This window comes from Bidens hawaiensis, unplaced genomic scaffold (assembly GCF_021521415.1).
Source record: "Bidens hawaiensis isolate Kalapana, Puna unplaced genomic scaffold, B.hawaiensis_p1.1 tig00023819_1, whole genome shotgun sequence".
NCBI classification, from domain to species: Eukaryota; Viridiplantae; Streptophyta; class Magnoliopsida; order Asterales; family Asteraceae; genus Bidens; species Bidens hawaiensis.
Window position 1 is genome coordinate 67,830 of NW_027493746.1, and position 66,997 is coordinate 134,826.

At 40.0% G+C, this 66,997-nt stretch overlaps 3 protein-coding genes across 3 annotated transcripts; 1 reads left to right on the top strand and 2 right to left on the bottom strand.

The window, feature by feature from the left end:
* Positions 1-918: 918 nt before the first annotated feature.
* On the bottom strand, positions 919-3,171 carry LOC143568155 (uncharacterized). The gene is made up of 4 exons (XM_077054376.1): positions 2,968-3,171; positions 1,996-2,209; positions 1,767-1,893; positions 919-1,146 (listed from the first exon to the last, which is right to left on the bottom strand). Exons 2-4 carry the CDS (start codon positions 2,181-2,183, stop codon positions 1,075-1,077), a joined length of 387 nt encoding a protein of 128 aa, XP_076910491.1. The 5' UTR covers positions 2,184-2,209; positions 2,968-3,171; the 3' UTR covers positions 919-1,074.
* Positions 3,172-17,923: 14,752 nt separating this feature from the next.
* On the top strand, positions 17,924-32,732 carry LOC143568174 (uncharacterized). The gene is made up of 14 exons (XM_077054392.1): positions 17,924-18,383; positions 28,694-28,854; positions 29,072-29,175; positions 29,826-29,892; positions 30,043-30,135; positions 30,213-30,377; positions 30,488-30,628; positions 30,757-30,834; positions 30,909-31,021; positions 31,382-31,442; positions 31,542-31,709; positions 31,792-31,893; positions 32,011-32,100; positions 32,191-32,732. Exons 1-14 carry the CDS (start codon positions 18,110-18,112, stop codon positions 32,254-32,256), a joined length of 1,683 nt encoding a protein of 560 aa, XP_076910507.1. The 5' UTR covers positions 17,924-18,109; the 3' UTR covers positions 32,257-32,732.
* A 25,447-nt stretch (positions 32,733-58,179) lies between these two features.
* LOC143568156 (protein FAR1-RELATED SEQUENCE 6-like) lies at positions 58,180-61,768 on the bottom strand. The gene is made up of 3 exons (XM_077054377.1): positions 61,717-61,768; positions 60,482-61,050; positions 58,180-59,583 (listed from the first exon to the last, which is right to left on the bottom strand). Coding segments are annotated over exons 1-3 (765 nt in total). The 5' UTR covers positions 61,718-61,768; the 3' UTR covers positions 58,180-59,388.
* Positions 61,769-66,997: the final 5,229 nt, after the last annotated feature.

The window sequence follows — 66,997 nt, forward strand, 5'->3', positions numbered from 1 at the left end:
ATATAAATAATAATGTAATAGTGGAGATTTGTGGAGAATGAAGTATAACATATGTTGAATGGTGAGGTTAAACCGTTGAAGAGGATAAAAAGCTGAGGTGACGTTGATGTGACAAATGATCCAGGTGTATAATGCATAGCTATGGTAAGCCCAATTGCTCGAATATGGGGCATCATAGTTAAAATGATATATATATATATATATATATATATATATATATATATATATATATTAACTTCGATGTATCATAGTTCTTAAATCAAGCTTCAAGCATATCATTCATACTAAACACTACTTCTCCATCATAATTACATCGGGTTCCATTTCTTCAAGATACTTTTCTTCAACGACTCCCAAAGGTTTGCTTATCATACTAGTCTTCACGCATGGTTTGTTTATCAAACTAGACTTCACGCATCGTTTGGTTATTAAACTAGACTTCACGCATCGTTTGAGAAGAGATATTTTGAAAATTCCTTTATTTAGGTAACATAATTGGATCATCTCCTCTAAAGGGACATTTTGGGATTGTTTACACAAACAAATGATAGTGAACTGACATAACATAATACATATAAGTATATATTAAAATTAATATGATTAAAGAAATTATATTATACATTTGTTCTTTACGTATTTTTATTTAATAAAAATGCTTAATAATATCTTCATTAGAAACACCGGCAAATACACATTATACAATACAAGCATTACTTGAGTGTGTATGACTTTACAAACTTTATTGTGTTGTGATTGCAACAGACTACCTTATGCTAGTCACGTCAATAATTAGTAACCAATTTAACCTGCGATTGCAGTTTGGGGAAAACCTATGTCTGTTACTTCAATAATCATAATAATCGTCCTAACTTCGTTAAAAAAGCCAAGGACGGACCATCCTGATGCAATATCAACATATATCGTAAGGATAACAACTACCAAAAATGTACAAAATTGTGTGATACAGTTTATGAGCATGTTTTCCATCCCTCTACGAGTCAAAAATGACCCAACAGAAGTTGACTTATTTAATAGAAGTTGAAATGATTCATGAAGAAGTACATTTGAAGAAGCTCAATTGCCTTCATTCGGCCTGGGGATCTTCTTATATTCATAGTTGTTTATGTCAACACTCTGCTGCAAAGCCTGCAACCAACACAACCCATCAGTATGGTTCAGAAAATATACATTTATAGAACTAGGGATGGAAAAAGACGGGCTTGGTAACGGGCCAAAAGGGGTACGTTTTATTGCTTGTCAAAACAGGTCGGGTTGAGCAGACCAAGTAACACTTTTTATTACTCTTTCACCCTTATAAATAACTAATATGTTAACTATGATGTATTATTACAAAGCTATGCAATCACAATAATAACATCAGCTTTTGTTAACAAAAAGAGATGTGAAAGGTTTCATGCCTTTATATACATTTTAGAGAACCAGTTTCACCCACTCGTCCCATTTGACTCGTTAGTATTAAAATATAACCCAACCCATTTGCATATAAATTGATCAAAACTGCCACCTCTAATAATTTTATACTGATAGGTTATTTATGAGTGGTTATTAGGGGTGTAAATGAACCGAAAGAAACCAGCAAACAAGAACAAGGCTTGTTCATGTTTGTTCGTTATGTTTAATCGAGCAAACACAAACATTTAAACAAGCATATTTTCTTATGTTTGTTTGTGTTCACTCATTAATAAATAAACGAACTTCCTGCTGAATAGTTCGTTTACACTTTACAGCCCTAGTTATTATGTTACCTTTAGCTCCTCTTCCAGGGACAAGTTTTTGGGTTTGTAAGCTTCAGTCGGTCCTGTCCTTGAAAGGGCTTTTTTTGTTTCAAGGATCTCCCACGCTTGGTCGTCTTTCACCTTAGCTATATCCTTGCTAAATTTCACATCAATAAGATAAAAATCAAGAAAAGAATATGAAAGAAATGATGTTATACGCGTTAATTTTGATTTAATAACTTAGTTAAGTATCACTCGCCTGCCCTGCAACAGATGACCGAGTCCAAGTGCTCCAAACACGGTAAGTGAAATCATAGGAAGCCCGTACCTGATAAACGGCCCTTTTCTTCCCCACCTTTTGAACCCTGAAGTTGAATTCTGAACCTTACCGGCATTTGTGGCTCCAAGTTTATTACCTTGATCCATTGTTGTTCCAACTATTGTCATCCTTAAATACCGCAAAGTGACATGTACTGTAGTGGAAAATATGTAACAATGATGCATAAATTCTTTAATTCATAAATCATAACAGCCAATAAGTTCATCATTAATCAATTTTCAGACAACACAAATTATTACTTCTAGTAGAGATATAAGCGAACCGAACGTTCCGTGGGAAGTTCGTTTATGTTCATTTATTTAATAAATGAACGAACATGAACAAGAAAAACTTCTTCAATTAACTAAACGAACAAACAAGAACAAAGGTCATGTTCGTTCAATTGTGTTCGTGAACATTCAATAAAGCGTTCGTTTACGTCGGTTTACGTTTGCTCATTAAAGGTTTTTTAATACTTTTTAATGACTTTATTTAATCTTATTATATAGAATTAAGCAAAATTATTTAGCCCAAACTTAGGAGCCGGAACAAACCGTTGACCCTGACCATTCTCGATTAGTTGAATCAAATAAAACATTGGTTGCGTTCATGGACGGTTCACGAAAAAGCTCATTTCACTTAATGAAATGAACACGAACATGAACAAGACCTTGTTCCATTCCGTTCCGTTCCGTTCGATTCATTTACAACCCTACTTGTAAGAGAGAGAGGTAGTATGTTTATCTTCTGTTAACGAAACCAAATTCCAAGTAATAAATATTTAAGTCGCCGGTATAATAAACTAAATAAAAAATGGGCAAATCGTAATGGGACAATCGGAAAACTGAACATGTTAGTATTATGTATGATGTTCGAATTGGTTACGGAATGGAAGAGAGGTTCGATTGTCACCTGGTTTTGTGAAAGAAAACAGATCGAATTGCAGGAGTCGTTGAAGCGAATCAAGTAAATCGTTTGAATAAGCTGATTTGTTGGTGGTGGTGGGCGGAGGTACTGTCACAGGACCTAGGAATTCGCCGGCAATGGTTTGGTTTGTGTTAGTGGGTTCGAAGGTCAGACTAACACGAGCCCGGAAATTGTTTTCGACACGTGAGCCGGGTCACGAGTTTGGAGTTCGGATATGACCTGTGAAATTCCGTTAAGCTAAATGAACGAACACCAACATATACCATGTTTAAAATTATATTCGATGAACAAACGTTAGCTTGGGCTTGAAGTTAAACAAGCCAACTTGGTTTGACTTATTTATTTTAGCGAACTCAAGTTTAAGTTTGCGTTCGGCCCCTAAAAACTCAAGTCAGTTATGGAGCATCAAGCCAACTTATTTATTCTTTTCAACTTATAATATAGAATAATATTCTTACATCAATGTAAATTTATATACATGTTTAATATTTATCGTTTTCTTAACGTTAAATATTATTGAAAAAGGAGTTATGCTAAACACACCATAACAAACTATAAACACTATAAAGGAAATCTAACAAAATTAAACCTATCATTTTCCCACTTCAAGCTTGCGAAGTGTTAAAAACCAAAAGGTAGTCACTTCATAAGCGACTTTGAGTTTGGTTTGGTAACTAACTTGAATATTGTTTGTAGCATACTTGAAGATGGAGGGTTGGACTTGGACAACTGATAATTAGGAGAACCGTATATAAAAGTTGTAAAGTTGATGAGCTATAAATTGAAATTGTTGTCTCTAGTTTGTCAAATGATTCTTGTTTTGTAATTTAACGTAGCGTTTGGTATGCAAGAATGGAGGATGGAATGGAATGACTCATTGTGAAGAAATGGTAAAAAGTATGTTTGGTTGATCAAATGAATGGAATGACTCATTACCTAGTCAATTCCATTCCCTCTAAAATACCCCAATTTCATTCCCTCTATACCCCCATGTTTTTTTCATTTCATTCCCTCTTTCACCCTACATCACCTCCACCACCCTCCCACCACCACCCACCATCAACACCCACCACCACCACCACCTACCATCGCCACCACCTGCCACCAAACACCACCATCGTCGTCCACCTCCGCCACCACCCACCTCCACCAACCATCGCCATCAGTGCCAGCTGCCCACCGTCATCGCTGTCCACCACCGTTGCCACTGCCACCAACCACCACCATCACTATCAGTGCCAACCACCCGCCGCATCCATCAACCATTGCCCCACCATCACACCCGCCGCCCACCATCACCTCCACTGTTACCGCCACCACCCACCCCACCACCACCCCACTACCACCACCCACCTCCAACCACCATTATCTCGTTGCCCACCACCACCCCCCACCGCCCACCAATGCACGACCGCCACCTACCTCCCACCACCACCACTCACTACCATTTTAATTTTTTTTTTCAACCTACCAAACAATACAAAGTAATGATTTATTTCATTCCCATGTGGTAACCAAACATTTCATTGGAATGGTAATAACTCATTCAATTCCTTTGTCCATTCCATTACACCACGTTCATTCCATTCCGTCGTCCATTTCATTACCTCATACCAAACAGACCCTAAGTGTTCTCTTGAGACATTGTTTTTAATTGTTTCTCTGTTCTCTAACTCACTGTAATCTCATCACGTTGGTAAAAGATTTAGTCTAGGATCTAATCACAGATTCACGGCTAAATCTATAAGTTGTCAAATTCTTGTTGTTCTTAAGTTTAATTTTATCCGATACATGTCTTGTGACACAAAGTTTGCTTTGGTTTTTATTCATAAGAAGGAAAACGTCTTGATGTCACCCACCAGTTGCGATTATGTTGTCAAATTATTACTAAAAACCTTATAATTTCTTGACATTCACAACAGCTAGCACGTAACGCAAGTTATCGCTTGTAGTAGTAACATTTCTCCACGACATCTGTAGTTTTTTAGGGAGAATAACTCTTGGATTGGATAGAAGTCTAGAACTGTAACCTCATAAAGCTGGTAGTTTAACCCAAGAGACCAAGATATGTACCGTAGCTCTAGATGCCTTGACTGACTGAGATTGACCACTATTTATGATATAACTTATAAACACTAAAATGTTATCTTAAGCTTTAAATGAGCGAAACAACAAAACAAACATGCGTTCACTCGAATTCAGCTCGGCTGAAAAATGCAAACTTTCTACCATTACACTACATTAAAGGAAGGACGTTGTAACACCCCAACCCGGAACAGGCTAACGTGTTACTATTACAGATATCAAATCAACGCCACAATCCAAAATACAACAAAAATTAATGCAACCTACGTCATATTATTAAACAAAATGAATTAACTTTTAGAAGCTTGAACTTCATTTTTTTATCTCTCATCACTAAATTCCCAGAATCCCGGATTACCTGAAAACAAAATAAGAAAAACAAAACAAGAAAACACGGCTGAGCCAAAAATTGCCCAGTAACGGAAAGAACAATAGTATAGGTAAGGACAGACGTAAGAGAATAAATATACGAACTTCAATTCAAACTCGAAACCAACCCTTTTTACCTAAACATATACTTAATAAAATTCGGATGTATGATCCGACACTTGGCCAGAACATGGTCAAACGCATGCGGAAATATATCAGAACTATAACAAAAACACCCAGAGCCAGAAACATATAACTTGTAACATATAATGTGTGACGTGTAACATATAACGTGTAACATTTAACTGAACTATAATTAAATGCGAAACATAATCCGATACACGATCGGGACGTAATCTGAATATACTCAAATTTAATCAAATGCATATACACATATCAAAACGGACCAGAAATATAGCGAAACAAAATATAATTACTAAAATACACGACGATGATGTTAAAATAAATAGCTCGTGTAATACGGAAGCACCCAGAGCCTAAACAGAGGGGTACACAGCTAGCTAGTCCATGCACCAAAGAGACGGTGTGGGTGGCGTGCACACATTGTTCCATCTCAAACAGAAATCAGGAGTCAGGAGTCAGGAGTCGGAGCTAAGATCGATCTATACGCCTCTAAGTGGCCAAGGTACTACATGAGTACTTTCAGAGACGCCGTGAACTTTGATTACGCACTGTCACGATAAGTGCCATGTCAGGAGTCAGGAGTCAGGAGTCGGAGCTAAGATCGATCTATACGCCTCTAAGTGGCCAAGGTACTACATGAGTACTTTCAGAGACGCCGTGAACTTTGATTACGCACTGTCACGATAAGTGCCATGTCAGGAGTCAGGAGTCAGGAGTCGGAGCTAAGATCGATCTATACGCCTCTAAGTGGCCAAGGTACTACATGAGTACTTTCAGAGACGCCGTGAACTTTGATTACGCACTGTCACGATAAGTGCCATGTCGTTGACGCCCCAACGACAAGTCAGAAATGCTCGGGTAACAGAGTACTGAACTAAAGTCGTATAACTAAAATATATTATATAAAATAACTGAACTCAAAATATAACCGACGCGTAACGAAAATCCGTACTACAAAGTAACGGAATAGAGTCAATACTAAAAGTGAACAAAAACAGAAACCGTACTACAAAGTAACAAAATAAAATTTATACTATGAGTGACAGAAACCAGAATCCGTACTACCAAGTAACAGAATATAATTAATACTAAGAGTAACAAAAACAGAAACCGTACTACGAAGTAACAATAAATAGAATCCGTACTACAAATTAACGGAATATAATTTATACTATGAATGAAAGAAACCAGAAACCGTACCTTAACAAAGGAGCACAAGCAAGTAAAATTCAAGTCGCGTAAAATACCGCAATAGCACCTACGTTTTATCATTGTCCCATTAAACTTTATGAAACTTATCCGTTGGTTGGTTAAATAATTTCCATCGACAGAGAATTTTAAGATTGTTACTTTATTAGACCACTAATGCTATATGCACCTTGTATTAGTGGCCCATTAAAATACATAAAACACAACAAATTTTACTTGCAAAATAAATATAACAAAACCCACCGGTAGTTGTAACAATTATTGTTTAATAATAGAGATCATTAGTTTGGCTTAGTAAAACCGGACATAAACTTTTAATAGCTTATTTAGATTACTATAATAATAATAATAATAATAATAATAATAATCATAATAATAATAATAAATACTCATAAAGCCTCCATGCAATTGGAATAGTGATTCCAAAATAATAACTCATACGTATTCTTGTAGGCATATTACTAATTTACTTTTGAAAACTAGATTTTGAGTTCACTGATCTCATATATAAAATTGGCACACATGCATAATCTCAAAGGAGAAGTGTGCAGAATCAAAATTTGTAATCTTAGTCGCCGGAAACAAACGAAAGTTATTAAAATTCTTACCTCAGCGGGTTAGCGGAACGATTCGGTGAGACACAAGGACTAACTCAAGAGCGCTCACGGCTTCATCGGTCACCGAAACGAAGCTAAACACGTGGGTTATGAATCAAAAAGACCTGTAGATCTGGTTAAAGTCAGCTAGTTGGCAGTTTGAGTCGCAAAGGAAACGGGATGCGGCGGTGGTCGTAATACGATAAGCAGAAACAAGATTAAGGGTTTTTGTGATGTTGATAGAGTTAGGGTGCTTAAAAAGAAACGAATCGATCATCTCAGATATATCCGAAAGTTTGAATTTGAAGAAGCCAACTTGATGATAAATGGAAATTTAAAATAATGCACATGTGGTTAGTCTTGAGTTTGAACCCATCCATTATTCTTAGTATTATTATTTATTATTATTATTATTATTATCATGTATATATATATATTTATTATCCAATATCAAAGTTCGGGTTATTATAATTATACTCCCCTAAAAAAAAAAATTTCGTCCTCGAAATTGTAAGACGGTGACACATACTTTCGGATATCACGGAAACGAAACAAACTTAAAACTTTCATAAATTCAGACATGACAATTGCAAAGTCTTGGAAACAAATATTAGGACATATAAAACAGAATTCATATGAAATCAAAACCATCCAAACTGAAATAGCTGACTCGTTGCCATGATGATATTGAACGAAACTATGGGTAACCTAAAACTTGTATCGGATAATACTAGTTCTTATAAACGGAAATCAAAAATTTCATTTGAACACAGAATTACATATAACATAGTGGATAATTAATAACTAAAATAAATACATTTTGATGAGCTAAAGCCTATGACTAAATTGTGTAACTAATAACCAAAACGAAAGACAGATAACTGAAACATGTGACTTATAAGTGGAAAATAAAAAGTGATAACTAATGGAATACTAAAAAAAAAAAAAAAATCAAGACTTAAAACGTAAATTTTCAAAAACATATTTTGAATATTAACATGCATTTCTACACTGATATAAAAATAAATAAATATATAATAAAAGACACGTAACACTAGCAGATAATAGCGAAAACTTAAGACAATGTCGTATCTAAATATTAGAGGAACATTAAGCTGCAAAATGGATTTTAGTAGCACACATACATACCTGTAAATTCATGGTTACGTTCGCGACCATAATCATCAATTTACCTTACGAGTGTGTCATAACGGTCCTTCCATTACACATCTTAAAGACTAAACTTATATAAAAAAAAAATGACGTGTTGATATACTAAAAAAAATGATGTCAAAATCTTGACATAAATGATACGAAACACGACCCAAATATGCTAAACTTCAAACACACCAAACATAAGAGTCTTCTAACATGACAGATAAACAGAGTGTGAAACTTAACAAAATCCAAATTCGCACGAAATCAAACCCAAATAAACTGAAATACGGGGTACTAAAACGAAAACAAATACGGATAATCAAAACGGTTCATGGCTTCAATTTCCCCAGAACTAATCTTTTTGCGCAGGTCTAGCGTTTTCTCCATTATTAGCTCTAGGGTCCCGCTGAGGGCAGTCTCTGATCATGTGTCCTGCATCTCCGCATCTAAAACAACGACCTTCAGCTCGACGACAAGCACCTCCATGACGTTTCCCACACGTGCCACACAGAGGAGTATTTCGGTTTTGTTGATTAAGTGGTTGAGCTCTGGTGGGGTTATGATGTTGTTGCATATTATTCTGTGCGGTCCTATGATGCTGATTTTGATTTCCCCCATTTCGTGGCTGATTGTTGAAATTCCCATCAGTACGCTGTCTACGGTCTCGGGGTACAAGGGACTGTTCGGTTCCAACCTGAGAAGAAGATTGACCCTGATTATTTTCTCTTGGCCGCTTACGACTTTCATCAAAAGACTTCTGGCGGTGTTTCTTATCATTATCAAGGTTCAACCGCATCAACTATCTTATTTATGTCATTAAAACGGAGGTTCAAGATAAACTTCCTATCTCGGTCACAAATGGCCCACTTGAAATGGTTGGTCTGTTGTTCTTGCGTGCCTACAGTTGGGCCAAGAAAACTAACCAATCGACTGAAACGATTTTTAAACTCAACGATGGGCTCATCATTAGCCTGAATAATTGAAGAATATTCTCTCAAATATTCACTGCGATCAGCATCAGTGAAATACTGTTGGTAAAACAAAGTACGGAATTCATTCCAAGGAAGTGTAGCAGCATAATTGTCTCCACCACGTGCAGCTTTCAGTGTCTTCCACCATCTGTGAGCGTCATCTTCGAGCTTGTAAGTAGCTAACCGAACCTTAAACACATCTTCAACACCCAGCACTTCAAACAGTTTCTCGATGTGCGCGATCCAGTTTTCAGCTTCTACTGGAGAACTAGCAGTACTAAAGGATTTTGGCTTTTGCTTTTGAAAACGCTCAAGCCAGACATGAATACCAACAGGATGATTGTTGCCTCCAGCATTGTTTCCACTGGCGTTGTTGCCACCGGCGTTGTTACCACCGACATTGTTGCCACCGGCATTGTTCTGCTGCAACTGTTGTATGATGTTAGGGACCATTTCCGCAATAGCTGCATTGACGGCGTTAGTAACAAGGGTCGCAAGAGGAGGGTCGTTTCCAGCATCATTCTCGTTTTGGCGATTCACACGTCTTCTAGGAGGCATCTGGAAGTAAGGTAGCGTATGAGCTGAAAGATAAAGATTTACGGAATACGCGGAGAACGAAAAGAGGAATCCTAACCCGACGTCTACCCATTAACTCATATGATTAATTATTTATTGTATAAGTTTTCTACAGGAAAGAGCCTGAGCTCTGATACCATAACTGTAACACCCCAACCCGGAACAGGCTAACGTGTTACTATTACAGATATCAAATCAACGCCACAATCCAAAATACAACAAAAATTAATGCAACCTACGTCATATTATTAAACAAAATGAATTAACTTTTAGAAGCTTGAACTTCATTTTTTTATCTCTCATCACTAAATTCCCAGAATCCCGGATTACCTGAAAACAAAATAAGAAAAACAAAACAAGAGAACACGGCTGAGCCAAAAATTGCCCAGTAACGGAAAGAACAATAGTATAGGTAAGGACAGACGTAAGAGAATAAATATACGAACTTCAATTCAAACTCGAAACCAACCCTTTTTACCTAAACATATACTTAATAAAATTCGGATGTATGATCCGACACTTGGCCAGAACATGGTCAAACGCATGCGGAAATATATCAGAACTATAACAAAAACACCCAGAGCCAGAAACATATAACTTGTAACATATAATGTGTGACGTGTAACATATAACGTGTAACATTTAACTGAACTATAATTAAATGCGAAACATAATCCGATACACGATCGGGACGTAATCTGAATATACTCAAATTTAATCAAATGCATATACACATATCAAAACGGACCAGAAATATAGCGAAACAAAATATAATTACTAAAATACACGACGATGATGTTAAAATAAATAGCTCGTGTAATACGGAAGCACCCAGAGCCTAAACAGAGGGGTACACAGCTAGCTAGTCCATGCACCAAAGAGACGGTGTGGGTGGCGTGCACACATTGTTCCATCTCAAACAGAAGTCAGGAGTCAGGAGTCAGGAGTCGGAGCTAAGATCGATCTATACGCCTCTAAGTGGCCAAGGTACTACATGAGTACTTTCAGAGACGCCGTGAACTTTGATTACGCACTGTCACGATAAGTGCCATGTCAGGAGTCAGGAGTCAGGAGTCGGAGCTAAGATCGATCTATACGCCTCTAAGTGGCCAAGGTACTACATGAGTACTTTCAGAGACGCCGTGAACTTTGATTACGCACTGTCACGATAAGTGCCATGTCAGGAGTCAGGAGTCAGGAGTCGGAGCTAAGATCGATCTATACGCCTCTAAGTGGCCAAGGTACTACATGAGTACTTTCAGAGACGCCGTGAACTTTGATTACGCACTGTCACGATAAGTGCCATGTCGTTGACGCCCCAACGACAAGTCAGAAATGCTCGGGTAACAGAGTACTGAACTAAAGTCGTATAACTAAAATATATTATATAAAATAACTGAACTCAAAATATAACCGACGCGTAACGAAAATCCGTACTACAAAGTAACGGAATAGAGTCAATACTAAAAGTGAACAAAAACAGAAACCGTACTACAAAGTAACAAAATAAAATTTATACTATGAGTGACAGAAACCAGAATCCGTACTACCAAGTAACAGAATATAATTAATACTAAGAGTAACAAAAACAGAAACCGTACTACGAAGTAACAAGAAATAGAATCCGTACTACAAATTAACGGAATATAATTTATACTATGAATGAAAGAAACCAGAAACCGTACCTTAACAAAGGAGCACAAGCAAGTAAAATTCAAGTCGCGTAAAATACCGCAATAGCACCTACGTTTTATCATTGTCCCATTAAACTTTATGAAACTTATCCGTTGGTTGGTTAAATAATTTCCATCGACAGAGAATTTTAAGATTGTTACTTTATTAGACCACTAATGCTATATGCACCTTGTATTAGTGGCCCATTAAAATACATAAAACACAACAAATTTTACTTGCAAAATAAATATAACAAAACCCACCGGTAGTTGTAACAATTATTGTTTAATAATAGAGATCATTAGTTTGGCTTAGTAAAACCGGACATAAACTTTTAATAGCTTATTTAGATTACTATAATAATAATAATATTAATAATAATCATAATAATAATAAATACTCATAAAGCCTCCATGCAATTGGAATAGTGATTCCAAAATAATAACTCATACGTATTCTTGTAGGCATATTACTAATTTACTTTTGAAAACTAGATTTTGAGTTCACTGATCTCATATATAAAATTGGCACACATGCATAATCTCAAAGGAGAAGTGTGCATAATCAAAATTTGTAATCTTAGTCGCCGGAAACAAACGAAAGTTATTAAAATTCTTACCTCAGCGGGTTAGCGGAACGATTCGGTGAGACACAAGGACTAACTCAAGAGCGCTCACGGCTTCATCGGTCACCGAAACGAAGCTAAACACGTGGGTTATGAATCAAAAAGACCTGTAGATCTGGTTAAAGTCAGCTAGTTGGCAGTTTGAGTCGCAAAGGAAACGGGATGCGGCGGTGGTCGTAATACGATAAGCAGAAACAAGATTAAGGGTTTTTGTGATGTTGATAGAGTTAGGGTGCTTAAAAAGAAACGAATCGATCATCTCAGATATATCCGAAAGTTTGAATTTGAAGAAGCCAACTTGATGATAAATGGAAATTTAAAATAATGCACATGTGGTTAGTCTTGAGTTTGAACCCATCCATTATTCTTAGTATTATTATTTATTATTATTATTATTATTATCATGTATATATATATATTTATTATCCAATATCAAAGTTCGGGTTATTATAATTATACTCCCCTAAAAAAAAAAATTTCGTCCTCGAAATTGTAAGACGGTGACACATACTTTCGGATATCACGGAAACGAAACAAACTTAAAACTTTCATAAATTCAGACATGACAATTGCAAAGTCTTGGAAACAAATATTAGGACATATAAAACAGAATTCATATGAAATCAAAACCATCCAAACTGAAATAGCTGACTCGTTGCCATGATGATATTGAACGAAACTATGGGTAACCTAAAACTTGTATCGGATAATACTAGTTCTTATAAACGGAAATCAAAAATTTCATTTGAACACAGAATTACATATAACATAGTGGATAATTAATAACTAAAATAAATACATTTTGATGAGCTAAAGCCTATGACTAAATTGTGTAACTAATAACCAAAACGAAAGACAGATAACTGAAACATGTGACTTATAAGTGGAAAATAAAAAGTGATAACTAATGGAATACTAAAAAAAAAAAAAAAATCAAGACTTAAAACGTAAATTTTCAAAAACATATTTTGAATATTAACATGCATTTCTACACTGATATAAAAATAAATAAATATATAATAAAAGACACGTAACACTAGCAGATAATAGCGAAAACTTAAGACAATGTCGTATCTAAATATTAGAGGAACATTAAGCTGCAAAATGGATTTTAGTAGCACACATACATACCTGTAAATTCATGGTTACGTTCGCGACCATAATCATCAATTTACCTTACGAGTGTGTCATAACGGTCCTTCCATTACACATCTTAAAGACTAAACTTATATAAAAAAAAAATGACGTGTTGATATACTAAAAAAAATGATGTCAAAATCTTGACATAAATGATACGAAACACGACCCAAATATGCTAAACTTCAAACACACCAAACATAAGAGTCTTCTAACATGACAGATAAACAGAGTGTGAAACTTAACAAAATCCAAATTCGCACGAAATCAAACCCAAATAAACTGAAATACGGGGTACTAAAACGAAAACAAATACGGATAATCAAAACGGTTCATGGCTTCAATTTCCCCAGAACTAATCTTTTTGCGCAGGTCTAGCGTTTTCTCCATTATTAGCTCTAGGGTCCCGCTGAGGGCAGTCTCTGATCATGTGTCCTGCATCTCCGCATCTAAAACAACGACCTTCAGCTCGACGACAAGCACCTCCATGACGTTTCCCACACGTGCCACACAGAGGAGTATTTCGGTTTTGTTGATTAAGTGGTTGAGCTCTGGTGGGGTTATGATGTTGTTGCATATTATTCTGTGCGGTCCTATGATGCTGATTTTGATTTCCCCCATTTCGTGGCTGATTGTTGAAATTCCCATCAGTACGCTGTCTACGGTCTCGGGGTACAAGGGACTGTTCGGTTCCAACCTGAGAAGAAGATTGACCCTGATTATTTTCTCTTGGCCGCTTACGACTTTCATCAAAAGACTTCTGGCGGTGTTTCTTATCATTATCAAGGTTCTTAACCGCATCAACTATCTTATTTATGTCATTAAAACGGAGGTTCAAGATAAACTTCCTATCTCGGTCACAAATGGCCCACTTGAAATGGTTGGTCTGTTGTTCTTGCGTGCCTACAGTTGGGCCAAGAAAACTAACCAATCGACTGAAACGATTTTTAAACTCAACGATGGGCTCATCATTAGCCTGAATAATTGAAGAATATTCTCTCAAATATTCACTGCGATCAGCATCAGTGAAATACTGTTGGTAAAACAAAGTACGGAATTCATTCCAAGGAAGTGTAGCAGCATAATTGTCTCCACCACGTGCAGCTTTCAGTGTCTTCCACCATCTGTGAGCGTCATCTTCGAGCTTGTAAGTAGCTAACCGAACCTTAAACACATCTTCAACACCCAGCACTTCAAACAGTTTCTCGATGTGCGCGATCCAGTTTTCAGCTTCTACTGGAGAACTAGCAGTACTAAAGGATTTTGGCTTTTGCTTTTGAAAACGCTCAAGCCAGACATGAATACCAACAGGATGATTGTTGCCTCCAGCATTGTTTCCACTGGCGTTGTTGCCACCGGCGTTGTTACCACCGACATTGTTGCCACCGGCATTGTTCTGCTGCAACTGTTGTATGATGTTAGGGACCATTTCCGCAATAGCTGCATTGACGGCGTTAGTAACAAGGGTCGCAAGAGGAGGGTCGTTTCCAGCATCATTCTCGTTTTGGCGATTCACACGTCTTCTAGGAGGCATCTGGAAGTAAGGTAGCGTATGAGCTGAAAGATAAAGATTTACGGAATACGCGGAGAACGAAAAGAGGAATCCTAACCCGACGTCTACCCATTAACTCATATGATTAATTATTTATTGTATAAGTTTTCTACAGGAAAGAGCCTGAGCTCTGATACCATAACTGTAACACCCCAACCCGGAACAGGCTAACGTGTTACTATTACAGATATCAAATCAACGCCACAATCCAAAATACAACAAAAATTAATGCAACCTACGTCATATTATTAAACAAAATGAATTAACTTTTAGAAGCTTGAACTTCATTTTTTTATCTCTCATCACTAAATTCCCAGAATCCCGGATTACCTGAAAACAAAATAAGAAAAACAAAACAAGAGAACACGGCTGAGCCAAAAATTGCCCAGTAACGGAAAGAACAATAGTATAGGTAAGGACAGACGTAAGAGAATAAATATACGAACTTCAATTCAAACTCGAAACCAACCCTTTTTACCTAAACATATACTTAATAAAATTCGGATGTATGATCCGACACTTGGCCAGAACATGGTCAAACGCATGCGGAAATATATCAGAACTATAACAAAAACACCCAGAGCCAGAAACATATAACTTGTAACATATAATGTGTGACGTGTAACATATAACGTGTAACATTTAACTGAACTATAATTAAATGCGAAACATAATCCGATACACGATCGGGACGTAATCTGAATATACTCAAATTTAATCAAATGCATATACACATATCAAAACGGACCAGAAATATAGCGAAACAAAATATAATTACTAAAATACACGACGATGATGTTAAAATAAATAGCTCGTGTAATACGGAAGCACCCAGAGCCTAAACAGAGGGGTACACAGCTAGCTAGTCCATGCACCAAAGAGACGGTGTGGGTGGCGTGCACACATTGTTCCATCTCAAACAGAAGTCAGGAGTCAGGAGTCAGGAGTCGGAGCTAAGATCGATCTATACGCCTCTAAGTGGCCAAGGTACTACATGAGTACTTTCAGAGACGCCGTGAACTTTGATTACGCACTGTCACGATAAGTGCCATGTCAGGAGTCAGGAGTCAGGAGTCGGAGCTAAGATCGATCTATACGCCTCTAAGTGGCCAAGGTACTACATGAGTACTTTCAGAGACGCCGTGAACTTTGATTACGCACTGTCACGATAAGTGCCATGTCAGGAGTCAGGAGTCAGGAGTCGGAGCTAAGATCGATCTATACGCCTCTAAGTGGCCAAGGTACTACATGAGTACTTTCAGAGACGCCGTGAACTTTGATTACGCACTGTCACGATAAGTGCCATGTCGTTGACGCCCCAACGACAAGTCAGAAATGCTCGGGTAACAGAGTACTGAACTAAAGTCGTATAACTAAAATATATTATATAAAATAACTGAACTCAAAATATAACCGACGCGTAACGAAAATCCGTACTACAAAGTAACGGAATAGAGTCAATACTAAAAGTGAACAAAAACAGAAACCGTACTACAAAGTAACAAAATAAAATTTATACTATGAGTGACAGAAACCAGAATCCGTACTACCAAGTAACAGAATATAATTAATACTAAGAGTAACAAAAACAGAAACCGTACTACGAAGTAACAAGAAATAGAATCCGTACTACAAATTAACGGAATATAATTTATACTATGAATGAAAGAAACCAGAAACCGTACCTTAACAAAGGAGCACAAGCAAGTAAAATTCAAGTCGCGTAAAATACCGCAATAGCACCTACGTTTTATCATTGTCCCATTAAACTTTATGAAACTTATCCGTTGGTTGGTTAAATAATTTCCATCGACAGAGAATTTTAAGATTGTTACTTTATTAGACCACTAATGCTATATGCACCTTGTATTAGTGGCCCATTAAAATACATAAAACACAACAAATTTTACTTGCAAAATAAATATAACAAAACCCACCGGTAGTTGTAACAATTATTGTTTAATAATAGAGATCATTAGTTTGGCTTAGTAAAACCGGACATAAACTTTTAATAGCTTATTTAGATTACTATAATAATAATAATAATAATAATAATAATATTAATAATAATCATAATAATAATAAATACTCATAAAGCCTCCATGCAATTGGAATAGTGATTCCAAAATAATAACTCATACGTATTCTTGTAGGCATATTACTAATTTACTTTTGAAAACTAGATTTTGAGTTCACTGATCTCATATATAAAATTGGCACACATGCATAATCTCAAAGGAGAAGTGTGCATAATCAAAATTTGTAATCTTAGTCGCCGGAAACAAACGAAAGTTATTAAAATTCTTACCTCAGCGGGTTAGCGGAACGATTCGGTGAGACACAAGGACTAACTCAAGAGCGCTCACGGCTTCATCGGTCACCGAAACGAAGCTAAACACGTGGGTTATGAATCAAAAAGACCTGTAGATCTGGTTAAAGTCAGCTAGTTGGCAGTTTGAGTCGCAAAGGAAACGGGAGGCGGCGGTGGTCGTAATACGATAAGCAGAAACAAGATTAAGGGTTTTTGTGATGTTGATAGAGTTAGGGTGCTTAAAAAGAAACGAATCGATCATCTCAGATATATCCGAAAGTTTGAATTTGAAGAAGCCAACTTGATGATAAATGGAAATTTAAAATAATGCACATGTGGTTAGTCTTGAGTTTGAACCCATCCATTATTCTTAGTATTATTATTTATTATTATTATTATTATCATATATATATATATATTTATTATCCAATATCAAAGTTCGGGTTATTATAGACGTAGCTAACTCGTCTTAAACAAACTAGAAGCCATACTCAATATATCAAGAATTATCATTTTCATAATTATTATTATTTTTACACTTTTGATTGGGCAAGTAACTCAACCCACTCACTAGTCGTCATCACCTGCTTAGTTGCGTCACCACTGCTGCTTCTCGTTGATTTTCATTTCATTTCATTTCTTTAATATAATTAAACCCTAGCTCAGCTACTTCACCATCAACACACACTCTCATCTGGTTCCTCCTTGTTTTCATCATCAATGGCGAATCCATTGAATCCACACATCTTCGAATCATTCTACTCAGTCCTTACACTCGTCTTCATTGTAATCGCCTGCGTTGAGCTCTGCGATGCATCTACCGTCGTTGACGTTTACCGCCTCATTCAGTACGACATCGCCGGTTCACCGTTCGGATCTCGTGCCGCATCGCTCAATCATCACGCCGGTTCTTCTCTCTCCGCTCCTGGTTCCGATCTGTCACGTACTGTTGCCGTACTGTCTCTACGTGAATTGAATGAAACCTTCATTCGAGGTAGTTAATTATTTATTCATCTCAATTGCATCCGATTTATTTAGTGTTTTTATTATTAGTTGATTGAGCATATTATTATTAAATCTAGAAAGTAAGTAAGACCAGTTTGATAGAATTTAGGTTTTTATTAAGTTTGAATTAGATGAGATTGATAAAGGCGTGTTGATAGGTGGAATATACTTGAGATATATATTATATACTGATTCGCGATTTTTATAAAGTTGATTGAGATTCATAACTTTACCTATACGAGCATGAAGAAACACTAACCAGACCCCGGGCAGATTACTGGTAACCTGGGGGTTGGAGAGCTGTTTCCCACGAGGGGTTAGACCCTTGGAAGATGGTTCTTCTGATAACCTGCAAAACAGACACCGTGAGCTCGTCACTGAGAAGGGGGGGGTTCCTCCTTGTGACCACCTCCGGCGTGAGAATCAGACTAGATTGCTCTTTAAATATAAAAGTATATTAAGAGATTGCTAGAGCAGATATCAGGTATATATGATAAGATAAGATGTTGTAAGATGATCATACCATTGGGGTATTTATAGCCGAAGGTAGGTTTCCAAGGGGTTTAGCCGGCCCAACACGCTACCAACTGTAACCTATGCACGTGCCCTGCCTGTGAGTGGTGGATAGGTAGCGGCTGACACAGAGCAGGCGTGTCGTGCACTCTTCCTCTTCTGCCAACTACAGGCTAGGCACGTGGTATGGCAGGAGTTGGTGGGTAGGCGGCGGCTATTGGTCACAGTGCTGTGGCGTGCTGTCTGCCATGCTGCTGTCAGTGAGCTGTCGCATTCTTGGTCAGATCTTTTGTCTGTACCTCGTCAGGTATCACACAAAAGATCCTCCATCATACGGACTGGCTCATTTAGGCGGGAGTTTTCCCCCTCCCGCCTTTGCTCATTCCTTCAGGTGACACTGGGGAGAGTTAAGTGCCTTGTGCGTGTAGCCATGCTGCGCGGGTGGCCAGTCCCTAATGGCTTGTATCCGAGGCTGCGGGGACAGGCGGAGTCCTTCACCATTGGGAGGCATTTCCTGCGGGACCAGCTTGCATACTGCGCGTAAGGACGTCATGTCTCCGAGCATGGTTGGTTCTGCGGAACCAGTTGGTCTTTGCGCAGACGTCCCTGTTTAAGGTGAGTCTTGCGGGTCCAACTGGGCTCTGCTGGGACCTACCTCTTCAAGTCCCCCCAGTCCAATGTTCGTCTCATGCATGTTTAATAAAGTGAGGTGAACTTTTGGACTTAAGCAGAGGGTTTTGAAAAGGGTTTTTGTAAGGTTTTCCATGGGGATTCTTCCCGCGGAAGTCCTTGTCACTTGCAGAAATGCCCGAGTTTCCTGCTTGGTCTTTGGGTATGATGCGGGTAGGTCTATAACCTCCTCGCAAGTCGGGAGCGTTGAGTCCTACTTGTTTAGATTCTCCATGAGGTTTTGGTGGTTTTGAACATAGTGATCAATTATGTTAAAACCACCAATTCCATCCTAGAGCTTCAAACAACGTAGTTCTCGACGTTCCCGCTATGCGGGGATGTTATTTCCGTTTCCGCAAGCATTGCCCAGAAGATCCTTCTTGGTTTCAATTCCCAGCGGAGCGCTAGGTATGTGAAGGGTTTTGCCTTAACACTGTACCAGCGCTCGTCTTACAGTTACTTTACTTCCAAGGTATTCCTGGCGTCAATTCCCTGCGGGTGCTAGGTATGTGAAGGGTTTTGCCTTTACACTGTACCCGCACCCGTCTTATAGTTACTTGGTTGCCGAGGAATATTTGGCTTCAATTCCCTGCGGGTGCTAGGTATGTGAAGGGTTTTGCCTTTACACTGTACCCGCATCCGTCTTACGGTTACTTGTTCACCAAAGTTTACTTGGCTTCAATTCCCTGCGGGTGCTAGGTATGTGAAGGGTTTTGCCTTTACACTGTACCCGCATCCGTCTTACGGTTATTTGTTTGTCAAGGTTTTACTTGGCTTCAATTCCCTGCGGGTGCTAGGTATGTGAAATGTTTTGCCTTCACACTGTACCCGCATCCGTCTTACGGTTACTTGTTTGCCAAGGTAAGGGGTATTTTCCCGCTTTTTTTTTTTTTTTTTTTTTTTTTTTTTTTTTTTTTTTTTTTTGAATCTTGTCTTCAAATTTTAAACTTGAAATTTGAAGAGTTGGTAGATGGATAAGAACAACCCAATACCTCAAACGTCGTGTGACGGTTTCTTCTGACGGTGTCAGGACGTGCCAGAAGTTATGGCGACATGACATTATGTGGTCATTCCAGTTGCTTTTTCAGGCGCGTGGGCACGGGATTTCGGGCGCGTAGCCGCGAAATCTCTGGCATACGTCCTTGTGACAGATGTTGCCAGCTTGCTTTTGCCACGCGTCATAGTTTCATTGCACCTTTGATTTCTCTCTCTTCCGTATTAAATTCATCGCATTAATTGCGATTACTATATAAAGGGGGAGAGGGTTATTTGCAATTCACACTTTTCACTTTCATCTCTTCTTCTCAAGTAATTTCCGGCGAATTTTTCTGTTCAGTAAAGCATTACCCTGAAATCTCTTTTCATCTTTCTTCCACCATGTCTTCTCATGATGCTGATGACCAGAAGACTGCTGGCGAATGCCAGTGCTCTCTTCCTGTCGATCTGTACCAGTATATCGTCAGGAAGTTCATGCTCGAGTCTCTCGAGCCTGAGTTTCCTGAACCCCACCATACTGTGTACGATGCCCCTAGTGGCAAGATCGGGGTTTATGCTGCATTCTTTGTCTACGGAAACCTTAGGTTTCCGTTGACAAAGTTTGTGTACCGTGTCCTGGAGAGGCACGGTGTGCACCTGACAGAGGTGCACCCCATGGCCATTGCCAAGGTCCGGCACTTTGAGTGGGTGTGCCGGATACTGGGCCTTGAGCCCCTCGTTGACCGTCTGATGACCTTCTACACTTGGAGGTGCATCCAGGGGTGGTACACTCTTACAACCCGTATCAAGGGTTTAAAGATTTGTACCACCGAGCGGAGTCTTCGCTCATGGAGAAGAGAGTTCTTCTTCATATCCGCTCGCGCCATCCCCATCGCCATGAAGTTCAAGAATGGCCAGGCGCTTCCGAACCTTCCCGCCCTCAACTACGAGGAGGCGGAATGGTTCTCGAAGATATCCCGGGTCCAGTCCCCGGTTTTCCGTTTTCCGGAGTCGGCGATGGTGATGCTGGGGATGAGCCGGGTGTGGAAGGCGGCGAATGCGGATAAGGTTCCGATCGTCCTTGAATATGGTTCGAACTCTGTCCCTTATGGTACGTCTTGTTTCATTTTGCTGACTTTGATTTTTTCTAACTTTCTTGTTGATTTCAGAGGGGAACGATCTTCAGTCGCTCCTGAACCCGCGGGAGGAAGATGGTCCCGCGCGGATGGGTACTCGTGCTCTGGACGAGAACGAGTTGCCCATCTTAGAGCAGACCGCGGGTCGGTTCGTGGAGGTTTACCCGCCAGGCCAAGAGATCCTGAGCCACCGACGGCCAGGTAAGCCTATCTTCTACCCTGAACCTCTCAATGCTGTGCCTGCTGCTGGAGTTGACATTTCTTCTTCTGAGGAATCCGCAGAAGGTCCTCCACTGGTGCGGAAGAAAAAGGCTGCCGTCGGGAAAGGCAAGGAGAAGGTGGCCTCTACGGCCGACCCGGTAGTCCTATCTGACTCGGAGTCAGATAGTGCAGAGGTGGCCGGGAAGCCCGGTGGTGAGGAGACCACCGCTCCGGAGGCTGTAGCTGTTACCTCCGGGGAGGCAGCGACGACGACGGTTACCGGTGTCAAGAGGCCGGCTCCATCGGGTTCGCCCCCGCTCGTCCGTACGTTCAAGCTCAAGAAACCCCGTAAGTACCCCCATAATTCTTGTCTAGATTTGTTGTTTCAAATAAATTTTTCTAACACTTTTGCTTGTGCAGGTGTGGATGTTGACGCATTCCAGGGTGGAGTTGGAGCAAGTATTCCCCCGCCAATGAGGGAAGGCTCGGTCAGCCTTCCCGAGGCGTCGACCCAGGCGTCTGCGCCTGCTTCCGTTGGTTCCAGCCTTCCTGAGGCTGTTCCAGCTGAGAAGGTGTCTCCGCCGGCCGTGAGTGCAATTTTTACAGCATCTTTCACGGAGCCGGCGGTTACTGTTGCTGAGGAGGCGACGCCAACAATGGCTACCACAGCGGCTGCCACTATACCTGCGCCACCGGCACCGACGGCCGGACCATCAGGTACGCGCCGGGCTTCCCGCCGATCTATGCCACCTTCCCGTCTGCCTGACCTGTTGGATGGATTTCCTTTAGGTTCAGGTGATGGGTTTGGCGGCTATCGGCCTGTTATTGACCCTACAGGTACGTAGGGTTCTTTTTCCTTTGTATATTTTTGTCATCTTTTCCTAACTGCCTTTGTTTCTTTTGCAGTGTCGGATTCCAATGAAGTGTATGTTCCAAGATGGAACATACGCCGAGGAACAACCCTTCGCACCCCTGTGGAGTGCGTGGACTGGGCTCGCCACGCTGCTCCTCATGGTGCGTTGGGGGAAGCCATGGCTAGCTACCAAGAGGGTAGGCTAACCAATGAGCTTCGGGTTCTCCAGGCCCGGACGCAGCCCCGCGTCGAGCTGCTTTGTCGTGAAAACGACAAGTTAAAAGCAGCTCGCGCCAAAGAAATATCTGAGACGCGGGCTCTGCGGGAGGAGAACCGGCAGTTGGCCGCTGCCGCCGCCGAGAAGGAGAGAGCATTCAAGGCCCTCGAGGTTGAAGTCCAGGCGCGACTCGAGGCCCGCTCCAAGGCTGCCCAAGCTGTGAATGAACAGCTTCGGCTGGCTAAGGAGACTGCGCGAAACTCAACTGAGAGGGCTGCCAAGGCTGAAGCTGTTGCTGAGCCGCTTCGCGAAGAGAATGAGCAGCTTAAATGCAAATTAAAGGCTCTTCAGCATGCTCATGACGCCTTGGCAATGGAAGATGCCAAGAAGCTGCAGGAGATCCTTGACCAGAGGGGGGTGCTTGACCGCACTGAAAGGAAACTCAAAAGCGTCGAAGAGGCTGCCGCCAAGGAAGTTCAACTTGCCAACCTTGATAAAAGCGGAGCCGAACGTGCTTACAAAGAAAGTCAAGCTACCCTCCAATGGCTGCTTCGAGAAGCGTTGCCTCAGGTATCTTTATCTTTTTCTTTACGCTTTCCGCTCGTAATTAGAAAATGTTCTAACTTGTATTCTTTTGTAGGTTGTGCGTCGGGTCCTTTCAGAGACCTCTTATGACGATGCGATGAGCGCAGCCCTCAACGCTTCTCATGAGGATGGGGAGAAGACTGGCTTCCTGCTTGGTCTAGGGTTTGCTGAGAGAGGCTTTCCGCCCTCCAACTTCCCTTTATTCAATGTTAATACTGAAGCTGCTTATGACCAAGCTGTGAACCAGTACGCTGCCTTCCCGCATCCAGTGGTGGGGAAGGTGAATGAAGCTGCTGCTGCTGATGATGGGCTAAGCATCCTTAAGGCTTTCCTTGGGCAGCCGCGCTCTGACGGTGCTGGTCCAAGCGGAGGTGGCCCTGAAGCCTGATCCTGAAGATCCCTTCCCACTGCTAGGATAGACTTAGCTTTGTATAGATTTCTTTTAGGCGGGTAGTTACCCGGCCACTGTTGTAATATATCATTGAAATATACGATTGTTATTCCCTTTCATTGGATTCTTTGCTTTATAAACTTATGACTTGCATACTTAGTTTAAAATAGCAATTTTCCAAGTGTTTAGAATAAGTTAACCTGTGAACGTGGTTGATGGGTTAAAGTTTTGCTTCCTCTTTCGTGATTGTGCGGGTAGACCCGTCACTTGCACTTAGTAGGATGGCATAACTTTACCCATATCTGACCTGCGTGTAGGTTTACCTGTTGAGGATAAGTTAACCTTTGAACGTGGCTGATAATAGGTGTGAAGTTTTGCTTCCTCTTTCGTGATTGTGCGGGTAGACCCGTCACTTGCACTTAGTAGGATGGCATAACTTTACCCATATCTGACCTGCGTATAGGTTTACCTTTTCCTCTTAAGAATTTTGAACCGTCCCACGCGCGGTTGTTGATAGGTTGGTGCAGTTCCCTCGAATGATTCATGCGGATAGACCAGCACTTTCATATGGTAACTTTTTTCCCCTTCAACTGACCTGCGTGAAGGTTTATCATGCTTTTTGGGTTCGTGCGGGTAGGACCGCCTTCCCATGCAATGACGTTTTTTGTAATTATGCGGTGAAAACCGGCATATTAGTGTGTACAAAAGTATAAATGTAAATCATCAGCTTCGACGTTTGAAAGAGAATCATTTCCATTAGAAGTGGCTCTTGGTCTTTTCTGTACAAATTGGAATTGATTACATGCAAACTGTGTAATTGAACTCCCTTCCATGTTGGGACAGGAGTGCCATCGAGCCGACACGCACCTGTTTCGGGATCTCGTTCTTTACGCAGCATGTAGTCTCCATATTGAAGCTGATTTTTTATTCGTGTTTACCCCAGCCATGGTTCCACACGCACCTGCCTGCCTGCTTAGCTTTTATTTCGCCACGAGGTGCGCGAGCGTCCCATCTCTGACGAATCTTTCGACCATGTCTTTTACGTCTATGCATTCTTCAGTGTTGTGGCCTTTTGTTCTGTGATAGTCACAGTACTTGCTCCGATCAGCATCGTGACGATGTCGGATTACTGGAGGCTTTGGCCATGGGAGCTCTTCAGTAGCAAATATGTCAGTGACGCTTTTGGTAAGTGGCGTCCATCTGGAGTTCCGGTGCAGCTTTACATTATCCCTTTCACCCAATCGGTGCTGTAAGCCGGATGAGGTGTCAAAGTTTACCCTTGACTGCCAAATGCCTTGCTTCCGTTTTTTGTTCAATCGGGCGGTGAGGACGTTGTCCTCTCTCGTCCTCTGGGTGTAAAGGTTTGTGCTCTGCGGAAGGTCTCTACCCAGTTGCTTCTCCGTTTCCACATAGCGTTTGGCTGCTGTCATGATGCCATCCCATGTGGATGGCATTCCATCTTTACCCGTTAGGGTGCGGATAAGCTCTGGGTCCTGCGCGCCCTGGATGAAGGCTGCGCGAACAAGATCCTCGCTGATATTGCCCAAACTTAACTTCTTTGAGTTGAAGCGAGTGATGAAGTTTGGCAGAGATTCATCTTCTTCCCGTATGCATTTGAGGATTGTCCATTGCTCCTCGGTATACTTTCGCTGCTGGCTGAAGTGTTGGCTAAACTTCTGCTGGAAGTCTGCCCAGTCGTAAATGTGGTTAACCGGTAAACGATCAAACCAAACCCTAGCAGCCCCCACCAGCGTCATTTGAAACATGTAACACCACGTGGGTTCCGTCCAGTTGCTGACGGTTGCCCCTGCTATGAACCTGTTCAAATGGTCGTCTGGGTCAGATATACCATCATAAGTGCCTATGTTGGGCATTTGTTTGGCACTTTTTGGGGCAATTGCTTCCGCAATGTCCCTTGCAAATTTGGACGTTCCCGCATTTGCAACGTTCGGTCTGAACGTTTTGGAGAAGTCTCGTGAACTTCCACCTGTATTTTTTGGTTTGAAGGCTTGTCCAAACTGCCTTTTCGGTTGGGGTTCCGTTTCCTTACGCTTCCCTTTCGCCCTGTGGCGAGGGTTTACGTCGGAGTCGGATTCCTCCGAGTCAAAGCATTCGAACTCGTCGGCCTGTTGCACGGAACGCAAGCGTTCGTCCAACTCAGCCTGGAATTCCTTTTGCCGTGTTTCCGCCCATGCCTTAACTTCATCAAGAGTTTGGTGGGGGAGCCTTCGTTTCTCAAACTGGGTATCAGTGGACCTCAGTAGACGATCTTTTACTGCACTTGCCCCAGCTTGAGTAACTGGGGTAGTGTTCGTAAAATTTGCTTCACTTGGCCCGACTTGGGTAGCCGGGGTAGTGTTTGTAAAAACTGTGTTGCCGGTGTTCTCCCCAGTAGCTGGAGTTGTGGTTACCGGAATTTCTCTAACCATCTTTGAAGTTTGAAAAAACTGGAGAAAAATGTAGTTCTAGCTTTATGCACGGATGGCGCCAATGAAGAAACACTAACCAGACCCCGGGCAGATTACTGGTAACCTGGGGGTTGGAGAGCTGTTTCCCACGAGGGGTTAGACCCTTGGAAGATGGTTCTTCTGATAACCTGCAAAACAGACACCGTGAGCTCGTCACTGAGAAGGGGGGGGTTCCTCCTTGTGACCACCCTCCGGCGTGAGAATCAGACTAGATTGCTCTTTAAATATAAAAGTATATTAAGAGATTGCTAGAGCAGATATCAGGTATATATGATAAGATAAGATGTTGTAAGATGATCATACCATTGGGGTATTTATAGCCGAAGGTAGGTTTCCAAGGGGTTTAGCCGGCCCAACACGCTACCAACTGTAACCTATGCACGTGCCCTGCCTGTGAGTGGTGGATAGGTAGCGGCTGACACAGAGCAGGCGTGTCGTGCACTCTTCCTCTTCTGCCAACTACAGGCTAGGCACGTGGTATGGCAGGAGTTGGTGGGTAGGCGGCGGCTATTGGTCACAGTGCTGTGGCGTGCTGTCTGCCATGCTGCTGTCAGTGAGCTGTCGCATTCTTGGTCAGATCTTTTGTCTGTACCTCGTCAGGTATCACACAAAAGATCCTCCATCATACGCTTGCGTTCCGTGCAACAGGCCGACGAGTTCGAATGCTTTGACTCGGAGGAATCCGACTCCGACGTAAACCCTCGCCACAGGGCGAAAGGGAAGCGTAAGGAAACGGAAGGGAGCGAAGAAACACTCCCCTTCTCAGTGACGAGCTCACGGTGTCTGTTTTGCAGGTTATCAGAAGAACCAAAAAATAAAAAATTGTGATGCGAAGTTACAAAAAATAAAAAATTCGTGATGGTTAAATTTCTTATGATTCTCAATAGCAGTAGATAGATCGGCTAAAATTTAATGCAGATTGATTACTTTCATAAGAAGTTTGACTAAACTAGAATTTAGTGAGAGGTTTACTAGATGTGCTGTCCTAACTGTTACTGTTTTTAAATATGAAATTTGAATGCATTTTGATGACGAGAGGCGTGTTTTCTATTTTCATAAATCTGGGGAGTAAGATCACTGTGTTATGCGTAATTGATCAGCCTGTTTATAGAATTTAGGTTTTATTGTGAATTTGATGAAATTGTTTTGAGGTGTTTTTGATTGGTGGATTTAGGATCTGGAAGAAGCTGAATATACTTGAGAATTAAGATAGTTAATCGAGATTCACTCTTTTGTAAAGTTGATTGAGATTCACTAAAGTTAAGAATTAAGATGCAAAGTTAGAAAAGTGGTGATAGTTAATTTCTTATATGATATTGCCATGGGGATCGTTTGCTAAGGGCGGTCGGTAGTGGATAGATTGGCGAAAATTTGATGCAAATTGATTGCTTGCATAAAAGTTTGACTAAAGCGGTAGTTAATGAGAAGTTTTACCGGCTGTTATTAAAGTTTATGCTGTCCTAACTGTTATAATTAGCTGAATATATTTGAGAAACAAACTAATTCACTCTTTTGTAAAGTTGATTAAGATTTGCTAAAGTTGTGGTCTAAGTTACAAAAGTAGTGGTAGTTAATTTGTTATGATGTTGCCATGTGGATGGTTTGCCATGGTCGACCGGTAGTGGATAGATCGGCGAAAATCTAATGCGAATTGATTGCTTGCATGAGAAGTTTGACTAAACCAGAATTTAAAGAGATGTTTATAGACTGTTTCCAAAGTCGATGCTTTTCCAAGTGCTACTATTTTTGAAAATTAATTTGGATGCATTTTGATGATGAGAGATGTGTTTTCTATTTGTATAGTATGAATGTTTGTGTTTTAGATCTGTTTTTTACTTTTTACACGTTGGCTGAACTTGAAGCCGAATGGAAATCGGAATTCAAGCTAATTGCATTTAGATTTAAGATTTGAAGTGGGAAGTATGTGACGTTGAAGGTAGGGAGTGTGATAAATAACTGTTTAGAGGGAAAAAAATCAGAAGATGCAAGTAAATGTTGTTTGAAATTGAAGCAACGTGACGTGTTTGATGAGATAAATTGATATGTACTAAATTATCAAATCTGAAATGATTATATGATGTCCATGCATGCATGGGGTATAATTCTTCCTTTTGCATCCTGTTTGGCCTAAAGTGTCCAATTTATCTTATCATAGTTATGTTGATACATGTGCTGTATTCATTCAAGCCTTCTCCAACTAGTGTGGGATAAATGGGTCTTCATTGTTATTGTTGCTTCTATATATATTATTTAGCTTAGTCAGGGTTCTAACTTTGTTGTCCACATTGCAGAATATATTGAACAGGGAAAGCCATTAGGGGGCTTACTACTGCTACTTCCTCAAGTTTTGCGTTATGATAACTGTCAAACGGTTGCTGCTAATTGTGATTATAAGGATATGAAAAAACTGTTGGTGAATTTAGAGCAGAAGCTAATTCATTCTACTATTCAAGTGAGTGAACAATATATGGGCATAATGGTTATTTATCTTTGCTCATATGCAAATGAATGTTTAACTAAAAAAAAAAATTGATGTTTAACTATGATGCTTAAAAGGTTTAATGACAGCTTAATTCCTCTTAAGTCAGAAAATGGTGCTTATTGTTTTTTGTGTGTGTGTGTGATTCACTTTTGGTACATTGTTTATTGATTATGTTTTCATCTTACAGTATCCTGTGCATTTTGCTTTTGAAGATGAAGATCTAGCTAAAGTGTTAGCCGATATCCAGAAAAACGATGCGGCTGGTCAGCCTGCAACAGCAACCACAGGCGGGTTAGTATATATTTTATACGCTTACAGCTTAGGTTTTAATAATGTTATACTACAACTAACAGAAAATTTACATTCTATATACTTTGTTTTCTATGTTACAAAATGTTGTGATCCAACCTGTTGCTACTTTTACTTAAAGTCAAGGATAATATGAAACTGCTGACCTTAAATGCAAAATTTATCTTGTAGCATCACAATTAGAATGTGTGTTATTTACAGATTTGATATTTAGTGCCTACCTCGTATTTCTGATGATAACCAATTGCATGTCCTTTTTGTGTTGCTCGCTTGCTCCAATGTCATCTTTCTAAACACATAACATTTTAAGTGAAAGTCTATCACTAAGATTGTTTACCCTCATACTAAGTCTATATACAAAACAATTTGTTCGCAACAAGCTGATTATGTAGACGAAAATCATATCTCACTGGCATTAAACTTGCATATTAGCAGTTACTATTTCAATAACAATTCATATTGTTATATTTCTCACTTCTGAAAATCTTCAACACATCCCATCTTTATCTTTATGATCTAAAGTTTTACTGTTCTATGCTCCTTATATAGAAGATCCTAGAAGATTTTTGTAGTACATTTAACTTAATTTGGATATTGGTGGTGATCTTGGCTGCATTTCTTTCTATTTGCAGATACAAGCTTATTGTTACGTCACCAACTCCTAAGAAACTTGCATCTCCAACAATCACAAACATCCAGGTTTTTTCCTTCAAAACATTTCTTCACTTATTATTTACACTTGCATTTGCTGAAGTGGACCCGCCTGTTTTGCTACCTTGACAAAGCAATACAAACCCTGGATACGTTCTGATGCTAAGGGCCTAAAACATAACTATTTGCATTTTACAGGGATGGCTGCCTGGATTGAAAGCTGACGGGGATTCAAACCAACTCCCAACAATCGCCATCGTGGCATCATATGATACATTTGGTGCAGCTCCGGTAATTTACGAGATTACCCTCCAATTAATTCTTATAGTCATACTACATCTACTTAATTCTGTAAGTTTTATTTATAGGCATTGTCAGTTGGAAGTGATAGCAATGGGAGTGGTGTAGTGGCGCTTCTTGAGATTGCTAGGTTATTTTCTGTTTTGTATTCCAATCCTAATACGAGAGGAAGGTATAATATACTCTTTGGGCTGACATCTGGTGGGCCTTATAACTTCAATGGAACTCAGAAGGTGTGTATCTTTTGGTTGACTCTATATTAGATATGGCCATTTCAACCCATCTATTTAAAATTGTGTTGATTTGGGTTTTATTTGTCTCCAAAATGTTTTATTGCTTGCAGTGGCTTAGAAGTTTTGATCAGCGTTTACGTGAAAGTATTGATTATGCTATCTGCCTGAACAGTCTTAGCTCAGGAGAAAATGGGTTATGGCTTCATGTTTCTAAGCCTCCAGAGAATGCTTACGTGAAGCAAATTTTTGAGGCAAGTAGATAATATTTAATAATTTCCTAGGAAACACGTAACGATACTTATGCTTAAATTAAATATCCACCTTAAAAACATGCCTAATCTGTTCAAAAGTTGATTCCTGTCTAAATTCTCGTGTGCAGGGTTTATCCAACGTAGCAGAGGAATTGGGCCTTAAAGTTGGATTAAAGCACAAGAAAATAAACGTTTCCAATTCTCGAGTTAGTAGACAATATGGATGTTATAAATTTAAGACATTGCAATTTTACTTTATGCTAACGATTACTATATGTAGGTTGCATGGGAGCATGAACAGTTTTCAAGGTTAAGAGTTACTGCAGCCACACTTTCTGGACTTTCTGTTGCACCAAATTTACTGGAAAATACTGGAGGAATTGCTGATAAAAGGTGAATTTTTAAAAACCCTGTCTAGATAAACCATAAGACTAAGTGTTATGGGTGTTATTCACTGCTACATCACCAAGGAATAATGCTTGAAACCATTACAACCCTTGGAGGATGGGCGCCAAACCCATGTTCAGCTCCTTGGGGTACTAGTGCAGTAATGAGCAAAGGGGCTCATAATCATTCGTTCATATATTTATTAATTACATAACTATTATAAACTTAGTTAACTACCCCCCCCCCCCAACGCCTACATGGCAGTGACGTGGCGGCACTTAACTAACCCCCTTTCATACACTTGGTCTAATAATCCAGATCATTTTTCTTTATTTGCTAATTTCATGTTGTTTGCTTTGTCATCAGAGAGTTTGTCAATGAAGATACAGTTGTCCGGAGTGTAAAATTGGTTGCCGAGAGTCTGGCTGTAAGACCCTTACTAAATACATAATTAATATTATTGTTAATTTTACAGTTTCCATAATAATGAGCTCTATAATTTGCTTAAAACTACTATTATATGCAGAGGCATATATACGGTCAGGAGGGCAAGAACGTCAATATATTTGCTGATAACAGCAGTTTGGCGGTTAATCCTTCTTACATACGATCATGGCTTGACCTTTTATCAAAAACACCTCGTGTGGCACCTTTCCTCTCAAAGGACAGTGCAATTATAACGGCGCTGAAAAAGGTAATTTCACTTTGATATTTTATTATTCGTGTTTTTAGGTTTTGCTAAAAAAATAAATTAAAATCAAATTTGTTAATTTCAGGAATTAGCAGATCATGTTGTAGAAGTAAATTTGCAGCATGATGTGATCGATGGGATGTTTACTTTTTATGATTCAACGGTTAATACACTGCAGATTTATCAGGTATAGTTATTCACATTTTGTATTATCGAGTTTTTAGGAGTAATTGTTGGTTTTACCCACTTTCGTCTCATCATGATATTAACCGAGTGTCCGAATGCACCCTTAACTTATTTGCAGGTCGCCAGTGTAACATTTGACTTGCTCTTGCTACTTGTTCTCGGTTCATACTTGATCACCCTTTTCAGTTTTCTCGTAGTAACTACCAGGGTATGAGCTTCTCATTTATTGCATTTCCGATTTATTAATTTTATAAAAAAAGATTGTAAAAAATTATCTGCGTATGATATCATTCAACAGGGTGTGGATGATCTCATCAGTCTTTTCCGCCGTCCTCCTACGTCTCGCAAAGTGAAATCAACTTGATGATGAAACACACAGTCAGTTGTGCTGCAAAACTTTGAGGTTTCTGCATAACTAAGTCGTTCTGACTGCAGAGATTAGATGGTCTCTTGTAGCTTTACTTGTAGTTACCGAGGACTATTATTTTTGTTATAAATCACAAACATGCAGAAATTTTTGGTTATGCTTAGACATGTAACCTCTGTAATCTTTTCGGCAGCTTTATAGTAAATTTGTTCTCGGTAATGCCTGGGATTTATGGCAAAAATAAACTGTTTCTTCGTAGGTTGACCTATCTATATGTACGATCAGTCCTGAGTCCTGACCTATGGTAGAAACCGTGAAAGGCTAAGGTTGCCTAAACTCTAAAGGGTGTAAACGAGCCAAGTCTGAATTTGTCTTAAGTTTAACTTTGGTTTGTTTTGAGCTCTATTTTAAAAGCTTGACCTCGTTGTATAGGCCTTGAGCTTTCGATGAGCTGATCTCATGTTGCTCACTCGTGGTCTGACTTACCTCGTAAAAGATGACATACATGATGCTGTATTTAGTACTCGCCAGTCGCGCATTCAAGCATCTTCTTAGGTCGATTTCAATAGACTTAGATATTGCGATTCGTAAAGATCAATGTCTCAAGATTGATTGATATAGCTTTAACCTATAAAACTGAAAATTATAATATAAAACCAATATTACTAATATTTTGTAATGATTGGATTTAGATTATAGACTCGGGTTGATACAATTGGTATCTGATAACGTTGGTAGAAATTTTGTAATGAAAAAAGGACTGTTTATATAAATATTCAAACTACAATGACTAATTACATCTTTTTTTTAAAAGTCAAATTTCTTTTACATCCAGGACTTGAACCCGGGACATCTGGGTGTTTTTAACAGACTTGGTCTCTGAAGACAGATACAAGTACTTCAAGATCTAAGATTGTTGTGATCCACAAGGTTCTTCCGATGGATGGTTAGTCCTAAGATCTCCATGGTGTAGCTCATGGACCTGCTTCTAGCCTTGATAAAGATGGTTAAGTTAGCCAAAAGAGAGTTTTAAGTTAGTTAGATTACATGTTCATATTAGTTTTATAGCTTTATGTGTGTTGTGCTCATAGTATATATCTTTTATGTAACTATGTATTATATTATACAATTATTATAGTTATACAAGTATCAAGCTTGATTATGCTCGTGAGCCTACTCAATATGAAGCTTAGGCACAAACTCGTTTATTACATGGGATTCAATTACAGCTACAGTTTTACTAAACTTCAACTTAAGTAGACTTTTTTACTAAGCTGTCACGAGCTGTTAGGATCGTTTACACGAGTAGGTACAAAAGTTTGGCTTCAACGAAACCTAGCTAACAAATTTGGCTTTACATTCATCCATAAAATATATATAATTTGTGTAATCTCAACATAGATCTATACCAAGTTAGACATCAAAGTACTCACCTTTTGCAACCTACATCTATATAAACACCCAATCTTGAAAGACATCACGGTGACGTGTTCCAGCATCTTTGTACTGATCCGGCAGCTTTGTTCATATATACTTAATTACACAAGCCAACCTCTGTATACTGCTACCATAAATGCAATATGCACACCGATATGCTTACCTGTTAATTAAAATTTAAAATTCATAAAATTTGCATTCTCTCCACAATAAACAGCCATGTATTTGATACAGAATCATATCCACAGATTGCAACAACGTATACGAAGGGCATATAAGAAGAAATACCAGATTACTCACCTTACATATGGCAGTTGGTCTATATCTGGACTCTTGAGAATGTTTGCTTCAAGTTTGTTTAAACTTTGACGAACAATTTCAACTTTTGAAGATAGATGTTCATTGTGACCGTCGACATCTTTCATTATATCAAGAAGTTGTTCCCGATACGCTGCAGTTAACCGCTTCTTTACACGCAATTCAGCACTTAGTTCCTGAATTCTCTTGTCTTTTTCATCCTACACAGAGTAATGCAAAATCTGTTAAACTTCGCAAATATTTCAACTACATATTTGAGAATTGGTTAACTTACAAATAGGGTCGTCTCTTCAAACCCGAAACACGAAATGGATGATTATGTTCCTTTATAAACTTCCTAACAACCCAATTCCCGGGTTTCTCTCGCTTAACTAAAATCATTGCTGCACAGTTTTCTCTACCCCTTACTCATTTTCTTAATCATAATGTCCTCGTTTTTATGATTTTCTATATCGCCTCTACATCCAAGTCCTCGTGATATTACTGTTCCGTCTCTCTCTGACTTACGTGAAGATAAAACACGCATAACAAAACCAACCCGCCCTGCATAATTATCATAAAATGTTCTTGCTGCTTCATCTGAATCAAACAGCATACCCTCACATGGTTCTTGAATTTGGTCACTTTCACACATATTTAGTTCCTCTCGGGCAGGCATTTCTATCTTTTCAATGTCATCCTCCAAAAGAGTTTGTTGTTCATCTGCAGGGAATTAAAAATATAAAGGAATACAAAATAATTATAATCATTTAAATATCTTCTCTATTGGCAATTCTAGGCCTCCTTAGATTGTGTTTTCCCTGCCTCTCTCTTCAGTTAAATAATACTGATATTAAAAGAACATATTTTTAGATAGATACTAGATAACCGTCACGGCAAAGTTCATTCTTTTAAAAACATATCTCGACAATTGTACGTGTTAACAAATTACATTATATGTTACCGAACTAGTGTAACACTTGAGTTATTGAACAACCAATGCAATCCATGGAACTTTTTTATTACTAAGTAGATAACATTAGATTTATTAAACCAGGTTCAATACATATATAACAATCTTTTGAAAGTGACTGTGTGAGGATATGAAAAATATAATCAAATTATTATAATTACCACGATCCACGGATAGCCCGTTGTCGTCGGTCACATTGTTCCAAGAAATGTGCCCTTGATGGCATGTTGTACAAGTAGGTGTTGGATCATGATGATATATTGAAGACATCATCATCAGTGTATCCTTCATGTTAAGGTAAAGTAAACAAACCAGTATTAACAATTATTAATTAATATAAGCTGGAAGGTCACATGAATTAGGCAAAAATAAAATAAAATAATCATAATCTAATATAATTAATAATGCTACTAAAATAGATCACTTTCCTAATAACAAATAACAAATAATAAAGTATAAATATAAAATCAGAAGCATTAATCTTATAATAATAAATATGCATAGATAGATTTCGGCATAAGTTAGAGCTTACAAATATTTCAAATCAGAGTGTAGAATTAACTAAGATGAAGGAAGGGAGCATAAAGTTAGAACAATTGTACGTTCGCCGGCCGGAGGTGATGGTGGCAGCAAGCAAGAGAGTGAGTGAGTGAGTGAATTTAACGTATCCAAGCCCTAGAATTATGTTTGTATTAGTTAACAATTAAATGGAAACATAACAAATCAATGGGAAAACCAAAATTCGGTTTCCTTTAAAAAGTTAATAAAAATAAATTTGAGAAAAAGATTCCATTATTTACCGATCTTTCATACATGCATTTTTTTTTCGAACGAACAACTTTTATTAAACAAGCCAAAGTAGCAAGATGTTAAGGCCAAGAAAACAATACAACAAAATGAAACACTTAGAAAGAAAAATTACACTAGTCTCTCCAAGTTAAACGTTTTAAACGGCGATCTGTTCTTTATCCAAAGGTACGCCAACGATTTAACGTCTTTAATCACTTTATCAACCGAGATCTCCTTATTTTCAAAGATAGTTTGGTTCCTTGCTTTCCAAATACACCAACATGTAGTCATCATAATACAACCTTTTTCTTTTTGTTGCAAAGAGGAGCTATTTTATGCATTATAAGAAGATCACGAACCACGAATGCGAAAATGGGAGGGATCTTACACCAAGAGCCAATACATTGCCAAACGCGATTTGCCATTTGACAATTGTTCTAACTTTATGCTCCCTTCTTTCATACATGCATCTAAATAAGATGTTTTAAGACTTTTAGTGATAATGTCATAAATATTAGTTATGTGTAGGGTTGTTAAACTGTTAATTGAGTCAACCCGATCGGGTTTGTGTATATCATACATACATATACACAAACACTCCTTACTCACAGCTCATTGCTCCAGTATAATCAATCACTAAGTTTATTTCTTGCTTTCATTTTGGTTGAGTTTGGTTTAGAGTCAAAGTTCATGAGTTTCTACTTTTGTCGTGGTTATATCGAAATAGAATGGTTTTCTTCAATACTTTTTTTTTCTTTTTTTTTTTGTAAAAGTAGGATAATCCTATCCATTTGTGTAATATAAAATGCCTATAACAATACCCTTTTTCTATTCATATTCATGATACGAAGAGATTAAAATTGCGTAATGAAACATAATCTTTTATGGCCCGAACTTATTTTATTGTTACCCAACGGATCCATTTTAACGCCACCTTGTGTGTACCATTTTCCAAACATGAAATGAAACATCTGCATTCAAATGTTAACGACAATATAACTTCCTTTACTAGTGTGTGTCTACACGAGTATGAAATCTAAAGCAAATTTTCATTTAGAAGGCAAAAAAATATCAATTTTGATACTAGTTATCATAGAACAACATACAACAACGACGTCTAATCGGTATTGCTTGCCAGGTTATGGCCCTAGCCAAATAATTCAACTTCAGGTTTTAGATGAGAATGATTATATACAACAAAGAGAAATCATCCAATCACAAATCAACACTAGCAAAATCACACAACAAACAGACAAACGAACAAATAATGGGGTAATAATAAGATTGATCACAGCTGGTACTCATGATTAAAAGCAAGAGCTTTCCAATCTCTTTGATTTTTCATCAGTAGAGGTGACAATTTGATCTCGTTTACTTCTCAACTGGTCAGTATGGGCTATTCGTTCTCTCTAATAGACTAAACTAGTAATTAAAAATCTCATTTACTTCAGTCGAGTGTCGACAACGTTGGGGCCGCCCAGTGCCTATTAACAACCTCCCTCGCTACCATGAATCAATTATGGTTCCCATTTCACTACAATTAATATAGACATGTCTATAACATTTGTAGATATTGTTAAGCCGTTAGTTTGGATTTTGAATTCAATCCATTATCGAACCTTGAACCACGAAATTAAACCGTTAGTAACAATTTAAATGATTTGGATTTAAATTTCAACTATTCACTTTCGATTTACGGTGGTAAAAAACCATTACTAACCTTAGCTCTAATAACAAGGTCGACTATGAGGGATCAGGTGGTCAACTGAACCCCGGCCTGACACCCTGATATGCCCGATTTTTTATTTAAATTATATAACTTTTTTCGAAAAAGAATGTATTTTTAACATTTAAACTCAATTACTCAACTAATTTAAGACTTAATTTTTTTTCACATTATCTAATATGTATAAAATAGAAGTCTGGTGCCGCTAGGAAACCTATTGAACCAAGTGGCGGTCCGGTATTGGGCCGCATCAATATTATGTTGTTTTTTTTTTTTTAGTTACTGTAATGTAACAAACGTAATTGAAATTGGTTAAATTTGCATTTACTCACTCCCGCAATCAGTGGCGAAGCTTGAACTAAGATACCGGGAGGGGGGACTCAAAATGTATAAAAGTGTTTCACAAACGAGGTGGGCGGGCTCAAATTTTTTGTCAAAAACGGCTAAATTTACATTACGTATAAAAATTTTCGTCCAAATACGGGTAAATTTATACTACTGCGCAAATAAACAACGAGGCCCGGCTCCCTCGGGCCCTAAGTAAGCTTCGTCAATGCCCGAGACCGACAACGCTCAGAATTTACCAACTCACCACCGCAACACCCGTGTTTTACCAAACTTTTTGTTTCGTCCAATACCGTAACGAACGTAACCGAGACCTACCGAATTTGCTTCGACTTACCTTCGCGACGCCCGGGACCAACAACGCTTGAGTTTTACAGACCTTTTTTTGTTTTAGTTCTAATATCGGAACGTAACTGAGACTGACGAAATTCGCGTTAACGTGAACCGCAATGCACATGTTTGAAGTGTTAACAATTTATCCCATATGTTGTGTGCATATTAGCATATACTTGATTATATCTCACGAAAATCATTATAATAAACGTGTCTTTCATCTATACATAAACTTAATTCGAAGATATGCGTGGTTAATATGACTGAATTAAAAGTATATCAAGAGTCATTCTAGAAAATAAAAATGAGAAGGTAAATATATTGTATAACATATTATTATTTGCTTTTGGTTGCTATTATGTTTCTACAACTAACTTAATTCTTTGTAAATAAGTTGTGAGGATGGACCACATGAAGTACTACATATATAACCTTCAATTCATAAAAAGTTGCAAGGTACGACACATGCTAGAATTGTCCAACCGCTTTTTTTTCACAATATTATTGGCTAAAATATTTTCAACCATTTTGAGCCTTGGCTTCCGGTTAACAAACTAGACAAAAACCGACCGAATTTGCATAGACTCACAGCTTCAACACCTGGGTTCGATAACGTCGGGTTTTACCGGCGCTCGAGTTTTATTCACCGACGCCACCCATTGGTCCACCTCAATTTATATATTTTTTGTTTTGGTTCCAGTACAATAACGCACGTAACCACAACCGACACAATTCACGTCGATTTTGTCTCAACGTTTTGGGTCGATAATGATTGGGTTTTGCCAACCCGGGTTTTACAATGTAACACTAGTTCAATCTAAAATTTTTCATGATTCTCGAAAAAGAAATGTATTCCTATGCTTTAAAAATCCCTATCAATATTCAATATGTATTTTTGTACATTTGTACTATTAAATTAAAAAAAAAGTGATAAAAATGTTATTTTTCATGTTATAACCCACGTGAAAAGCTGGTCTTCTACTTATGCTACATCGATTATTCATTATTCAACCGTACTTTGCTAACCCTAGTTCATATCTCATTAACCATGGTTAACTAAAAACCCCATTTAAAACTCTCCTCTCCATCCCAACCCTGATCGTCTTCTTCTTCTTGTCGTCTTTGGCAACAAAACTTCTGTTTACTTGCCGAGTTACATATATATATTGGTACAATATTGTTCTTGATACTAAGATTTGGTTGCTACCGGTTTTAAATCTATCTAATACAGGTTTTGTAAATGCAGATCATTCAACAAGATGAGGTTTGAAAGGATCAGTAGAGCAAACCGAGCAAGGTGGAGGCTTATTCAACTTCTTCTATATATCTATCATCATTCATCATGATGTGTTTCTCAGTTTCAAAAATTAACAGTAAGAAACTATATTTATATAATTGTTTTACTCCAAAAATTCTCATTTGTTTATAACACTTGTTTGATCAAACATAACCCAATAAGGAAATGATATTATTTAGCAAGTGATATTTTAAGTAATTATTAGGCATTTGGTTTTACATTTTGCCCTACTTGTTTCTTTTAACTATAGAGGGAAAGGTAATAGTTAGGTTTTCATTAAAATTTTAAACAAAATATTTGAATCATTTATACAACTACATATGAACTCTAGTTCAAAAATTTAAGTTTTAACATACGAAGTGCTAACTTTGTGTGAATGTGTAACTAATATCATTATGTTTTTTTAACAAGTTTTATAAATGCAACTTAAGCCAATGTCATTCGAAACAAATTAATATATGATTTAGTTATTGCTCACCCCTACTTATGTGTGTATATGTGTAAATAATATCATTACTTTTTTTTATTTTCATACTTCAGTTTTCATATCATGATATGACATTATAACTTTAAAAGCTGCATTTTTATACCGAGGTTTTTATGGATCGTCATAATCATTATTGGGAATTGCCCGTTTCAATTTCATCAGACTGTTGTCTCCTGTCTCTGAGTTGGGTATAATGTATCGTGGCTGTATTCATCGTAACTTTGATGAGACCCATGATTGGCTTATTTTTTTGTTACTATAAAAGTGTTTTCTTAATATAAACAATATCTTTTTTTCTTAAAAAAATGGATATTAACTTTTAGTATATCTTTTTATATGATTTTCATATCAAATATTTGGTGAGATATTATAACCCGTATAAAGTTATCTGAGTTTGGTGAGACTCATACCTGTGTATTCGGGTCAAATGCATAAGAAGTCTTCATTTACAAATAAAACAATCTTGTGGCTTGAGAGAATGTAAGAAACAACCATAGAACTTTTAAAGGTTTCGTTTATATATATATTTAACCATGCTTGCGGTGCGCACATATGATGTATATATGTGTGAACCCTCGGGTGGGCAAAAGTGAAATTGCACTAATTTTGACGTTATTTTACTAATCTCGTGAAAATAACGTTAAAAGTGACGGACGGTTAATCAGGCATCATGTAGTGGCGTTGATAGCCGAAAGACAAGGTTACATGCACCGATCAGCCGGTGTCCCGATGATTGAGTGCTATGTGCCTTATGTCCAAGGCTTGATGCAAAACTACTATCGAGCCGAGGGTCTCACCGGAAGCAGCCTCTCTATCCTTTGGGGTAGAGGTAAGGCTGTCTACATCTTACCCTCCTCAGACCCTACCATAGCTTTGCTATTGGTGGGATATACTGAGTACGATGATGATGATGATGATGTTTATATATATATTTAAGATTAAGATTCTTAGTTCTATATTTTTTCTTTCTTTTTCCTTTTTTTTTTGCGCGCAACATGTATTGTAATTGATTTACATCCTCATATGTTGTTTTACATAATTCGTTTATATTATTTATATATTTTTTTGATTTTAATTTTATTTATTGTAAGGAAGTTAATAATATGATTATAATTTGATGATAAAAGAGTTTTATAAATAAATGAGATGTTATACCGGGTTACGTTTAGTGAGATTCATGACCTGCTTATTTTGTTTTTTTACTATAAACTGTTTTTTAATTATAAATAATATCTTTTAAAAAACGGATATTAATTTTTAATATATCCCTAATTTATAGGACTTTCATATCAAATATTTAATGAGATTAATTTTTAATATAACGAGATGTTATAACCCGTTTAAGAGCTATCTGGGTTTGGTGGGACCCATACATATGAATTCGGGTCAAATGCATGAGAAGTCTTCATTTAAAAATAAAGCAATCTGATGGCTTGAGAGAATTTATGGAGCTTTCGTTTATATATATTTAAGATTAAGATTTATGATTAATATGCAAACGAACATAAATGAACATAAATTAACGAATATATAAACGAACGTTCACAAACATAAATGAACGAAAACATGTGTTCATGTTCGTTTATTTAACTAGACAAACACATAATTTGTGTTCATGTTCGTTCGTTTGTTAAATAATCGAATATAAACGAATTTCTCGCCAAACGGTTCATGAACAGTTTATCAAACGTTTGGTTCGTTTACATGCGTACTCCAAAGTGTTATTTTTAACATCCGGGAAACTTAAGATCATGGTACTCAAATATATGTAGACACTACCTATTGTCTTAGGGTGGTGGGAGTGGTCATCCCATCCCTAACCATCTTTAACGCTCTTTCATCTCTACGTCAGCGCTACGCCATTTTGTCCCCCACAATCTTTCAACCACGAAAGTGGTCATCTACGCCATCTTTGGATGATACTTGGTTCTCACCAAAACTATACTACATGACATGTGTGTGTTTAATTTAAGTAAACAAATAATTTTTATAAATTTAAAACCTTGGTAAACATGCGTTAAAAATCACCATCTAAAATCCGTATTAAACACATCTCATCAGTGGGAAGGAATAGTTTTAATGGAATGTGATTTCTTGTTTAATCATTGATTATATTCCATTAACCAACAAAATACATATCTTTTCAATCCCTTATAAGTCATAGTGACTCACTTCATTCCCCTTATCATTCTTCATATCAAACGCTATCTTAGAGTTAGAGAAGTAAAATGACGGAATGGATGGATGGAGTATAATAATAATAATAATAATAATAATAATAATAATAATAATAATAGCTTGAGTTTGTTAGATCTAATCGACGTGGTTAAGGCAGTCGCCGGAAAGTTGCTTACCGTGCCTTCAAAATAATCGTTTCTTTTTTCTGGCATGACTCGCGGAAGCACAACATTCCTCGAAATGTTTGGGCCGTAAGTTTTTTATTCACCTAGTTTTAAGCATTCATACATTCATTTGTTTTACTGTTTTACTTAATATATGTTGTGTAATTATTGTAGGATAATCACCTTTTTTAAAGAACTTTCCTCTCAGACTGGTGTTAAAGGTCATATTGAAACATTTAACTGTAAGTTGACTGGTTTTCACCACTCTTATACCAAACCAAAACAAATCGTTGGTATATAAGCGATTTCAACGTTAGTTACTTAACTTTAGTTACATAAAACAAAACGTACGGGCATAAAACAGTTTACAAGAATTCCATAACATGAACAAACACGATTATCTTTGTTGGAAACTTGAAATTTATATACCGAACAGAGAGGCACCGGTTTACTGTATTAAGACTTTCAGAATGTGAAATGGCTTTTTAATGTTTTATTTACTATAACTTAAATAGAGTTAGAGCAATTTACTTATATAGCATTTCAAGATTTTAATTTAAAAAATTCTTAGGGTCTGGTTTAATACGGTTGGTTTTCGGTATAAACCGTAAACCAAAACCGTTTGCTATGGTTTAGAAGAATCGGAAGCGACCAACCAAAAGTTAAGTAAACAAAACCGGTTTGTTTTAGTCAACATAAGTCAAAGCCGGTCTATCATCGGTTTCGATTTAGGTTGAAAACCGGTTTTGGCCGGTTCGGTTCGGTTTGGTTAACTATGTTGAGGATAGGAATGCAAGTTGACTTGTTTATATTTTAATAGACGAGTATGGGTTGGAAGAAGATAGCGGTTCAGGGTTGGAAAAAGCTGCCGAAATGAACTATTTGAGTTGGAAAAATAAAGTAACTTTTCTCATTTAAACTTTTAATTATGACACTTTTTGTACCATTGTTAAGAATTTAAATGTTGCAAACAGATCAATGAATATGTCAAGAATGTAGAGGGAAGTAGCTCTTCGAGTAACAATATTGAGTGGTTGAATGATGATAGGGGATATGACATCTACTTTAGATGACTTAGTTTTATTTTTTTTAAGGATAAATGACTTCAATTTTTTAATTTCCGGACAGAAAATAGTCATATATATGATCTGTGCGATGAGGCGCATGAATAAAGGTAAATGAGAGATTTTCAAGTAAGGCATTCAACTTTTTGTTCCAAAACTAACTAACATTGTGAAGCCCCAATTAATATATATCCACTAAAAAAGAAACCCCACTGATCATAGTCTCACTGAATTTGTCTCGCAGAGGAGGGGAACCATATCGTTTTTTCAGCGAGTCCTCTATGACAGAGTGTGAGAAGGATTTCACAGAAACCATAACTGATGAGGTTACTAAGGTATTATTATGTTTTGTTAATATTACATTTTGAAGAATATGGGTTTCAGTTACTGAGATAAATTGCTTTGGTAGACTTGGACTGAAAAGCATGATACTAAACTCTGGAAAGAGATCGAAAGAACAGTGAAGCTGATCATGAAAGAGGACGCATATGACATTTATGCTTATAAACCTGCTCCTGAGGTTGATCAACTGAGTGCATTGTAAGCATATCTATTCCCTTTTAGGGTTGACGGACGGGTCAATGGGGACCGGTTGCAGGTCATGAACACATGTTGAAATGTGTTGTTGTTGCAGCTGCCTTTTCTTTTACAAGCCCGCGCGTAATTTCATAATTGCTATGCAGTTTGCTCGTTTACCACCGTGAGTTTCAATTCAATAAATGATGTTGCATTTCCATTTTGAACTGGTATTAAAATGTTATACAAATGGTTGCAGGCCTCAGATTCCTCCTAAAGTGAATGTTGGCATCAAGAGGGATCGAGACTCGGATGAGAAGAAGTTGGAGTAAAGAAAAAGGAATCGGGTTAACAAACCGAGTGATGAAGTTGTGAATGAAGATGTTGCTGAGGAAGAGGAGGTGATAGAGGATGTCAATGAAGATGTGGCTGAGGAAGAGAAGGTGATAGAGGATGTCAATGAAGATGTGGATATGGAAGAGGTTGTCAAAAAGGAGTATCAAAGGTTGAAGAAGCAGGATGATGAAGACTCGGACAGTTATTCAGAATTCGCGGAATACGAAGTTTCATCACCTGAGGTAGATAACCAGGATGATAGCTAGAAGGACTTCACTTATGGTGGTTCGGATGATAATGAGGGCAGTTAAGGAGAAGAGAACACGTACATTTGTGGTATACTACTAGGTTTTACTGAATTCTGTTTTTAATTGACCTTTCCTCTTTAGTAAATGACTGGGTTTTAAACCCGCAACGGACTATAAAGTTGATTAGATGTAATAAAGGGCGAGGTTTGAGACTATACGTGCCGACGTGAATTGACCGAATTAGTTGATTAGATGTAATTATACGCGCCGACGTACATGAATTGACCGAATTAGTTGATTAGATGTAGAATTAGTTAATTAGATGATTCGACCAGGTGTTCGATTGGTTTCTCGCGATTAATTTATGCTCAATGTTTTTTTATTTTTGTTTTTGAAGAGGTATGTACCCGCCTCAACACCGAGCGAGGCGGGTCAACCCACAAGATATAGAAAAGAGTCTTGAAATCAAGACATTATGAAGGCACAAAGCCAAAACCTATGCGCATGGCGCATATAACATATGCTCACGCATATCACATATGCTCATGCATCACATGCTCAGGCATCACATATGCTCATGCATCATATGCTCAGGCATCACATATGCTCACGCATCACATATGCTCACGCATATCACATCCGCGCGTGGCGCATATCACATGCTTGTGCATATCACATCTGCGCATGAAACATCTGCGCGTGAGAATAAAGAGAAGACCTCGCGCATCCTCAGGATAGGCGCGTATCACACATGCACATAATCAACCTCGTCCTTATCCAAATCAGGATTAGGGCAACCTTGATTATGCACGTCAGACAACCTTCCAGAAGGTATCTTTTCAAGGAATAAGAATATGCTGATGTTGACAGCTGCCAATGAAAGGTGGACAACTCAGCAAAACCCATGTGCTACCACGTGATTATAACCAATGAAAAAGCACCAGGTGTCCCCAAGGACACGTGGCGCAAATCAATTGGAGGAGGCCAACAAGGCTGAGCCCAATCAGTGGAAACCCTAGCACTATAAATACCACATCAACTCCACAAGGAAGACACTCAGTTACACTCAGTGACATCCAATTACATACAATCACAGACAATTAGAGTATTCAGCTATTAAGCAATACACTCCATTTTCCTTACTCTGATATTATTATCTTCTCCTACAAACACTTATTCTCACACCGGAGGGTTACCCCAAAGAGGACCCCTCTGTCCCTTTCTGAGGGGTAAGTTTACGGTGCTGTTCATTTTGTAGGTGGAAGAACCCAGATCCCAGGAATCCATCGGTGGAAGAGCATAATCACACCCGAGGAAAGTAGATCGTCTACCAGTGAGTCGATCCACGTTTCATCATTGGCGCCATCCACTGTTACAACGGCAACAAGATCTCATCAGATCTCTAAAAAAAAACAAATTTTCACCATGGTTTCTGGTGCTCGTAACGTCGATCAAGTTCTGGAGGATATTGAACGTGAGGATGTTAATGAGGGACAGCAGTTTCAGAGGGGGCCGCGTGATTCTACGCGCACCACCAGTAACCGTCCCTTCATCACAACTCCTCACGGCCAGACTGAAACTCCTCCAGACGATCTCACGTTACAAAATCTTGCCGGCGCGAAACTAAAAGGACCAATGGGTCCAGAAGATGAAACCAATGACCCTAAAGAATGGCTCATAAACGAGCAACGACGTCTAATGGACAAGTACAATGAGATGGTCAAACAGAAAAAGTTAGCCGACTTAACACAAAGGCTAGCGTTTGACAAGCAAGCCATTCAAGGAACAAAAAGGGCGCGCGCGCCGGAAGAGGGTCACTCTGTTCACACTGAACACGCTGAGTTTAGTGATGAAGAAGTGCACAGCGTCAGGAGGTCGCGAGATACTCATGCAGGAGGCTCACAGCCCCGCGCACAAATGAACATGGCGCCTGGAGCCAGAGCCGATCTGGATCTGCACGCACCATACAGCCCACCAGTGAGAGGGCAAGTGGATGTAACCACACCATACAGGCCAGCCATCTTGGTGAAACATTCAAAATTCACTGAGCGCATCGCGAAGGCCCCTATCCAGCACAAGACCAAGATGCCAAGTGGTTTGGGCAAATATGACGGCACAACAGACCCAGACGATTTCTTACAAGGTTTTTACAACACAGGAAACCTAGAAAGCTGGACGATGCCAACATGGTGTCACATGTTTGCTCGCTGCCTCACGGGCGCGGCGCGTGTTTGGTTTGAAAGCTTGCCTACTGGGCAAATCGATGGGTTCGAGGAACTATTGGAAAAGTTCCAAGCTCACTTCGTACAACAGCGCAGACACACGCGCGACCCTGATGACATCATGCACTGCGTGCGCAGGAATGATGAAACGATTGAAGACTACATCACTCGTTTCAATCAGGAGTCTCTGGCAATCGGAGGTATTACAGAGCAACTATTGCGCGTGGCCTTTATACAAGGCGCGCGCAGTGATAAACTCCGCCGAGCTCTCGTAAGCAGAGATGGCATGCCAACCACTTGGGCCAAGCTAATGGAAGCATCGCGAGTCTTCGCGAGAAATGAAAAACAAATTGCCCAAGATAGAGCGAGAGAAAGAGGGCATCAAGCAGAGGCCCCGCGCAGCAACGAAAGAAGGGGCAAACAGAACACTGTATGGTCCAGGTTGCAACCAACCAGTTTTTCTCCCGCAGAAAAGCAGGCGCAACCAAGCTCACCCCAGCCCCAAAAAGACGTCCGTAATCGCGGGGAGGGTGACAAAAGGGAAGGCGGCAGAGATCCTAACAGACCTCTGCCAAGAATATGGACTCCCCTCACTAAAACACCTTCACAAGTGTTGAGCACTGAGAATGTCCAGTTCAAAACCCCCAAGCCACTACACTACAAGGGACCATCAAACAGTGGCAAGTACTGTGAGTTTCACAAGTCCACAGGACACAACACTGATGCATGCCATCACTTGAAGGATGCAATTGAAAAAGATGTGAAATCAGGCAAGCTGGCTCACCTGGTGAAAAACCAAAGACCAGAAAGTGAACAACCAGAAGGAGCCTCTGCCAGCAAAAAGTACAAAAGAATCTGTGTAGCCGAGGGAGGAAGGCAAGGGCAAACATCAAGAAAGAGAAGCGCGCAAATCCAAGGAGATTGGCGCGAGCAACAAGTAATTTTCCCAAGAATCAGGGGAGGCCCTTCTATCAGCAGTCCTCTTGTTATCACTACACACATTGCTCATTACGAAGTGTCAAAAGTCCTGGTGGACATTGGCAGCGAATCAGACATCATGTATGAACAGTGTTTCAGAAAACTGGATCCGGCAGACCAAGCAAGGCTTGAAATTGTGAATGCACCAATCTCTGGTGTTTCAAATGAAATCATTCATCCCCTAGGTCAAATACAATTTGAGCTAACTATGGGGGATGAGAAACACAAGCGAGCCGAAGTTGTCAACTTCTTGGCCCTGCCCACCACTTCTTGCCACTATATGATCTTGGGTAGATGAACGATTGCCCAATTTAACGCCATACCGTCGCCAGCGCACGGCGCGTTGGGGTTCCCAACACCAACAGGTGTAACTTTTGTATACCGGGATCATTTGTGTGCAGTGACAAGTACTCCGCGGGAGGGGAGAATGAAACTTCCAATGGCAGACAACGCGCCAGAGGAATGGATTCTCAACCCAAAATTCCCGGAGCAGAAAATCACAATTGGCGCAACGATATCAGACGACACGAGGTTGAGAATGAAAAGGTTGCTCACAGCATATATGTCGGTCTTCGCGTGGCAACACTCTGATATGACTGGGGTTCCGCGACACCTGGCGCAACATTCTCTCAACACGTTCAAGTCTGTAGAGCCAATTGCTCAAAAGAAGATAGTCATGGGGGATGAGAAGGCGAGGGCCATGAATGAGCAGGTTGAGGATCTATTGCGCCAAACATCATCCGCCCGATACGATACCAGACATGGGTAGCCAATCCTGTGATGGTAAAGAAAAGTAACGGGTCGTGGAGGATGTGCATAGACTTCAAAGACCTCAACAAAGCATGCCCAAAAGATTGTTACCCCCCTCCCAAACATCGACGCAAAGGTGGACTCCGTTGCGCCATTCAAGCTCAAATGTTTCCTGGATGCCTACAAGGGCTATCACCAGATTCAAATGGCACCACAAGACGAGGACAAGACTGCCTTCAGAACCGACAAGTGTGTTTTTTGTTACACAAAAATGCCCTTTGGTTTGAAGAATGCGGGTGCCACCTACCAAAGACTTATGGATGCCGTTTTCAGCGAGCAAATTTGAAGAAACCTAGAAGTCTATGTGGATGATTTGGTGATTAAAAGCAGGGAGGAAAAACAAATGCTCAAAGACATCGAGGAAACCCTTGGGCGCCTAAAGGAAGTTAACATGAAGCTCAATCCGAGCAAATGTACTTTCGACGTACAAGAGGGAAAATTTCTAGGTGTAATGGTCACCAATGATGGTTTCAAGGTGAACCCAGAAAAGGTGGAGGCCATCCTTGACATGCCCTCGCCATCCACCATGAAAGAAGTTCAGAAGCTGAATGGTAGATTGGTATCAATCAACAGGTTCCTAGCGAACCATGCAAGCAAATCTACCCCATTTGTCAATACATTGAGAAACTGCTTAAAGAAAAGCCAGTTCAAATGGACTCCTGAGGCCGAGCAAGCTTTCAGTGAGATTAAAGAATGTTTGATAAATCTGTCCGCGCTCACAGCTCCACTTCCTGGTGAAACTTTGACATTGTATCTATCAGCAGGAGAGCGCGCCATCGGCGCAGTATTGTTGGTGGATCGCAAGGGGATCCAAACGCCAATATACTATGTGAGTCGGGTGCTGACAGATCCTGAGACGCGCTACTCCATCATGGAAAAGTTAGTTTTGTCACTAACACACGCGTCGCGCAAGCTGCATAGATATTTCAATGGTCATCCCATTGAAGTTCTGACTGGTTACAACATCCAGCAAGTCTTGCGGCGCCCCGCGCTCTCGGGAAGGCTGACAAAATGGGCCCTGGAATTAGGTGAACACACGATCGCCTATAAGCCCCGTCCAGCAATAAAGGGGCAAGTTTTAGCTGATTTCATCGCGGAAATTCCAGAAGGAAAGATTGAAGAGGCTCAGCGCGAGGTAGACCCTCCGCGAGCCAATGATGAAGAAAATGTTTGGAGATTGTTCACCGATGGAGCCTCAAACAACGAGGGGTCCGGCGCAGGCCTTAAACTGGTGGATCCAGAGAATCATGAGTATACTTACGCCATCAGGTTGGACTTCAAGAGCACCAACAATGAGGCTGAGTATGAAGCCCTGCTGGCTGGCCTGCGCATCGCGCACAAATTCGGAGTTAAAAAGCTAGAGGCCCATGTTGATTCATACTTGGTAGCAGCACAGGTCAATGGCCTTTATGATGCCAAGGAGAACACCATGCCTCTATATCTAGAGCAGGCGAAAAAGCTCATCGAGCAATTTGACTGCTTCAGAATCATTCATATTCCGCGCAGTGAAAACAAATCTGCAGACGCGCTGAGTAAGATGGCATCAACCAGTTTTGATCACTTTGGCAAAGATGTCAGGGTAGAAGTAATGAGCAACCCGTCGGTGGTAGCGAAGTCTGTCCTTGTAACTCATACAACCCCTTCATCATGGATAACTCCAATAATGGAATTCTTGAAGGAGGGAAAGGTACCGGACGATCGTGCACAGGCAAGGAGGATAAGACACAAGTCGCAGAACTATGAACTCCTTGATGGCACATTATATCGACGCTCTTATCTTGGACCGCTCATGAAATGCCTTGATGCTGAGGAAGCAAGCTATGTGATCAGAGAGATACATGAAGGAATTTGTGGAATACATGCTGGCCCGCGCATGGTTGTTACCAAAGCAATGAGCGCAGGTTACTATTGGCCAGGCATGTACTTGGACGCTCTGAAAGAGATCCAAAAATGCAAAGCATGTCAGAGCTATGCGCCAAACACCATGCGGCCAAAGAACAACTTGATTCCAGTGACCTCCGCATGGCCTTTCCACAAATGGGCAATCGACATTGTGGGTCCCCTTCCGCAAGCGCAAGGACGAGTAAAATTTTTGGTAGTGGCGGTAGACTATTTCACAAAATGGGTTGAGGCCAAGCCACTAGCAAAATCACAGCTGAAGCGATGAAGCAGTTTATCTGGAGCCACATCATATGCCGTTTTGGCTTGCCCATGGAAATTGTGAACGATAATGGCAAGCAATTCACTGACAAGAAGATATCCAGCTGGCTCAAGGAATTGCGCATCAACCAAATTTTCACTTCAGTCTATCACCCTCAGGGGAATGGCCAAGTGGAACGCGCTAACCAAAGCTTGCTGAATGGGCTGAAGAAAAGGTTAGAGGGAGAATCCCATTCTTGGGTCGAAGAGCTACCTAATGTCCTGTGGGCACACAGGACATTAAGCAAAACAAGCAATGGCGAATCCCCGTTCAGCCTAACCTATGGAACAGAGGCAATGATTCCAACAGAAATTGGATGCCCATCCCATAGAGTGCTCATGATGAGCAAGATTGATAACGAGCGCGAAAGAAGGTTGGATCTCAACTTACTTGAAGGGCGCAGAGAGGCGGCTATCATCAGTGAAGCCAAATACAAGAAAAAACTGGAAAAATATTACAACCAGCGCGTGAAAGAATGCCACTTCAAGAAAAATGATTTTGTCCTTCGAAACAATGAAGCTAGCCGCGCGATACCCCCGGGAAAAATGTCCCCCAATTGGGAGGGACCTTATCAAGTCTTGGAAGAATTGGAAAAAGGCGCATATGCCTTAAAAGATTTGAATGGAAAGAAGATCCCGCGCGCATGGAACGCAGCACAGCTTAGAAAATGTTTCATGTAAAAAATGTCAAGTTTGTAATCAAGGCTTTTTAAGCCATTATGAATAATGATACGCGCTATCTTCTCTTAATGTGGATTCTATTACCTTTTGCATACATGTTTCACACTTCCCTTTATTAATTTTGAGCAATATGACAACATCGTATTGACATCAAAACAAAATAAAACGAAGTAAAACATACATGCGCAAACGCGTTAACGAGTCTTAACTCTAAAACGTCAGGGCCTTAGCCCAAAATTATGAGCCTTAGCTCAGGGCCTTAGCCCAATAATGTGAGCCTTAGCTCAAATCACTCACAACATCCATCCTACATGCTGCGCAGCCTGACCATAAAATACCTAAGCACAACTAAGGCAAAGCAATTGCCAAAACATAGTTGTTAAGGTCTCAGGTCGAGGTCGCGCATAAAATTGTAATGGATATCTGAGTAACACATATTGACACGTAAAGGCTAAAAAACGCATAATTCCATAATGCGCGATAACGTCGCGCAAAAGAGGAATAATGAAAACGCCAAGGCACGTGTCAACATAATCAAGATATGGCAAAATCACTTACAATATGACAAGGATTATGTATAATAATTTCCTTACAACCTTGTTCTTATTTCAACGTGCAAGCATATCTTATATTCAACAAGCAAACATGCAATATAAAGAGATGAATGGGGAATGCGCAAGATGCGAAGAAGGGAAAAACAAAATTTCATTCCAAAGCATTGAAATTTACAAGTTTACAAGATGAGATACAAACTACAAATAAAAATAAAAAACATGAAGGGCTTCTCAAGTCTTCACGTTGACATCAGCCTCTTCATCATCCTCATCACCGCCCTCAGCATCTGGCGCAGCCTGCTCCTCGTCATCTCCAAACTGACCATAGTCAAGTTGTTCATCCTGAATGGAGTCTTCTATCACAGTAGTGTCAGGAGCGGATCCTTTGGCCACGCCAGAGCCGCTAGCAGGAGCAGTATCCCCCGTGCCATCATCGCCGCCACCAGCCCCTTCGCACTCGTCAAGCAATTTCTTTAGCGCGCCGAGGTCGGGCTGGTCAGCAAGCGCGGATATCTGCAAATCATAAGGAAAAATATGAGTACAAAAATACTAGGAAAATAAATCAAAGTAATCTCATTAAAGTTAAAATACCTGCGCAAGGATAGGAATGGGAGTATTTAAATACTTCTCCCCCATCTCGGCCTTGTCCGCGCAGGCAACGTCGCTCTGATAAGGGTAGTCGGATGGGTTCTTCTTCAGCATCCCATATTCATAGCCATCCTTAAACCCTTCAGCTTGACCCACCAAGCGCGCGGCAGCGTTGCAATCCATCACAAGGGCCTGGAACTCGTCTGAGTATTTCATCGCATAAGCGCAACGAGTCATACCCTGTGAGACTAGCCATTGGCGATCCTGCGCGAGAGAAGAAACAGTCGTCTCGAGGGCAGGAATCTGAGAGTTTAACAACTCAACAGTTTCCTTAGTCTGTTTTAGCTCCTCTTTGTCGGACGCTGCTGCCGCCAAGGCTTCTTCCTTTTCTGCCCGCGCAGAATCAAGTGCTTCCTGGCTAGACGCTTCCGTCGCCAAGGCTTCATCTTTTTCGGCCTGCGCGGCCGCCAGCTCCTTCTTCAGGCGCGCAACCTCACTCTACAGTGATGATTTTTCAGTTATAGACTGGACAAGAGCTTGGTCACGCGCCTCCGCGTCCAGCTCCAAGTCACGCGCTTTACGCGCGTACTTGGCCGCGTCCGCCTCAGCCGCCTGAAGCTTCTCCCTCGCAGCCTGAAGCTCATGCCCGCGCTTCACGAAGGCGCTGTTGGCACTTGCTCTGTTCTCACTGAGCTCTGCTTGGAGCTTCTCAGCTCTCTCTCGAGCATCAGAAAGATGCCAAGCAGACACTTTAGCCACTTGCTTGGCTTCCGCAAGAGCATCACGTACCTTAACGTAATCATAGCGAAGCTCTTGGGAGGCAGCAAAGAAGGCCGACCCAGCAAACAGATAATCGTTGAGCAAGTCATCGCGAGCGCGGTCCTCCTGGAACCTCCTTTCAGCCGGAGGCACAGCATGAGCCCAGAATTCCGCACACACACCCATGGACTGAAATGTGCTGTCTTCAGTAATATTCCATCTCGGGCGGTAATTGTGATCGGCTTCCTGTAAAAGCAAAGTAATTATCTAAGTCATCAAAACACTAAGATGGAAGTCCGCGCAGCGGAGCAAAAATGAACCTATACCTGCGGGGATGAAGCAGAAAAGTCAGCGCCAGCCCCACGAGAAGGCTCCGCCGCGAAACCTCGTGGTGCTGCAGGGCTGACGCGACCGCGGTCGGAGTCTTCAACTTCAAACTCCTCAACCTCCTCGGAAACAGGCCTTTTCTCCTGCGACCTAGAACCAAAATCATGCTCGCGAGGAGGGCTGTGCGCAGGAGGAGGTGAGGGAGGTCTCGACGCCGCCAGGTCGGCGCGTAAAACGGCCTCCTGCTCCTTAGTAATCCCGATGAGGGGAGATTCAGCACTTGCAGGAGCAGGAGCGGAACCAGCGGCGCTGGCACCGGCGCCAGGAGTGCCGCCAGCAGCTTGTACGCCAGCTATGACTCCTATGAAAAAATCAACAAAAAGAAATGGTTCATGACTTGATCTAAAAGAAATAAGTCAGAAAATAAAAGCGCAATACATACCTTGGCGCAACTCCGTTCGCGAGGCAAACATCGCCATGAAGTCCATTCTACCCTTTTTTGAGGGTAAAACGGGGGACTTCGAAGGGACCTCCGGCGCAGCCTCGGCATCTTGTGGCGCTTGAGGTTGATCCACCAAGGTCGCCGGCTCTACACACATTTGAGTGAGCAAAGATTCGTTAGTAATTCTATCAGAATCGCGCTCATAGAACCATAAAAGATAGGCAAAGGATAAGCAAAGTATACCTGTCGAAGGCGCAACACCGCTTCCCTTTTCCGCCGCGCTAAGGGAGGAGGTAGCGCCACCATACCTCAAGTGGACAGGAGGTCTGCCCACTTTTTGAGGCAGGGAAGACAAGGAAAACTTGGTGGTAAACACCTGGGTTTTCTCAGGTCCCTTCGCCTGAGTAGGAAGATCCTGAGCAACAGGGGCATCATCTTTTTTCTGCTTCTTACTGGCCCCTGCGCCAGTTTTCCCCTTAGCTTTACGCTTTAGTTGGGGCGCCTCCTCTTCCTCCTCCTCTTCCGCGAGCTCCAGCTCGTAGTTTTCGAGCGCATCTACAATACGTCCAACGGAAATGTTAGCCAAATTTGGTATAAAGGCATAAGCATAAGTACAAAGGCTTACCAGGCGCATCGCTGTCAAAGACAAATCCCAGATCAACAGGGATGAACATGTCATCGAAGCGATCGGGAAAACCAACCTCCCCAGCGCCCAGCGCGACGGAGCCACCCTCCATATGCTCGTCATAGGCGGCGTGGATATACTCCTTGGTGACTGCACAAAACAAGTCAAATGATATCAGCAAAACGAATTATATTCGCGCAGAAGTAAAGCAATGAGATTAACTTACACAAGCCGTCAACTTGGATAACGGGCTCAGTCGCGCTGTCCGCCCACCTCCTGCTCATACCAACCCCCACCAGCGCCTCCTCACAAATGTTCTTGGCGGGGGATGGTTCAGCGGTCAACTTATTTACCCAGGTGCCAGTTGGGTTCTTGAGGACACCCACATCCGCAGGCGCAGAAGAGATCGCGCGCATGGTCATACGGATGGGGATAACACCAGCCCTTATATAGAAAAATCTCTCAGACCAGTCATGAAGGCTCTTGAATGAAACAGTGCAGCACTTCACCTTCTGACTGCGAGGAATGAAGGAGAACCAAGAATCTTGGATCTTGGGCTTATAAAAAAACTGAAAGCGCCGAGGGGTGGGCTCCTCGCGCTGAGATTTGCACATGAACTCAAAATGAGTCATGCGCACGAGTCCAAACGGATGGACTTGGGATATATGAATCCCATAAAACTTAAGCACCGCACCTACAAACCTTGTCATCGGGAGACGAAGGTTGCAGTGGGTGAAAAAATGGCAGTACAGGGATATATAACCGGTAGGCGGGTCCGCCGCCGTTTGCCCGGCCGCAGGCAGCATACAGCCATACTCAGGGAGAAAACCCTGAGAGGCGGTAAGGCTGTCGAAATCGGCCTGCCTCAGTTTGCAGGGGATCTCATCCCACTTCTTCACTGCTTTAGTCCTCCCTACCTCCTCCGATGAGGCCTCAGCAGCCTTCTTCCCCTTGCTGGTCTTCTTCAAAGTTGACATTACTAGCGATTTAACACGGCGATTGTTGGGGGAGATTGTGTTGTCTGAACTATCAGACATACAACTATAAAAACGAACGGAGGATACCTCTAAAAAAACAGAGATCTGGAAGCAGAAGACGGTAATCGGAATAGAATGAAACAAAGAAAAAGCTCTGAATAAACAAGAAGATGAAGGATTCAAACTCTAAGGGCTTGCTTTTATAGGCCCAGGAGAGAGAAATTTTGGTACTGATCGGACTCCACGCGCCACCACTCGCAGGTGTAAGCCAACGCGAGCGCGACACGTGTCCCTGACACTGTGTGAGGGGACACGAAAAGAAACAATACAGCTGCCACCAGAGTTCACGCGCCGCCACTCGCAGGTACGGACCAACGCGAGCGCGACACGTGTTCCTGACACTATGTGAGGGGACATGAAAGGCAACTGTAACACCTCGAGCACACGAAACGTCTGACACGTCTCCATCACGTACATAGACGATTCGTTTCAACCAAAAGGATAGAATTTCGCGCAACGACGAGTAATAAGAAGAAAAAGACAAAACCCTATTAAAAGAGCAAACTATTAAGTCTAATATCTATCTTACCTCGCTTGCGCGAGACAAGACACACATTAGACTGGGGGGGCTTGAAGAGGTATGTACCCGCCTCAACACCGAGCGAGGCGGGTCAACCCACAAGATATAGACAAGAGTCTTGAAATCAAGACATTATGAAGGCACAAAGCCAAAACCTATGCGCATGGCGCATATAACATATGCTCACGCATATCACATATGCTCATGCATCACATGCTCAGGCATCACATATGCTCATGCATCATATGCTCAGGCATCACATATGCTCACGCATCACATATGCTCACGCATATCACATCTGCGCGTGGCGCATCCGCGCGTGGCGCATATCACATGCTTGTGCATATCACATCTGCGCATGAAACATCTGCGCGTGAGAATAAAGAGAAGACCTCGCGCATCCTCAGGATAGGCGCGTATCATATATGCACATAATCAACCTCGTCCTTATCCAAATCAGGATTAGGGCAACCTTGATTATGCACGTCAGACAACCTTCCAGAAGGTATCTTTTCAAGGAATAAGAATATGCTGATGTTGACAGCTGCCAATGAAAGGTGGACAACTCAGCAAAACCCATGTGCTACCACGTGATTATAACCAATGAAAAAGCACCAGGTGTCCCCAAGGACACGTGGCCCAAATCAATTGGAGGAGGCCAACGAGGCTGAGCCCAATCAGTGGAAACCCTAGCACTATAAATACCACATCAACTCCACAAGGAAGACACTCAGTTACACTCAGTGACATCCAATTACATACAATCACAGACAATTAGAGTATTCAGCTATTAAGCAATACACTCTATTTTCCTTACTCTGATATTATTATCTTCTCCTACAAACACTTATTCTCACACCGGAGGGTTACCCCAAAGAGGACCCCTCTGTCCCTTTCTGAGGGGTAAGTTTACGGTGCTGTTCATTTTGTAGGTGGAAGAACCCAGATCCCAGGAATCCATCGGTGGAAGAGCATAATCACACCCGAGGAAAGTAGATCGTCTACCAGTGAGTCGATCCACGTTTCATCAGTTTTCAAGTTGTCTTCTCCTATTGCGATTTAAGTAAGGTAATGTTGATTGAGGGTCTCGTCTTACTTTAATCTAAACAATTTTTGTTTGTTTTGCTACGATAATGAGAGGGTGTTTTTGTTCAAACTTCGAACATTCCATTTGAATGTTTAACATTCCATGAGGAAGCCGAAAGAAAGTGAATTCCAGTAAGTGATGGAAAAATATTCCCATTCCAATTCCAACCACTATCAACCCAAACATGCTCAATCTACTCCACGAACCCTCTCTAATATTATAAACATCAAAGGTATCAATATAATTTGAGAACCTAACAATCTTTAGGTCATCCGGGGAGGCACCATAGCCGAACCCACGTGCATCTCTATCATACCCACTAGGTGGACGTGGAAGTAGTCTGGATGCGCCTGTCAACGGATTGTATACGACGAGATACTCTAACACTGCCAAAAGGACTAGCCCATTGAGTGTTCCAATAACAGTAATCTTATAACGTTCGGTATGATGCCAAGGATGACAGCGATCGACTATCAAATTAGACGTGTCGTCTATCAACTTAAAAGCATCATTTAAGGGGAGAATGATGCTTTTACGTGATCTTAACATCATAAAGTTTGGTTCCCTAAGCCTGCGATACCAGTGTCTTGATAAACACTGGAATCGTAGTAAAGGCTTTGCCAGAAGCCGAGCAGTTAAGTTGAGGTGCGTCGATCGTAAATAATTAAAAAGAAACGTTTATATGACTGAACATGTATTTATAGGTAGGGTTTTTAATTTTATCAAGGACAATATTTGAATTAATATTAAAACACTTGATTTTCAGGATTTCGGAATTGGCTTGTTGGACACGGTTTGACTTTGACAAGTCAAACTTCTCTCCAAGGAGGTGGCTGGGGGTTCAATGCTAGCTAACTTTTATCGGAGGTCGATCATGCTAAATGAGGAAGATGTATCACCTATCTTTATTCCTAACTAGGTTATAGCTTTAGCTCGTGTTACACACGGTAAAAAATATAGATACTTTGTATATATATTTATAAATAATACAATACAAGTTCAACCTTCTTAATAAATTTGCCCGAAAAATAAAACTAACATTCTCAAAGACATTAAAAATGTATTCAATTAATATTGTAACATGAAAACACATAAACAACATACTAGTAAAGTTAATCACAATAAGCTTCCAAAAACTTCTCTATATACCACATTTGTTGTTTGATTCGTATGACTTCCTTGTTAGTTTAATATGACTATATTAATGTCGTCTCTAGTTTCACTCTTGACAAAGCAACATAAAGCAGGTCGTGTGTAAAAGCGGACTCTTTTAAGTACAACCCCACTCTTGCTAACAATTGTCCTTGACTTTTATTTATAGTCCTTGGAAAACAAAGTGCAACAGGAAACTGTCTTCTCTTTAATTTGAAAGGAAGTTTTTTATCGGATGGAATAAGAGTACTTCGACTAAGTAACGTAAGATAACCAATATTAGTACTAGAAACAACCTTCACTTCGATAACTCTTTTTTCCCAGGCTAACAATTTGTAGGCGAGTTCCATTGCACAAACCTTTTTTTTTCTTGTTAATATTCTATAGCAACATAATCGGGACACCAATCTTTAGTACCAATCTATGGTTAGGAAAACCAATCATCTTTAGTACAACGTTGGATCAAAGTCTTCAGATACACTTTCAACCTCATCTACATTGTCCGAACTTAGATATATCACCTCCTCACCCACCCGGGAAAAATCCTAACATACGGTCATTAATTTCTTGAACGACCTCGTTTAAAGGAGCATTTGAATTATATATTACGCGACTTTGAACCATTTGACTGGTTCAACTTGACCCATATTTGACATGATTCCGTATTGACTGAATTTAATCAACACCTCTAGTTAACGATAAGCGCAGATGAACACAAATAAAACATCACAAAATACACATTAAACCAACAATAGTTATCACTCAATTCCCAGGGGCATTTAAAAGGTTCCGTAAGATTGTCAACAAGAACACATCTATAGTTACTATATAAGTTTTCCAATTGTACACAAATCTTCAAAAATGAAAGAAAAAAAAAAGGTTTGTAAATCAACAGGCCTAAAGATTCCCAGTGTGTAAAGAATTTGACTTATTCTGTCCAAAGAGCGGGTCAAACTTACTATCTGCTTGCTTCAATCTCTTTGGATTCCATCTCAGTCACATTGTTTACAATAGTTTGAATCTTTTCTGACAACGACTGATTGTGTTCTTCAATGTGCTCAAAAATTATTTCCAGATGTCTTTTATAGGTTGCTGATCTTCTTTTCTCGATTGCTAGTTGTTGCGATAGCTCCCGGATCTTATCATGCTCATTCTGCAAAAAAAATAAAAAAGGATTAAAAATTGTGATAAATGGGATGTAATCTTATTACATATTTGTTAGAATAATAATAATTTAATTTTGATATAGTGATTTACAACTGAATTTACAATATATATTCGGCAACTTTTGTCCAATTTGACCAGTTTCCTCTTGAGTCAAGCGCCTAGTGCTAAAATATGTGTTAGGTTATAAATATAAAAAATATCATATTATATATTAGTTGTTTTCATTAAGTTGTTCAGCATTTTACACATCATACTTACTCAACAACTCTATTATAAGTTGATGACGTAAATGAGAGGATAAAAGTAGTTGTTTAATTCACGTTAAGCACTTAATTATGTAAGCATGTTTAAGTCGATGTCTAAGCAGTTCATATTAAATGACAAAATCTCATTATTTTAAAATTAAGCAACAATGAGAACTAAAGTTTTGAAACTATACTAGCCATCATCAACACAACCGTGATGAGGCGGATCCATCATGTTCTTACTCATTTTATAGCCCTAATTCTCACGTATGTGAAGCTCTTGCCTAGTTTTTCACGCCTTGGCTTTCAGAACCTAAGGCCTCTAGACGCTTCATGCTTTTTAAAACCAAGGAGTGAGCTTTGTTTGTATTTTTTTGACGTTATTTATGACACTTTCGAGGCACTACCTTCTATCCAAAAGAGTATCAAGAAAACCATTATATCTCTAAACATTATATGAATTAGTTTCTAGAACTATATCTCCATAATTCCCCTCTTATTAATCTTAAAATTCTCGAATGATGCACGGGCCACTTCTATATATACAACCCTACTTCAATTCTACACCTAAAGGTAACAACTTAGTTACTAAACAAATAACCAAGCATGGAATTAAACAGAGTATCAGATATAACATACCGGATATTGGTCATAAATCAAATCTTTACGCCCCTTGCCAGGTGTCAACGAATGAGTATGCTCCTTAACAAACTTCGTGATCACCCATTTTCCCGAGCTCACCTTCCTAACCAAAACCATCGCTCTACAACCAACCCGCGTTTCAGCCCGTTGTCTAACGATCTTCTCCCGTTTATCAGGCGTCCTAAACCCCTCTTTATTACAAACAAGAGCCCGTCCAATGGCGGTCCCGTCACGTCTTGACCTAGATAACTTACTCACACGGATAACAAACCCGACCCGTGTAGCATACGCGTTGTAAAACGCATGTGCTCCTGCTTCGGAATCAAACTCCTGCCCGACGTACGGTTCTTCGACAATAATTGAGTTGTTGACCGTGTGGTCCCCGTCCAACGCGAACACGCCTCGTTCTGATTCATCTTGATCGATTTTAATATCGTGGTTATTGTTTTGAAACATGGTTTCAACCGAACACCCTACCATACCATCTTCATCCACTTTTCTAATTTCCATGTCAGCAGAGTTCAGTAACACCTCACTGCGGACGTCATCATCAACCTCAAAATCCACTGAAACAAATACGGGTCAAAGTCAAAATCAACACAGATTCATTCGACTCTTAGATTGGCATTTTATCGATTTCAAATTCTATGGCTATTCTACTTGTAACTTCTAATTGCTTATTTATTCTACAAAGTTTGCGAATTTTACACTTTTCAGTTTCTCTTAAACAATTCTAGAGGTTTTTTTTGATCGATTTCAAGTCTGTTCGATTCTACATGTTTTGTTCGATCAGTTTTTGTTCAATTCTACAGGTATTTATTCGATCATATCCATCCCTGCTCCCAATACTCGGTCAGACATTTACTTTTTTATCTTTTTAGATCAAATACTCGAAACCCAATTAACCCAACCCGATAAACCTGAACCCAAATAACCCAAACCCGAAAACTCTGGAAAGATTAGAGTCAGCCCAAAGTAGACAATTGGCAAGCTAAGTGTATCAGCAAGCATTAGAAATTCATAAAGCTATCCCTTTTACTACCAAATCAATTCATCAAATACAAAAAAGATATCGAATTAAATGGGAATGAACGAATTATGGTTAAAACAAGCCCTAATGTTTGATGAGTTGCATTTATTTAGAACAATTGGAAAAAAAAAAGATTCTGCTTTTTTGGAATAAAGATTGAAGAATTGAGATGGGTTTGCATTGGAATCTAATGAAGACTTACTGTAAACTTGGAATAATGATGCTGCTGCTGATTATGATGATATGAAGATGGTTCAGAGGGTATTGATTTATTGATTGATTGATTAGAAGGCGAAGAAGAATAAGAGGTGAAGTGGGCAGAAGGCGTGTGTGTATGTAACGAGACAGTTAGGTCAAAGTGGTTTGAGCCCAAATAGCCTGCCTACTTGATGATTGATGATTATCACACTATGTATAGTCATTAAGATTCACTACCAGACATTATATGTTATATGACGCCTAGTCAGAGTTATGCCTTTTATAAAAACAGTCATAACTCTCTACCCCCAGGCATTATGTGCCATGTGACGCCCAGTCATTATTAATTTTATTTGTTTTTTTAAATACTAAATCATTTAAATAGATTAACATAAAATTAAAAAATACATTAAACTTCCAAATAAAAAATACACTAAACTAAATTAAAAAAAATACATCAAATTAAAAAAAAAACATAAATAATACTAATAAAACTAAAACTCATTTATATTTTTCTAAAATTTTCGCTCGTCGAGTGGCTTTTAGAGATTGGACTATCGGGTCGTCTTCGGATAGCTCGTTTGATAAAACCTCGATTTATTTGTCCATTTCATTCCTTCTAAGTAGGTCGACGGCGTCCAAATTTACTTGAAGTCGTTGGGTTCCAAGTTCGTGTAAATCTTGGAGTCGAGAATTCATTAATTTGAATTGGCTTTCCAATTCGGGATTCGAACCCGTTGCTGACGACGAAGCGGCCCCCTTCCCCTTTCCTTTGCCTTTGGTTCTTCTATCCCCCGGCCGAGGCATCTCGGTAGTATTCACGGGCTCATTATCGCTTAAGTTGAAGTTTCGAGCGTCGGAACGGGGCGTGTCTGGATCAACCGAAGACGATGTTTTAGACTTTTTTTTACTCGGGCCACCGTCGGCTTCGGCTTCGGCATCCAACACCAAGCCCCATTTTGGGTGAAACCTCAATAGGTCTTTCCAAATGCCAAAGTAGTTGAAGGTCCCGCCGACCTTATGTTGAAACTCAACCAATTTTTCATGACTTCCACGTCCGAGACACCGCTACTCCTAGTTCGATTCATCCGAGAGAAAACCGTATGGAAATCCATGCATTTGGTGTTTATGTCGCCCCATTTCGACAGTAACGAATCTTTTTCTCGACGCGAGTCCCTGCCAAGGTTGTGAAACCTCTCTATAATTTTGTGCCAAAATACCCCCGTTTTTTTATAGTTCGCTAAAAAAATAAAAACATTACAAATTTAATGTTTGTTATAAGAAATTTAAAAATATATATATGTATTTTAAAAACCTACCGCATTTGGCATCTTCCGATATCTGACACCAAGCACGAGCACATAGTACGCACTCGTCGATACTCCACGCTATCACCGTCTTTTTAACCAGAGGTTCGCCGGTGTTTGCGTGTTTTCTCGAACGTCCGCGTTGGCTCGAACAGCCAACGGTCTCCGGGAAGGGTTGTGTCTCCGGCACGAACTCGACCTCGGGTTGGGTCTCCGGGGTGGGTTGGGAACCCGAACCGACAAAAATGTTTGTCATTGGGTTTTGGAAACCAGACACCGCATTTGGCATAGAGTTTTGTAGAAGTGCAAAGTACGCGGCCATTTGCTGGTCATACATTTGCGGGACGGGTACGGTTGGCGTCGGGGCGGTAGATTGGTTCGGTTGTGGATTTTGGTTGCCTTGACGGGCATATTGGCCGAAACCGAGAATATTTTGGTTGTTGTTTGGAAACATTTTGGTAGAAATATTTGTGTAAAAGATATAAATTGGTATAGAAATGGAAGGAGTGTGTTAAATAAAATGAGTTTGGTTTGTTTATATAGTATAAATATAATTAATATATTTTTTTTTTTAAAAATTGCCAACGGCTCCAAGACCCACCCCAACGGCTATTTTTTTTATTTGCGTGCAAATATGCGCATTTTGTATACAACGCAGCCAAAATCCAACTTCACATAACGCGGGGGGGGGGGGGGGTACGTGTTTTCGTCTACAACGTTGGTGGTAACGTTGCCACTACGGGTGGTCTTTTTGGCAAAGGGTTGACCCTGAATGAAGTTTGTACATACACATGATGTAATCTCTTTTAGAGTTTTTTTCCAAAAGGGTGTTGATGGGATAAATATTTACTAAAATGTCGTCCCTTCAAATACATTTATCAAAATGGTGTTGTTGACAGCTTTTTTGTTTCTCACTTCCAATATTATTAAATAAACTAAAATGAACAAATGCTATATTTCTCTATTTCTCTCCCTCTCTCCTTAAAAAAAATCATGATAAAATAAATTTATACTTTAATGAAATAATATTTGTACATTTTTAAGTTTCTCCTTTTTTTCTATTTCATATCATTGTCGGTTTTTTTTTTCAAATAAAACCCAAAAATGTATGTGATTGAATTGTTTCTTTATAAACTTAATTGTTTTTCTAAAAGACATAGCTTTTTTGTTTATTTGATTAAAAACCTTGGTTTTTAAATAGACTTTTCAACTGAAACAAATTGTTTAGATAATTAATACAATCCTTAGAGGGGATTAGGCTCCAAGAAATTAGAAAGGAGGTTAGAGACCAACTTGGGATAATTTTCTGATGATTTTATAAATAAAAAAAGATTACAACTTAAATAGGAATTGGGAATACATGTCCACCATGTCACTACTAGCATGTACACCATGTCCTACCCTTATTTCTAGCCATGACCTCCACTACTTAGATCATGTCAATTACTGACTCAACAAGTAAATAAAAAACGTAAATACTAGACTAACAATTGCTGAGAAAAATTAATAAAAATCTCATCCATCAAACGGGCTGGTTTCGCATATTGTCTTTTGGGCCGATTGGATTGGGCCGCGGTCTTAGGCCTTGAAATTCCGCATTGTCCTCAATGTTGGTGAAGTTCGGAAATGCTTCTTCTAACTCGAGCTTGTCTTCCCAAGTTGCTTCTTCCAACGGCTTCTTCTCCCACTTAACCAATAATTGCGACTTCCCTTTAGAATCCAATCTTGCATCCAAAATGGTTTCAGGTAGCAGACCCATCTCTTTGTCTTTGCCAAATTCTTTTAAATCTCCCGGATCAATATATGTGTTGCCATGACATGCTTTTAACAATGAAATGTGAATTACCAGGTGAATACGAGAACCTGATGGCAACTCCAATTTATATGCTACATTACCAATGCGTTCCAAAACCTTGTAAGGCCCATAAAACCGACGTGAAAGCTTCTCATTGGAACGACTAGCAACCGTTGATTGCCGATATTTTTGTAAGCGAAGATATACGTAATCGCCCACTGCAAATTCTTTTGACAACCTTTTCTTGTTTGCATATTTAGCCATCTTTTGTTTGGCTATCTCAATAGAATCTTTTAACTGAGAAATGAGATTTTGGTGCTTCATTAAAGAAGCCTCGATGGAAGCTGTCTTCGAGGTGCCTGGAACATAATCATGAATTGATGAAGCTTCACGACCGTATACTGCTCGAAAGGGTGTCATTTGTTTAGAAGAATGATGGGTGGTGTTGTATGAAAACTCAGCCAGGTACAAAAAACGTTCCCATGTTGTTGGTTGATCGAAAACAAATGCTCTTAAATACGTCTCTAGGCATCGATTCACGACCTCGGTTTGACCGTCCGTTTGAGGATGGTATGCACTAGAGTGTAACAGTTGGGTTCCCAATTGCTTGAATAATTCCTTCCAAAAGGCACTAATAAAAATGCGGTCGCGGTCCGAGACAATTGTCCTGGGTAACCCGTGAAGGCGATAAATTTCACTAAGGAAAATAGAAGCTAAAGAGACAGACGTGTACCCGGTTGGAAGAGCAATAAAGTGAGCAAACTTTGATAAACGGTCGACGATTACCCATATGGCCGTTTTACCTTTTGAAGGCGGTAGACTTGTGATAAAGTCCATGGAAATGTCGTTCCAAGGCTGGTCCGGAGTCGGCAGTGGCTGGATTAATCCGTAGGGCTTATGGTTCGGGGTCTTGATTGCTTGGCATACCCCCACATGACCTAACAAAAGCTGCCACATCTTTGCTCAAACCTAGCCAAGTAAAGGTGCCGGATAAACGCATGATTGTTGACTTAACACCCGAATGACCACCGAGAAAGGATGAGTGAAATTCTTTCAATAAACGGTCCCGTAAAGTTGCTATTGGAGGAACTAACAGCTTATCATGGATATAAACCAGGTTGTCATGCATTCGATGATGTGGAAAAGAGGGTGGATCGGCTTGTATGTCTTGCACCAACTGTCTACCCGTAGCGTCGTTAGTGTAATACGAACAAAGTATGGTGCTCGGTAAAGACCCGAAAACGACGACCGAGTAAGTATTGTCTCCATTTCTTGATTGCTTCGGTGATAGCATACAGTTCATTGGTGTAGGTTGACTGGGATTGCATGGTTGAGCAAAGCTTTTTGCTAAAGAAAGCAATGGGTTTATTACTTTGAGATAGAACAGCTCCAATAGCAAAACCGGAAGCATCTGTGGTAACGTCAAATGGTTCGGAAAAATTTGGGAGGGCCAAGGTGACTAAGGTTTTCATGTGTGATTTGAGGGTATTAAAGGCATGATTGGCTTCAGCATTCCATTTGAATTTTTTGGACTTAAGCACGTCCGTAAGCGGGGCTGCAATTCGAGCGTATCCCGAAACAAACCGGCGGTAATATCCGGTTAGGCCTAAAAACGCTCGGAGGGTAGTGAGTGAGCTTGGTGGTGGCCATTGTTGAATAGCATGGATCTTTTCGGGTTCTGGGGCTACACCGGCTGCGGATATTTTATGGCCAAGAAACGAAATTTCGTGGACACCGAACACGCACTTGGAAGCTTTAGCGTGGTAGTGATTTGTGGTAAGAATGTTGAAAACAAAGTGTAAGTGTTGGTAATGATCGGTTTGGTTGGAACTGTAAATAAGAATATCATCAAAAAAAAACAAAACAAATTGTCGAAGTACCTTTCGAAACAAGTCGTTCATGGCGGATTGAAATGTGGACGGGGCGTTGGTGAGGCCGAATGGCATAACGAGAAACTCATAGTGGCCATCGGTTGTTCGAAAAGCGGTTTTGTGAATATCTTCCGGGGCGACACGAATTTGATGATAACCGGAACGCAAGTCGATTTTTGAAAAAATCGTTGCACCGTGAAGCTCGTCCAATAATTCATCAATGGTTGGGATCGGGAAACGATCGCGAATGGTAACGGCATTTAGAGCTCGGTAGTCGACACAAAAACGCCAAGAGCCATCCTTTTTTTAACC

What these genes read in the sequence shown, in the direction of transcription:
- LOC143568156 (XM_077054377.1), bottom strand. An exon ending in TGATTTATGACCAATATCCG is followed by an intron (nt 59,584 to 60,481) that starts GTATGTTATATC and finishes TTTTTTTTGCAG; the next exon opens with AATGAGCATGATAAGATCCG.
- LOC143568174 (XM_077054392.1), top strand. Translation starts at nt 18,110, where the DNA reads ATGGCGAATCCATTGAATCCACACATCTTCGAATCATTCTACTCAGTC. An exon ending in TAATTCATTCTACTATTCAA is followed by an intron (nt 28,855 to 29,071) that starts GTGAGTGAACAA and finishes TTCATCTTACAG; the next exon opens with TATCCTGTGCATTTTGCTTT. An exon ending in ATACATTTGGTGCAGCTCCG is followed by an intron (nt 30,136 to 30,212) that starts GTAATTTACGAG and finishes TTTTATTTATAG; the next exon opens with GCATTGTCAGTTGGAAGTGA.
- LOC143568155 (XM_077054376.1), bottom strand. Translation starts at nt 2,183, where the DNA reads ATGACAATAGTTGGAACAACAATGGATCAAGGTAATAAACTTGGAGCC. An exon ending in GGTCATCTGTTGCAGGGCAG is followed by an intron (nt 1,894 to 1,995) that starts GCGAGTGATACT and finishes TGTGAAATTTAG; the next exon opens with CAAGGATATAGCTAAGGTGA. An exon ending in CCCTGGAAGAGGAGCTAAAG is followed by an intron (nt 1,147 to 1,766) that starts GTAACATAATAA and finishes TGTTGGTTGCAG; the next exon opens with GCTTTGCAGCAGAGTGTTGA.